We start from the raw sequence: 72,089 nt of genomic DNA on the forward strand, positions 1-72,089 counted from the left end.
AGAGTCTTCCTGTGCTTGTTTGTTGTGTTATGTCCATGGATTTTTAATTGTAAAAGGGATGACATGGGAGGAATGGGGCTACTCCATTTTGGGTCAAACCCTAGGTATGGAGTTTTCCTCAACATTTTATTATGAAAATTTTCAAATACAAAGTAAAGTTGAAAGAATTTTACAGTGAATGCCCACATATCATCACCTAGATTCTACCAATAACATATTACTAAATTTGCTTTATCACGGTTCCTAAAAGATAAAACTTGGAAACAACATAAATGTCCATTGACAGTATAATAAGTAAAGTTACCTGCAATAATGGGGATAAAGCTGACAAAATGTTTGGAGAACAAAGCACACAAAAAATACGATTATATGACTCTATTTTATAAAGTTAAAAACAAGTAAAACTATTACGTAAGGATGTATGAGTAGGTAGTAAAACCATAAAGAAAAGCAAAAAAAGGTCTATCTCAAAAGTCATGATAGTAGCTGACTAGTGATGAGGAAGAAGGTACTGAGTGTTAGTAGGGGGCTACCTCTCAAGTTGGGTAGATGTTTACCGGGGTGATCTCTTTATAATCATGTGTTACACTGGATTATATGTTCTAATTGGCTTTCTGTATGTATGGTTTACATTTTTTAAAGTATGAGAAATATGATTCTATTTTTGTTTCATACACACAAATGTGTGTATGCACATACAACAGCATATATGAATAGCATATAAACGTAATCAATGTTTCTGTTGGATTTATTTCTTTATTACGTGTTTCTTTATTCCATATACTGTGTGTAAATTTTTTTAACAATGAATGCATTATTTTCATAGACAGGATAAACAACAAAGCACTTTTCTCTTTAAAAAATTGTGCATATACAGTATTTCAAAATGATACCAAAAGTTTTAACATTTCAATAGGAAATGGCCGAAGTACCCATACAGGCAATTAATATATTTGAATGGTTCAATAAATATGATATTATATTTTATTTCAAATTAAATATAAAAATTTTGCTCTATTAAATAAAAAAGAGCATTTTTTTTAAGCGTTAAAAAGAAAAAAACCCAGAGTGGGCATGAGTGTCAGAAACTGCTTATGGAAATATAAATTGTTAAATCTTCCTGGAAGGCAACTAGGCAATGTACTTAGAAATCTACCAGTCCTTGATCCAGCAATTCAACTTCAGGGAATTTAAACTAAGAAAATAATTTTCAGGTTTCCCTGGTGGTGCAGTGGTTGAGAGTCCGCCTGCTGATGCAGGCGACACGGGTTCGAGCCCTGGTCTGGGAAGATCCCACATGCTGCGGAGCAACTGGGACCGTGAGCCACAACTACTGAGCCTGCGCGTCTGGAGCCTGTGCTCCACAACGGAGGCCGAGATAGTGAGAGGCCTGCGCACCGCAATGAAGAGTGGCCCCCGCTCGCTGCAACTAGAGAAAGCCCTCTCACAGAAACAAAGACCCAACACAGCTAAAAATAAATAAATAAATAAATAAAAGAAAATAATTTTCAAAGATATAGCTACAAGGATATTAATGGAGCAAAAAACTAGGAAAAATATAACTAACAGTAGGGGTAAAATATTAGGTAAATACATTTAAATAAATAAGTTTAAATATGTTTAACAAAAAAATTTATTTAAATGCAATAGAATGTACTGAAGTCACTGAAAACACTACTGACAGATAATATTTTTTGGCAAGTTCAAATATTCAAGGCATATTCTTAAGTGGGGAAAAAAACCCACACATAATTGTAACCAACATAGGTTACAGTTGCTGTCTGCAATATTCCATTTTGTTAAAAACAGATTGGTGTGACTATCAGAGAGATTAATATGGAGTTCAAAGGGCTGCTAAAAGATGTTCACCAAAATGTTAACCATTTATTTTTGTATGGTGGTATCAAGTGCATCTTTATTTTATTTATCAAACCTTCTAAATGGGACATGTGTTTCTTTACAAATAAAAAAAAAATTTGTTGGCTTCTCAGTGCCTGAAATGGCCCTCCTCTCCTGCACTGCCTCTGACTCTTCCCTCCAATCTCACTCTCTCAGTGAGGCCTGTGAGGAGCTACCCTACTCACTTTCCCAAATGAGCCCCAAATCCCCACCACACTGCTCTTTCACTTTTTCCCATAACACTTATCTCCTAAAATGTTATATAATTATATTCATGGCTTATTGTCTGCTCTCTACCTCCTTCCCCCACCCCCACCTCCCAAAACAGTTCTCCAGAGCAATGATCTCTCTTTTGCCCACTGAGGTATTTCAAATCCTTTACAATGGGGCTTGGCACATAGCAGGTGATCCATACATTTTTTTTCTAATATAAATTTTTCTTTCTTTATTTTTGGCTGTGTTGGGCCTTCGTTGCTGCTCACAGGCTTTCTCTAGTTGTGGTGTGAGCAGGGGCTACTCTTCATTGAGGTGCGTGGGCTTCTCATTGCGGTGGCTTCTCTTTCTTGCCGAGCATGGGCTCTAGGAGCACAGGCTTCAGTAGTTGTGGCACATGGGCTCAGTAGCTGTGGCTCGTCGGCTCTAGAGCACAGGCTCAGTAGTTCTGGCACACAGGCTTAGTTGCTCCAAGGCATATGGGATCTTCTGGGACCAGGACTCGAACCCGTGTCCCCTGCATTGGCAGGCGGGTTCTCAACTGTGGGGCCTTTAGGGACTTTCCACCCCCTCACTTGTTCCCGTAAACCAACCTCTTGCGCCACTCCTTCTCCCTATCGAAACCAATTCTTCTCCCTATCGAAACCAATTCTTCTCCCTATCGAAACCAATTCTTGGAGTTTTTCAGTTGACGGGGACTTTCCAGACAGCGGGTAATTTTCCAGTTGCCCGTAACAGGTATATGCCCTAACCGCCACAATAAACAAACAACTATAACGGCCAGAAGGTGGGACAAAAGTTCCTAAGCCAATGAATTCAAAAGTCACCACATTTACCCAATCATTGTGAGAATATACCCGCCCTATGAGTAAATAAACCTATAAAAAGTATGTGATTCCGCTTTTAGGGGTTCCCCATTGGCCTCCTGCGTGAGGTTCAGGGAACCCCGGTGCATCGGCTCCTAATAAACCTCTTGCGTGTTGCAACGGCTCTCGACTCTTGACGGTTCTTGGGCGAGTTGGAATCCCTCGTAGACCGTTTGGGTCTAACACAACCACTGCGTCACCAGGGAAGTCCTCCATACACTCTTGTTGAAAGACTTAAAAGGAAATAGGCTTGTTCTTGGCGGTTGTCTACTTGCCTTGCTATCATTTACACAGATGCAGAGCTACAAGTCACTGCCCTGTAGGAACCTCTGTTTCCTCCTGGAAGAACTGGGAACCAAGGAGCCAGCAGCCCAGGGAACTCAGCCACGAACCTAGAATGGAGTCTGCACAAGTGATAGGCTCAGCCGGGGCTCTCCTCGCAGACAAGACTCGAAGAACTACATTTCCCAGGATCTTTTGTTCTCGCTTGGACTACATTTCCCAGAGGGGCTCGCGACTGTCCTTGCCCCGCCCCTCCCGGACGTACGTGGAGCGACGGGCGTTTGCCGCTGGCGTGAGCTGATTACCCGTTAGCGGTTCGCCCAGGCGGCCCTGGGGGAAGTACCCAGCGGAGGGTGCTGTCCGGCCGTGGCAGTTCCGGAGCCTCCAGCCTGCGGCCCGCGGAACCCCCGAGGCCTGGGCGAGGTGAGCGGCGGTGGGTAGGCAGGATGTGGGAGGGAGGACCGGGCTTCGGGAGGATGCGTCGCCGGGGCATGGGGCACAGGCCCAAGAGACGCGAGCCGGGCCTTTGTGGGCGCCGGCGGGCCGAGAGCCAGGCACCCCTGGCTCTGTCCGCCTGCCGCCCCCAGCCGTCCCACTGACGTGCCCCTGAACGAGACAGGTCGGGCACTTCGTCCGCATTGGCTGGACCCAGCCACCCTCCTGCTTCTTTCCGACCAGTTCCCAGCGCGCTACCTGCCCAGCGCCTGCGGGCATTTGAATTTGTTTCGGGCCGGCAGTGAACGTGAGAAAATTATTTCCTCCCTTTATCATCACCCCTGCACTCCCGAATGACAGGCTTGTTTTGAGCGAGAAGTGAGTCGCCGGCTTCCCCCAGTGGCAGAGCCAGGACTGGACCCAGGTCTTTGGTTTTCTGTGCCCCTTCCTCAAGACAGCAGCCCCCTCCCCGCCATAGGAGAGCTGACGTTTTCCCTTTCCGAAGCAGCTTTCTCTAGAAATCTGGAAATTGTTTACTTGACAGGAGGGGGAGGAATTGGGTGGGAAGGCTTGAGTTGGAGAAAAGTTGTCACATGCACGCAGGGAGGTTAGAGCAGGTGCTCTGGAGCCCGTGGTGCTTGGAATCCTGGTGCCACCCTCCCTGGCTGTGTGGACTGGGGCAAGTTGCTCCCACTCTGCCCTCAGTTTCCTGATCTATAAAATGGGGTGCTGACAGTGCCAACTGTGCTGTGGGACTCGATGATGTATTGATAGGTAGTGCCTGGCACGCGGTGAGGCTCAGGGAGTTGCTGCTACTGCTGATGGAGTCCTAGGACCTTTTCCTCTGAGCCAGGGAAAGAGCTGGTCCTGGACCAGGATGACCCAGCCCTTCTCTCTGGTCCTGTCTACCCCTCGTTCCTTCTGACTTCCTTCTCTGAGGGCACTTGGCATCATTTTCAAGTGATATAAAGATTTCAGAGCTGCTGATTCTGAGGGGTGGAAAGCAGAAGGGGCTTCCTCCTGGCTTCCTTTTTCTTCTCTCAGATCTGGCTTCTGGAGACTTCTCCCATCCTAAGGGGAAACTGCCCAGAAAGAGGACATGGCTACTGAACAGAGGGAAGCAAGGTCTCAGGTGAGTTCATTGCCATCTCAGGTCTTAGAGACAGATGGGTTTTTTTGTTTTTTTACCCTTAAACTGACGTTTTTTCCCCAGTACAGTCTTCGCCAGAATTTGGAGCCAATGTCCTTCTCCCTTGGAAGAGTTGGTCCACCCTGGTGGATGGTAGATTGCGTAGGGAATGCTTGCCTCCAACCCCCCAATCCATGGCCTGTGTTTCTCTTTTTTTTTCTAATAGACACTCTTTTATTCATTAATCTCAATTCACTGTATGATTACTGAATTGATAGGTAAGATGCCACACGTCTTATACCACTTAGGGTCAGAACAAACAAACGTGCGCACTTGGCAGAGTTCCTTTCTGGCCTGCCTCCTTTGCTCAGTCATGTCCCCCTCCCTACCCTTGGCCAGAATGCTTTTCTTTTTCTTTTCGCCCCTGAGAAATCCTCATGATACCTTTGCCAGGCTTTTCCCAGTCCATAGTTTTTAGTTTTTTCTCCATCTTAACTTTCTGGATGATGTGCCTTGCTTCTGTCACTCTCTTGAAAACTGATATTGACCTGCCATTTTCATCTTTATGTTGTGAGAATGAGGGTGGGACCCCATCCAGGTGAGCCACTGTGTGAACAAAGGATAGCCATGTTGGTGGGGACATAGATGGAGAGGTCTCTTGACTCCCAAGAGCAGAGAGAAGACTCCTCAGGAAGCAGCAGTGAGAGTTTCATGGGATATTGGTAGTGGAGAGGCAGTGTATACAGTGATTACTCAGTGGGGCTTTTGAGCCAGATGGCCAGGTTTGTGCCCATCTCCTCTGTTGCTGTTAATGGGTCTTGGGCAAATAAGTCCACCTCTCTGTGCTTCAGTTTCTTACCTCTCTGTGCCTCAGTTTCTTCACCTGTAAAATGAATACAACAACCGGGCCTACCTCAAAGGGTAGATGAGAAGATCCTGGGAGTTAGTACATGGAAAGTGTTCATATCAGGGCCAGGCACATAGTAGATGTTCAATATGTGGTGGTTGTGGTAGCTAAATGATATTATTCTAGTTCACGATGTCTATTTATCTACTGTTGGTAGATAGAAATGACTGTACAGTGTCCTTCCTTTACTCATCCTCATCTAACAATAGTAGTTAACGTTGCTGGGGAATATCCTGAGGGCTTCACCTTTGTTCTCAGTCTCATAGCGAAGCAGAAGTTATTACCCCATTTTACACTTGAAACTGAGGCTCAATGAAGTCAGGTAACCTGAAATCAAACCCAGGTATGTCTGGCCTCTAAATTCATGTTAGTTATCATCCAGCCTTTCCTCTGGTATATCTTTCGGAACACGGGGCAGGCCTGGCCCCCAAATTACCAGAGTTCTCTGCAATGTGATGTTGTGTATCTTTTGGACCCATGAAATGTGGTAGTGGTTGATCTTCTGAGACTGTGGCTAGGACCTGCCTCTGCATATTTGGGCTACTTTTTTCTAAGCCTTTCCCATTCCATTCCAACAGAGCTAGGCTGCTCTCTTACCCAGAATCTTCTCCATCCCTGCTTGTGAGTCCTATGTGACATTTCTCCCTAACCTCACCTGCTGCCGATACATCAGTACTATGTGGACTTGTGTGTAAAACTCAGTGACAGGACATTTAAGACCGGAGAGAGAATATACCCACCAAGTGCTGGGTTAAAAGAAAACTTCAGTTATTGTCTTGTCTCTGCCATTGAAAAAGTATATGACCTGGTATCTTAACTGCCCTGGACATTGTGTTTCTTATCTCTAAAATGAGGATTGAACTAGGAAATGGTATATGGTCCTGTCCAGCGACACTTTTCTTGTTCCAATTGTTTCATGCGTTTTTCTTGTCTGCCAGTTAGATTGTAAATTCTTTTGAGGGGAAAGATCATTTCTTGTATTCCCCGCCGTGTGCCAATAAATTATCTTATACATGCACTGCATGTTAATGTTAAAAATTTCAGAGAATAAAAAAGTAAAATCACTCTTACCCCAACATCTTGAGATAATCATGGTCATACCTTTGGTATGTAGCCCTCAGAATAATTTTCTGTGCACCTTTATTTATTTGTTATTTATTTATGTACATGTGTACATATGTATGTATGTATTTTTTTATTTTATCATTTTAACTTTTTATTTTGATAAAATATACGTAAGATTAAATTTACCACTTTAACCATTTTTGAGTATATTGGCATTAAGTACGTTCACAGTGTTGTGCTACCATCACTACTCTTTATCTCCATTGTATGGATTATCATTTATTTCTTTTTTTTTTTTTTTGCGGTACGCGGGCCTCTCACTGTTGTGGCCTCTCCCGTTGCGGAGCACAGGCTCCGGACGCGCAGGCTCAGCGGCCATGGCTCACGGGTCCAGCCGCTCCGCGGCATGTGGGATCCTCCCGGACCGGGGCACGAACCCGCGTCCCCTGCATCGGCAGGCGGACTCCCAACCACTGCGCCACCAGGGAAGCCCTCATTTATTTCTTAATCCTATGAGGTAGGCGTTGAGAGGCAGTTCCTTGGATTGCAGTTCTACCTCTACCACTGACCAGCTGTGATATTGTGATTTATAATATTAAATATATATTTGGTCTTTGTCCGTGTTCCTGGCACATAACTTCCAAAACCCTTGTGATTTCCTAAGTGGTTAGTAATATATGATTTTTATCCCTGAAATTACTTCAGAGCAATGAAGGCAAAATGGGTGTGTTTTGTATCCACACCAGAGTTTATGTTAATGAGGTGACTTTTGTACCCCACCTAAGGATGCAGGCTAATTGCCAGGGGAACCAACCTTGATTAAAGTGTTGGAATTTTCAGTCCTGCCCCGCGATAACCCCTCTTATCCATCTGTCGCCACACTAGGAGATGAAAGTTGAATCAGTCGCCAATGGTCAGTGATTTAATCAATCATGCCTATGTAATGAACCTCCATAAAAACCCAGAAGTGTTCAGAGTTCTTCCAGGTTGGTGAACAGGTAGAGAGTCGGAGAGAATGGTGAATCCCGAGAGAGCATGGAAGCTGTGCACCCCTTCCCTGTGCCTCTCTTTCATCTGCCAGTTCCTATATCTTCTTTTATAATAAACCAGTAATCTAGTAAGTAAATGTTTTCCTGAGTTCTGTGAGCCACTCTGGCAAATTAATCAAACCTGAGGAGAGGGTTGTAGAAACCTCCAATTTATAGCCAGTCAGTCAGCAGCACAGGTAACAACCTGGACTTGTGATTGACATTGAAAGAGGGCCAGTCTTGTGGGAATCTGACACTATCTTCAGATGTCAGAATTGAGTTTAACTGTAGGACACCCAGCTGGTGTCCCACAATTGCTTGGTGTGTGGAAAACCCCCCACATCTGGTGTCAGAAGTGAAGTAGTGTTGTATTAAGAGTAGAGGAGACATGCAGGAGGAGTGAGTTTTTCCTTCATACCAGTTGTGTGACTTGGATAAATTTCTCTTTGTTTTCTTTTGTGTAAAATAGACACAATAATAGTACCTTCTTCATAGGGTTGTGGTGAAGATAAAATAAAGATATACACTAAAGTTTAATATAAAGCTCTAAGAATAGTACTTAGCCTGAAAAAAGCATTCAATGAATTATAGCTATTTTAATTTCCATTATTACTGCCCTCAAGCTTTAGGGAGCACAGAGTGCCTTAAGTTATTTACACTAGTCTCGGTCGGTGATTATTGAGGTTGTTTCCATTTCTTTGCTGTTACTAACACCATGATAAATGTCCTTGCATGGGCATTTTTGTTCACTGTTCATTATCAAACAAATATAGTAATTGGAGAGTTAAAGAGTATGCACATTTTAAAGCTTGTAATATATGTTTTCAAGTTGCCAACAGGAAGATTATTCTAATTAACACTCCCACTAATGGCCTTAATACCTCCACACATCTCTTGTAGCAGTTAACTCAGGGCCTGGTTCATACTTCATGCTACTCAATATATATTTGTCATTGGTCAATTGTTCATTAAACAAATGACCTGGAACCTTCAGAACCTAGAATAATATAGAAGCATTTCATGGTAGCCCGTCTACTCCCCACTGCCGCCTTTTTCACCCTGTGTGATGGATGGTCCTGGGTGAGCTGGGATGTTTGTCTCTACAGCTGTCAGTGACGTTCGAAGATGTGGCTGTGCTCTTTACGCGGGATGAGTGGAGAAAGCTGGCTCCTTCACAGAGAAACTTGTACCAAGATGTGATGCTGGAGAACTATAGTAACCTTGTCTCATTGGGTAAGGAAATTTCCCCTGTAGATACAGAATTCAGAAATTGGGATACCTCAGCATCTGATTTCCTGGATAAAAGCCCTGGGTCATTAAAAACTTTAGCTGAGTTTTGCCTTAGCAGTGTACAAACTGGATCTCCATAAATAAACCTGAAAACCTTTTTCTCCCTTGTAGGTATGGAATTGCCCCATGGATGGGACAATCTACAGAGCTGCACATTAGAAATGTGACTGCAGTGACTGCAGGCAACATTTTCCCACTATGATTGAACTATGATGTGTTTGCTCATCTCTTAACAGAGAGTATCCCTCAACCCAGCACTGGCTTTTTTCAATTCTCTTTTACAGGGGTCAGCAAACTTTTTTTGTAAAGGGCCAGGGAGTAAATATTTTCAGCTTTGTGGGCCACCTATAGTCTCTGTAACATATTCCTTTTCTTTTTTTTCAACCATTCTTTGCTCAAGGGCCATGCATAAACAGACAGTGGCCTAGATTTGGCCTATGACCCATAGTTTGCTGATTGCTGCCATCTTTCAAAGGGAGTCAGATAGTGTTTTCTCATTTTAAACAAGCTACTTGGTACATAATCCTTTCCACAGATCCCTGTTACAAATATTAATTTAATCTGTACATTTAACAGTGTATACATATTCCCTCTTGTATAGAAAGCTATTAGCACCCTGTTAATCAAGTCTGCATGTTTATCATACTTCACTAACATACAACTAAATTTTGCATTGCCCCTTGCTTTTACCCTAACACACCCCTCACATTGTGGGGGCACAACTTGAGCATCCTACAGAAGTTCTCTGTATCATCCTTTGAGTTTTCCGCTCAGATCTCAGATACCTCTTTGTGTCAAGGCAAAATCAAGTCTTTTTTTTCTTTTTCTTCTTTTTGGTCTATGAGCAGGACTCCCATTTTCCAAACCCGAGGTGATCTCCCTGTTGCAGCAAGGAGAAGATCCCTGGAAGGTAGAGAAAGAAAGCCCTGGAGGCTCCTCTCTAGGTAAGTGGGTGGGGAATCTCTGCAGGCAGCAGTCTGGTAAATGAGTGCATGTGCAGCTCGGAGATGTTGGTCAGGGAAATTTCTGCAGGTTTTCAGTCCTCAAGAAGTTGTGGAGAAGGGACGCTAAGGCCCTGAGTCACAAGCTTCCTCTTCTTCTCTGATAATTACTGCACAGGTGAATCTCTCAGGATTTTTTTTCTTGTTATTTCCTGTTGTTTCAGAGGAGGGCTACATTGTCATGCATTCATTCAGCAAACTTAGTGCATTTAAGGAACTGCAGATAATTCATTCAGACTGAAGCTCAGGGTATATGGGAAAAGAGAGAGATAAGGAAGGAAATGAGATTAGAAAGCCAGGTGGGGGCCACACTATGAAGTGCTTTGGTACAGTTCTTAGGGATGGGAACTGTCCATGGATGACTGGAAATAATTCAAGAGTTTCAAGCAGAAGAGTTGTATGGTTGTTGATATTTTAGAAAAAATAGTCTGAGTCTGAGATACTTTAAACATCCTTCAGTAGAGACTAAAGAAGCTGAGGTGGGTCCCTACACTGGCACAACAGCACCACAGTCAGAAAGCAGCAGCACTGGTGTGGGCGGAGCTCCAGGGCACGTGAAGGACTAAAGCTAGTTACAGTGCATGATTATGACATGTTGCCATTTATGTGTAAAGAAAATTATGTGGGTGTTTGTCTATATGCATAATATGCGTGTAAGTGCCGAGAGAAAGGTCAGGGGACACCTGAGCTGGTAGCTAGTTACATTTGGTTTGGGATTGAGAATGGGCATTGATGAAAGGGGACTTTAGTTACATGCAATGTTATTAAAATTTTCACGGGGAATATAGTCTTGAAGTCCTTATTACGCAATTTCAATTAAATAAGAATGGTCACTTTGGAAACACTGTTGGTCTTAGATTTGAAGTGAGGAAAAACTAGAGGTGGGAACCTTCTGGAGATTATTGCATAATGTAGGCAAGACATTACCTGGAGGAAGGCATGTGCAGTGAGTTCAGGAAAGAGGAGAGGTCCCTTCATTAAGAGTATAGGACAGGTTCGGGGTGGGATGGATTTCATTTGAAATGTTAGTGAAATATGGGTAGAGGTCACCAGTGGACAGCTGTAGAAGGTATACAGGGTTGGAACTCAACAGGGAGGTCAGGGAGCCATCAGTGCAAAGGTGGCATTTGAAGCCTTGAGCTGAGAAAATGAGGGAACAGAGGAGAGGACAGAGTCCCAGGAAACCTCAGTGTTTATGAGGTGGGTTAAGAAGGAAGAATCTGTGGCTGAGCCTGAGAGGAAGTCACCAGAGGAGAAAACTGGCAGATTCGGCTGTCATGGAAGTTGAGGACTGAGAGCTGTTGAATTGGGGAGGCCAAGGCTCTGGGGGAGCCAGGTTCTAACCCTCGCCCACTGCTTTCCTGTCCCGTGATAAACAGCAGTGCAACCTTGGACAGAAGGACGCAGGTCTTGCCCTGGCGGAGCTCAGTGGAGGGGGAGGCTAAGCGCACACAGGACTGTGGAATGACAGACTCTGGTGAGGACCTCGGGGGAAGAGCTGCAGGTGCTGTGAGAACGTGGAACAGGAGGTGTGCTGTGGGCAAGGCTTCCCAAGGAAGGGCCGGATCCCACGTTGTGAGAAGCGTTCAGGCACAGGAAGAGCATGTCCGAGAGTCCAGACAAAGGAAGTCGGCGTGTGGAGACGGGAGCGGGGAGAGGGGCCCGGGACCTGAGAGCCAGGCACAGCCTCTGAGGAGTTGAAGTACCCTGGCCATGGGCCCAGGTTTATGTTCTGCAAGGATCAGCCTGCAACCAATGTGGAGCCACCTGGCATAGATGTGTTAGGACTTGTCTGAGGTTGCTGTCGGGTCCAGACAAGTCAGTGATGACCCCTCACAATGGGGGCCCAGCAGAAGGGCTGTGGGACAGGCTGTCTCGATCCCTAAAGCGCCCACACCTTTAGTAGAGCTCATTCTTCCCTGTATAAGGTGAGATCTTTTGAGGTGGGAACCACACTTATCTCTCCTTATATCTTTTAACTGTCCCTTGGGAGAAATATTCTGATTTTGTGGGAACTGCTAGAGACCACCACAAAGTAAACAGAGAACACAGGCAGCAGGGAACCAGTGGAGAGTTTAGGAGGGGCGTCAGGTGTGGACTGAGTATGGCGTGGAAGATCAAAGGAAGAGACGGAAGAATTGTTCCCTTTCCATTTTCCATTTCAATCAGAGCCTTGGGAGCCTCTGATCCATGACGAATCCCCCTTCCTGAGTGAAGTGTTAGTTGGATTAAACTGAATAGAAAGTATGACTGGAGTCGAAAGCTGTCCAGAGAGACCCTGAAGGCACCTAGTGGTGACATCAAGTCCTTCTCAGGTTTGGGAAGCTGTCCCTGAAGGAAAACTCTGAGTGGGTATCTGGAGGAAGTAAGGACATCAGAGCCAACCAGTGTGTGCGTTTCTCTTGATGGGATGCACCTCCTCTCTTTGGTCAAAGGTGACAGTCAGATGGAGCGTCCTGGGAGTGCTGGCCTGTGGTTGTGTCTCTCCTGCACCCCTGGCGAATCTCCTATCTACCTGGACTAAAGTGCCCTTGGAACAGTTTCCCTTCCAAGGGGAGCTCACTTCCCTGTGAGCTCAGGTGAAGGACCTGGATGTTCTTGGAAGTACCTTGATCATTAACTCTAGACCAGAACCAAAAACCGACCCTTTGAACAGTCACTTCCCTCAGTCTCATCTGAGTCTCTTACTGAAGACATGAGTCCAAAGTCTAATCACTATTCTGGCATATTATGTATATAAGATATATATATATATATATATATATATATATATAAAATAAGAATAATGTGATTAAGTCAACTTGAACGTCTCATGAGTTTGGTTTACACCTAACATGAAAATATTCTTTTATTCAAAAATTTAAAAATCCAGGGATGATCTAGGTTAACAGTTACCTCCAATGTAAAGGTGTTTTTCTTTCTTTGTCTTTTTCTCTTCCTTTGTTATATTTATACAAGAATTCAGGGCAGACTGAACCTGGAAGGGTGGTCAGCTGAGGGGTTGCTTGTGGGCTGCCTTTCACTCACCGAGATTTGCTGGGGCTGCATCTGCACAGAGAGTAGGGGTCTTTTTCTAATTTGCGGAAAGGTGCTGTAGGGGTTATAGCAGCAGCCTAATGAAATAACATGCAGTAATTTTAAAGAGTGAATTTCTTACAAGGTGAAAGTTGAGCCCAAATGCTCTGTAGCCCTGTTTACTATGTTTGATTTAGTCTTGTTCTCATCCCCTGCGCTCCTCTCCTGCCACCAACATCTACTGTCCTTGTAGCTGCCAGAATGGTCTATTTAAAAGATAGATCAGGTCATCTCACTCCCATGCTCAAAACCTCTAGTGGCTTCTATCACATAGAACACAATCCAAAGCCCCCAGCGTGGCCCTCAGAGGCCTTTGTGGTCTGGCCCCAGCTACCTCTTCGCCTTCACCTCCTTCCTCTCTGCCCTTCATAGGAGAACTCTAATCACCCTGGCCTCCTTGTAGTTCATCAGGAAGGCCAAGCAGGCTCCCACCTCAGGGCCTCTGCACTTACTTTTTCCTCTCCTGGACCATTCTTCTTCCTGACAGCCTAGAGCCCACTTGACTCACTTCCTCACACTATGCAGGTTTCTGCTCAGATGGCACTTTGTCAATTAGACACAGCTCATCCTTTGTCCTTTGTCCTCCACAGGACACGGGTCCTTTTTCCTCCACATTCTTTATCCCCTCACCATGCTTCATTTTCTCTCAGAGTACCTATTACTGCAAAATAGTACATATTTATTATCAGCTCTTCTCTGGATTGTAAATTCCCTCATGCTGGGTTGTCTGTTTCATTTGTTCCCATGTCCCCAGTACCTAAAATAGTGCCTGGTCAGAGTCAGCTTCCAGTTAGTGAATGTACGAATGACTTGGTTAGGTAGTCGTGATGGGGACAGAAAAAAGGGAACCAGTTGCAGAGATATTTGGCAGATAAAAGCAACAGGACTTGGAGATGGTTTAGATATGGAAGATAGAGGAGATGGAGTTGTCAAGGATGCGTGCTTGGTTTGTGGCTTGTTCTGGGATGGACAGTGATATCATTCACTGAGATAGTGGTGCTAGGAGATCAGATTTGGGGGATGGTATAATTATGGTTTTGGATGAATTAAATTAAGTTGTCTTTGGTTAACCCAGTTATTCAAGTGGAGATGTCAAATAGCCTGTTTGATTTGGAGCTCCACCCCTTATAATATACCCTGGGCATTAAATGTAAATTTGGGAGACCCTGTCACTAAAGATAATTGAAACAGTGGTTGAGTTTGAGTTAGCCTGTGGAGTGGATTCAGAGTACAGCAAGAGTAAGAAAGAGCCTAGGACTCAATCTTGAGGAACTCTGGCATTTCATGGCCAGGCAGAGAGAAATGAACCCATAAGGAAGACAAGGGTAAGGTGTACTGTAGAAGGAAACTCAGGAGTCTAGTGTCATTGAAGTCAAGTCTCATAAAGGATGGTATCAGTAGAGGTAGGTAAAAGTAGATGAACTTGAGACATATTTAGATGGCAGAATAAAGAAGTCTTGGTAATTGATTAGCGGAGGGAGAGGTGTGAAGGATGCCTTTTAAAGTTTCGATTCAGAACTGGTGCCAATTACAGAGACAAAAAGGTTATACAGGTTGGGGGAGGAAATAATCATAAATTCAGTTGAGCTGTCTTTGAAACATGTAAGTTGCTGTTTTGAGCAGGGTGTTGTATAATTAGGTATGGAGAGTGAGAGAAGTCTTGCCTAGAGTATGTTTATAGATGAAGCTGGCCTGTGGAAAGGGTACAGAGTGAAAAGAATCAGGGGCCTAGGACTCAACCCTATGGAACTCCAAGGATTAAAGATCAGGTAGAGGAAAATGAGCGCACAAAGAAGATTGAAAAGCTGCAAAGGAGATTGAAGCTGGTGGAACAAGAGAAGAATTTGGAGGCAGGTTCAGGGTCACTGTAGCTTAGGTAGTGAGCATCTGAAAGAAAAAGAGGGCTCACTATCAGATGCTGCTGAGAGGTAAGTTAGGTGGGGACTGAAGAGAGCATCTTGCCTTTGTCACATGAAGGTCATGGTTGCCTTAGAGAGAGTAGTGGTAAGGACAGAAGCCAGAATGGAGCCCATGAGGGGTGAGTGAGCAGGAGGAGATGAATATGTGTGGGATACGACAAGGTAAGATGTGACAAGGAGGCAGTAGCTGGAGAGCTCTTCTATGCAAATATAAACAAATATTTCTTTGTTTTCCTCTGTCCACTCAAATTATATTATACAGCACACATTATTCTGCCCCTTTCACTTGATATATATTGAAACTCTTTCCATATCAGTACATAAAGAGCTTCTTCATTCTAAGGAGTAGTTCTACAGCCTTCAGCTGGCTCTCTTCTTGGCTGGCAGAAGAGGTGATTTTGGTTGTATGTGGCTTTGGATAATGTTAGCCCAGTGGGTCCAGTTTGGGCTAGAATTTTATAAATGCTATGATTCCTAATTAGCAATATGGATATTGGTTTAAAGCTGTACCTTTATCGTGTACCCATATGGTGTCCTGGTGTATTACAGTTAGAGTTAATCCAACTGTCCATCAAAGGAATCTGGTTGAATAAGCTGAGGGACATTCTCACAGTGGAATTCTCACTGTAAAAAGGAATGAGGAAGAACTCTGTAAATTCCACTGTGGGGTGATAATATTACTAAGTAGGGGAAAGTGCAGAACAGAACAGTGAGAGTAGGACTTTTATCAAAGAAAGGAGGAAATACCAAAAAATAAAAAGTGTATATTTGCTTATATTAAAAATAAAATAGAGAAGCCAAAAAAAAAAAAAGGGTAAAAGCAGATCTATAAAAATGGTTACCTATAAGGTGAAGGAAGAAAAAGAAAAAGGATTGAGAGAACAAGGATAGAATGCAGAATTTTTTAAGGTACATTGTTTTTATAATGTTGATTTTTTTTTTTTTTTAAATTTTATTTATTTATTTATTTATGGCTGTGTTGGATCTTTGTTTCTGTGCGAGGGCTTTCTTTAGTTGTGGCAAGCGGGGGCCACTCTTCATCGCGGTGCGCAGGCCTCTCACTATCGCGGCCTCTTGTTGCGGAGCATAGGCTCCAGACGCGCAGGCTCAGTAATTGTGGCTCACAGGCCCAGTTGCTCTGCGGCATGTGGGATCTTCCCAGACCAGGGCTCGAACCCATGTCCCCTGCATTGGCAGGCAGACTCTCAACCACTGCGCCACCAGGGAAGCCCTATAATGTTGATTTTGGAACCATAAAAATGTTTTATAAATTATAAAACAAGATTAAACAAAAATGAAAAAGTGTTCCATAAATATTGAAAGCAAAATGAAACAAATGACCCTAATTTTGTTTCAGGTTGCTGGCTTAATCACATAGAGAAAAATTATCTCAAATGCTTTTAAATCACAGCAGCTTGAATAAAGATCCTTAGTGATTTATATAAATATTATGATTTATAATAAGAAATATATATTTGGTACAGAACTCCTAAAACCCTGGGAATTCCTAGGTGATGAGAGCCACAAAGGTGTCTTTGTTATGTTAATGAGGTTTCTTTTGGACCCTACCTTAGGATGGGGCCTGGTTGCCAGGACCAATCATGTGATTAGAGGGTTGAAACTTAGTACCGCCCCTTGACCTCCAGGGAGGGGAGGGGGACTGGAGGTTGAAGTAGTTGCCAGTGGCCAATGATTTAATCAATCATGCCTGTATAATGAAGCCTCCATAAAAACCCAAAAGGACAGATTCAGAAAGCTTCTGGGTTGGTGAATATGTGGAGATCTGGGGAGAGTGGTGTACTTAGAGAGGGCTTAGAAATTCCATGCCCTTTCCCCATACATTGCCCTGTGCATCTCTTCCATCTAGCTGTTCCCAAGTTATATCCTCTTATAATTAACTGGTGATCTAGTAAGCAAAATGTTTCTCTGAGTTCCATGAGCCACTGTAGCAAATTAACCAAACCTAAGAAGGGGGTCGTGGGAACCTCGATTTATAGCCAGTTGGTGAGAAGTACAGATGATAACCTGGGCTTGTGACTGATGTCTAAGGGAGGCAGGGGGCAGTCTTGTAGCACTGAACCCTTAACCTGTGGGATATGATGCTATCTCCAGGTAGATAATGTCAGAGTTGAGCTGAATTGTAGGACACCCAGTTGGTATCCAAGAATTGCTTATTATTGATGTGGAAACCACCCCTACCACCACCACATTGGAATTGGGTGAAGAACATGTAATTAGTACCTTACAGGCAAAAATAACTTCAAAAATAATGTTGATTTTGGTGGGTATAATAAAAATATGTGGTTATGTTTACAAATAGAGTTCTTATCTTTGAGAAATGTGTTCTGAAATATTATTGATGAAATGATATAATATGGAATTAGCGTACTTTAGCATATGCTAATGAAAGAGACGTAAGGGAGTTGTATTAATTTTCTCAGCCTGCTCCAACAAAGTGCCACAAACTGTGTGGCTTTAAACAACAGAAATTTATTGTCTCACAGTTTTGCGGGACCATGCTCCCTCTGAAACTCCAGGTAGAATCCTTCCTTGCCTCTCCCTACCTTCTGGATGTGGCCAGTGGTCCTTGTTCCTTGGCTTGCAGCTGCATCACTCCAGTCTCTGCTTCTCTTGTCACTTGGTGTTCCCCTGGGGTATCTTGATATGGTCTTTCTGTGCTTGCCTGTGTCCAAATTTCCCTTTTATAAAGACACCAGTCATATTAGGACCTACCTTAATCACCTCATCTCAACTTGATTGATTCTGCAAAGTTACTATTACCAAATAAGGTCATATTCTGTTATTGGAAATTAGGACTTCAACATATCTTTTTTGGGTGATGCAATTCAACCGGTAATAAGGTAATAGATGAAACAGCATTAGTGATTGTTGATGCTGGCTTGGCAATTCATTGTACAAGTCATTCTACTTTTGTACATGCTGAACATTTTCCATAATAAAAAGCTTTAAAAATCAGAATTACCAACAACAGAATTTCTAAAACAGCATTTCTCTTTTTCACCAACACAGGCATTCTGGAATACATTTACAGATGTGTAGTTCTGCCCCCATGGTGGTGTTGTGTGTAATTCTCAGCATATAGCTCCCTCAATTCTCTGACTCTAGAAAACCTTATGAGACTGCAAATGTATGTGACATTTTTATAGGAATAATTTTGAATCTGACCACCTGTAGGATAAGGTGGGAAGGATATAGGTCTGGAAAGTTGGCTTGGGTTCAAAGATTTTGATGCTGCCTTTAGCCCTCATACTATCCCTCCATCTAATCTATGGCTAATCCTTTAAAATCCCATTTTAGACATTCCTTCCCGCAAATTCTGGTCACCACTTGTACGCCTTCCCAGCTTGCACTTGCTACTATCTGAGGGTAGTTTGGATGTTGTTGTAAGCTCACATTTTCATCCATTTCTGTCTTGTGTTTTTGTTGTATAAATTATCACACTTCTCCTTTTTTGTCTCTAATGCCAAACTGGGAGCTCCTTAAAGAAGTTAACTGTTTCTTTTCATTACCAGATCTGGAATGTTTTGTGGATCACATGCCTAGGATAGAGGCTGACATATTGTAGGTGCTTTTTAAGTATTTGATGAATGAATTAAATAAGGAGCAGTCAATGCTTTTTGAAATAATAAGAGGAGTTCTATACAGTAAGAAGGTTAAATTCAGTGGGAAGTAATACTAGAAAGGTGAGAAATGGGTCAAAGGATCAAATTGAAGGTCAATAGCAATAGTCACTATTGAGTAAGGAGATCCTGAACTTGGATGTATTAATGATGGTTGTTAGAGACATCTTAGTGAAGAGATTCAAGGGAATTTGATGACTGACTAGACTTGGAATGCAGGGGAGAGAAGATTCTGAGATGAAACTAAGAATTCATGGCAAAGGAGCTGAAGAAGTTATATAATTCAGAACTCGGAAACACAAAAAAGAGTTTGAAAGGAATGCACTGGATTCGGATTTGGACAAGCTGAATTTGAAGAAAAATACTCAAATGGAGAGTCTAGCAGGCAGCTGGAAATACCTCTGTAAAGTGTTTTGAGGGTCAGGATAGTCATTCAGATAGGAGGTGTGGGAGTGGATGAAATCATCTAGGGAGAGAAGGTTGAAGAGAGACTCACAGAGTTTCATAAGCACCAAGGGAGGAGAATCTAGACCTAATGACAGGAACTAGTCAGGGTGGTGGTCATTGCCAAGATCACCTGGTCTCTAAACTTCTGACCTAAGTCGTAACCTTGTTTTTATGAGTTAGCTCAGGCCCAGGCTTGATTCTGGGAGAGAGCAAAAGTTGAACTGCACTTCAGGAGACATATCTTAGACCTACAGAAAACTTTAAGCAGACCATAAAGAACAGTTAGGATGTCCATAATCCAGGACTCATGTCCCCTTCATTGGGAAACATGACTGTTTTAAGTTATTAGTCCCGTTCTGGACTAAGGCATTGGCACTTGAAGTAGAGTGGAGGTGAGTTTCACAGTATTGGTATGGACCCTTGTAGCTATAATTACTTCCATTAAAAAATGAAAACTCCCCATGTCCTGTTTCTTTATTCTCCTTTAAGCAGAACTTTTCAAAAGCATTTCTATACTTGATGTCTCCATGTTCTCACCTCCCATTGTTTCTTCTGTGCACTCCAGTGGGGCTTTCTTCCTTACTATTCCATGAAAAGCAGTTATTAAATCCCAGACAGTCTTCATCTTGGCACAATCAGGGTTAAGTTTTTAATTCTTAAATTGTTTAACAAAGTTGATCATTGCCTCCTCACTGGAGTACTTTCTTCCTTTGGCTTCTGGACCACCATACTCTTCTGCTTTTCTTCCTTTTCTTGCCCTCTAGTATTACAGTGCCTAAGTGACTTTTTCAGTTCTTAAGTTTTTTTTTTTTTTTTTTTTGGCTGTGTTGGGTCTTTGTTGCTTCACGCAGGCTTTCTCTAGTTGCGGCAAGTGGGGGTTCTGTGTTGCGGTGCACAGGCTTCTCATTGTGGTGGCTTCCCTTGTTGCGGAGCACGGGCTCCAGGTGTGCAGGCTCAGCAGTTGTGGGTCACGGGCTCCAGAGCGCAGGCTCAGTAGTTGTGGCACACGGGCTTAGTTGCTCCTTAGAGCAACTAAGTTGATCTTCCTGGACCAGGACTCAAACCCATGTCCCCTGCATTGGCAGGCGGATTCTTAACCACTGCACCACCAGGGAAGCCCAGTTCTTCAGCTTTAAATAAAACTTACCTACTGATGACTCCTAAACACCTGAATGTAGCTTTAACCTTTTCCAAAATAATCTAAAAATATCTCCAAAATAATACATAAAACTGAATGTTTCAGTATCTTCTTCAGTGTCTCTTAAGGCATTTCAGCCATAACGAACATATCTGAAACAGAATAACCCCTGAGACTTGCCCTTTTCCTAGTCTTCTCCTTCTCAGTAGCTTGTGCCAGCATTCATCATTTTCAGGCTGGAAACCTAGGAGTGATCCCTAACTCTTTTATTCCCTCTCAGCACCCCACATACAGTCCTCCAGCAATTTCAGTTCTGTTAGTATGTGATAAGGATGCAGTCACCATATACCTCTACCCCATTTCTCACCTACTTGACTACAGGAGCTTCCTAATCTTCCCTGCTCCCTGCTTCCACTTGTGCCCCAACAGTCTGTTCTCTACACAGTAGCCAACTTGAGTGAGCATGTAATTGCCTTGTGACTTCCCATGATACTTAGAATAAAATTCCAGAGTCCTTACATGACCTGTGAGGCCTTATATGACTTGCCTCTACCTATTCCTCCAATGTTATTTACTATTTTCTCTTTTGCTCGCTGCACTCTAGCCACACAGCCTCTTTGCTGTTCCTCAGAAGTCACCACACTTTCGTGTTTGCTGTTTTCTTTGCCCAGGAAGCTCTTGCTTCACACATCCATATGGTTGTTTGTTTACTTATTGTCAGTCCATCCCTCCCTCATACACACACACACACACACAATACACATACACAAAACCAAGGTATAAGCTCCTCAAAGACCGGAACTCTGTCTTACATATCACATTCTCTGCATTCCCTAGAACATTACCTAGTCCATAGTAGGCAGTTAATATTTGTGAATGGAAAGGATGTCTCCAGCATATGCAAAGATAACGAAATAAGATAAAAACATGTAGTGCTCCAGAAACTGCATGCAGTTCAGCATACCTGGCAAGAAACCAGGGTAGGGAGATGAGTACCGAGGTGAATGAAGGTCAGATCATGAAACACCTTGTTGACCATGTTAAGTACTCAGGACCTTACTTATATACAAATCATTGAAGATAAGTTGGAGGATCTTACAGAAGTTTGCAACATGGTAAGATGTGGATTTTAGAAAGATTACTGTGGCTACAGTGTAGAGACTGAATTGACAGCAAGATATGAGGTGGGGAGACTAGTTAGGAGACTACGGTGGAACAGTAAAGCATGAGAAACAGAGTACCATTTAGGTACCTGAGCCCAGTGCTCAGGGCTCTAGTAAAGTTGTTGGTTGTAAAACTGCAGTCTTTACATACAGACCTAAGGCAGGGTCTCTAACTTTGCCTTATAAACTACAATCCAAAATTTTGGAATCTTGCTGTCTTCTTCCCAGCTCGTGTAGTAACCTAGAACCAGTGACTGATGTTCACAGGGAACATTTTTACCACTGCCTCCCACACTTCTGCCCAAATAATGTTATTGAAATTTGGATCACTTAAGCAAGACTTAGATGGACAAGGAAATTGAAAGGTGTTGAACAGAAAATAAAAAACTCCTCTTTCTGTTACAACAAATAGTAAAGATTAGACGGCAGATAGGTTTTGTGATTGGCTAAGTGAAAAAGAGCTATTACACGAATGCACATTATGGGCTCTTCCAGAAGATGTGGTTCCTAATTTAATGAGTGATTTATTGATACTTATCTATATATGTATTTTTAAATGAGTGTTATTCTCACTTGCTCTGTTTGGCAAATATCAGTGCCTTAAAAAAAATAGTAAAGATGGGTGCATATAAAATTAGAGAGGGTCGGGCTCCCCTGATGGCGCAGTGGTTGAGAGTCCACCTGCCGATGCAGGGTACATGAGTTCGTGCCCCGGTCCAGGAAGATCCCACATGCCGCGGGGCGGCTGGGCCCGTGAGCCATGGCTGCTGAGCCTGCGCGTCCGGAGCCTGTGCTCCGCAATGGGAGAGGCCACAACAGTGAGAGGCCCACGTACCGCAAAAAAAAAAAAAAAAATTAGAGAGGGTGTGTAGAGTGGGGGAAAAAAACCCCAAACCGTAGGGAAAGCAATTTTTAAAGTGGAAATAGAAAAAGTTACCCATGAAGGAAACTGAGAAGTAACACTTGTAGAAGAAAAGAGAAAAGCAGAATATATTATGTTCACCAAGCAGAGAGAATCTGTATACAGGTGAGAAAGTGAATGTCAGATAGGAATCTCAAAATACAGTGAGTTGCAAAGGAGCCCTTTAAATGGTTACTCTAGCCCAGGAGAAAATGCCAAACTATATGTATACCTATTCCCTGACAGAATTTAATATTCAATGAATTGTGTCCTTACCCCATTTTAAAATTTATTGAATTTAATTCTGTTTTTTACCACCTTATCATGTTAGCCCTTTTTACCTTTTTATGTTTATTCCTGTTTTATTGATCTTTGACTCTTTTCTATGCCACTTGCATAGCATCTCCTGCTTGATGCATGAGCAAGGCTGCTTTCTTATCTTGCAACTTTTGGCTTCATGCCTACCTGTTGGCACCTCTGTAGATTAATTCAGTAATTACTTCCTGTTTGAACTGGCTCTGAAACCCTCCCATTGCTTGTATAATGTACTGTCCTGGAAGGCAACTTCTCATACAAGTGCTTGAATCCTGTGTGTGTGTGTGTGTGTGTGTGTGTGTGTGTGTATGAAATTAATATAAAAATAATTGAGATTATTTGACATTGTTCAAATTAGGTATATGTAAGTTATTAAGGAAGGTTAACAAAACAAACATTTTGTGTATAATTCAGATGCCATTAGGAGGATCTGTAGGTTAATAGGGCATGCTAATCTGCTTGCAGAGAACATTAGAGTAGAAAAGGAAAGTGAAAAATATTTAGATATAGATAAACATAATTACATGTATAGAATATATATATATATATTTTTTTTAACACTGGTGAGTGCCTATAATAAGAGAAATGCACTCTGGAAACTCACAGTCAAGAAAGGACCCAGTTAACTTTTGAACTGAATCTGAAGGATACAAAGGAATTTGGCATGAGGGAAAAGGGATGAAGACTTTCCAGATTAGGAATGATTACAGAAAGAAGAAAAATGTCATGAAGAAAATTTAGGATTCTATCATGGGCTTTGGACTCTGATCCCAGGCTGCCTTTTCCAATTCATGGCTCCCCTTTGAATCCCTCTTCTCCATTTTCCATTAGCCAATTCTTCTGATCACTCTTACACTCACCCTCTTTAAATGGGTTTGTTTAATCTTTTCTCCACTCTGTTGTTCTCAAATCCTATTGATTGTTTCTCTGTACCACTTAAATCTCCTGAATTTTTCTTCTTACTATTTTTGGCCATATACCAAGACCTTATTTATTTATTTATTTTTATTTTTTTAATATCTTTATTGGGGTATAATTGCTTTACAATGGTGTGTTAGTTTCTGGTTTATAACAAGGTGAATCAGTTATACATATATATATGTTCCCATATCTCTTCCCTCTTGCGTCTCCCTCCCTCCCTCCCACCCTCCCTATCCCACCCCTCCACGCAGTCACAAAGGACCAAGCTGATCTCCCTGTGCTATACGGCTGCTTCCCACTAGCTACCTACCGTATATTTGGTAGTGTATATATGTCCATGCCTCTCTCTCGCTTTGTCGCAGCTTACCCTTCCCCCTCCCCTTATCCTCAAGTCCATTCTCTAGTAGGTCTGTGTCATTATTCCTATCTTACCCCTAGGTTCTTCATGACATTTTTTTTTCTTAAATGCCATATATATGTGTTAGCATACGGTATTTGTCTTTCTCTTTCTGACTTCACTGTGTATGACAGAATCTAGGTCTATCCACCTCATTACAAATAGCTCAATTTCGTTTCTTTTTATGGCTGAGTAATATTCCATTGTATATATGTGCCACATCTTCTTTATCCGTTCATCCGATGATGGACACTTAGGTTGCTTCCATCTCTGGGCTATGGTAAATAGAGCTTCAATGAACATTTTGGTACATGACTCTTTTTGAATTATGGGTTTCTCAGGGTATATGCCCAGTAGTGGGATTGCTGGGTCATATGGTAGTTCTATTTGTAGTGTTTAAGGAACATCCATACTGTTCTCCATAGTGGCTGAACCAATTCACATTCCCACCAGCAGTGCAAGAGTGTTCCCTTTTCTCCACATACTCTCCAGCATTTATTGTTTCTAGATTTTTTGATGATGGCCATTCTGACTGGTGTGAGATGATATCTCATTGTAGTTTTGATTTGCATTTCCCTAATGATTAATGATGTTGAGCATTCTTTCATGTGTTTGTTGGCAGTCTGTATATCTTCTTTGGAGAAATGTCTGTTTAGGTTTTCTGCCCATTTTTGGATTGGGTTGTTTGTTTTTTTATTGAGCTGCATGAGCTGCTTGCAAATTTTGGAAATTAATCCTTTGTCAATTGCTTCATTTGCAAATATTTTCTCCCATTCTGAGGGTTTTCTTTTGGTCTTGTTTATGGTTTCCTTTGCTGTGCAAAAGCTTTGAAGTTTCATTAGGTCCCATTTGTTTATTTTTGTTTTTATTTCCATTTCTTTAGGAGGTGGGTCAAAAAGGATCTTGCTGTGATTTATGTCATAGAGTGTTCTGCCTATGTTTTCCTCTAAGAGTTTGATAGTTTCTGGCCTTACATTTAGGTCTTTAATCCATTTTGAGCTTATTTTTGTGTATGCTGTTAGGGAGTGATCTAATACTTCTACATGTACCTGTCCAGTTTTCCCAGCACCACTTATTGAAGAGGCTGTCCTTTCTCCACTGTACATTTCTGCCTCCTTTATCAAAGATAAGGTGACCATATGTGTGTGGGTTTATCTCTGGGCTTTCTATCCTGTTCCATTGATCTATCTTTCTGTTTTTGTGCCAGTACCATATTGTCTTGATTACTGTAGCTTTGTAGTATAGTCTGAAGTCAGGGAGCCTGATTCCTCCAGCTGCGTTTTTCGTTCTCAAGATTGCTTTGGCTATTCGGGGTCTTTTGTGTTTCCATACAAATTGCGAAATTTTTTGTTCTAGTTCTGTGAAAAATGCCAGTGGTAGTTTGATCGGGATTGCATTGAATCTGTAGATTGCTTTGGGTAGTAGAGTCATTTTCACAATGTTGATTCTTCCAATCCAAGAACATGGTATATCTCTCCATCTATTTGTATCATCTTTAATTTCTTTCATCAGTGTCTTATAATTTTCTGCATACAGGTCTTTCGTCTCCTTAGGTAGGTTTATTCCTAGATATATTATTCTTTTTGTTGCAATGGTAAATGGAAGTATTTTCTTGATTTCACTTTCAGATTTTTCATCATTAGTGTATAGGAATGCCAGAGATTTCTGTGCATTAATTTTGTATGCTGCAACTTACCAAATTCATTGATTAGCTCTAGTAGTTGTCTGGTAGCATCTTTAGGATTCTCTATGTATAGTATCATTTCATCTGCAAACAGTGACAGCTTTACTTCTTCTTTTCCGATTTGGATTCCTTTTATTTCCTTTTCTTCTCTGATTGCTGTGGCTAAAACTTCCAAAACTATGTTGAATAAGAGTGGTGAGAGTGGGCAACCTAGTCTTGTTCCTGATCTTAGTGGAAATGCTTTCAGTTTTTCACCATTGAGGACAATGTTGGCTGTGGGTTTGTCATATATGGCCTTTATTATGTTGAGGAAAGTTCCCTCTATGCCTAGTTTCTGCAGGGTTTTTATCATAAATGGGTGTTGAATTTTGTCAAAAACTTTCTCTGCATCTATTGAGCTGATCATATGGTTTTTCTCCTTCAATTTGTTAATATGGTATATCACATTGATTGATTTGCATGTATTGCAGAATCCTTGCATTCCTGGAATAAACACCACTTGATCATGGTGTATGATCCTTTTAATGTTCTCTTGGATTCTGTTTGCTAGTATTTTGTTGAGGATTTTTGTATCTATGTTCATCAGTGATATTGGCCTGTAGTTTTCTTTCTTTGTGACATCCTTGTCTGGTTTTGATATCAACGTGACGGTGGCCTCGTAGAATGAATTTGGGAGTGTTCCTCCCTCTGCTATATTTTGGAAGAGTTTGAGAAGGATAGGTATTAGCTCTTCTCTAAATGTTTGATAGAATTCGCCTGTGAAGCCATCTGGTCCTGGGCTATGGTTTGTTGGAAGATTTTTAATCACAGTTTCAATTTCAGTGCTTGTGATTGGTCTGTTCATATTTTCTATTTTTTCCTGATTCAGTCTTGGCAGGTTGTGCATTTCTAAGAAATTGTCCATTTCTTCCAGGTTGTCCATTTTATTGGCATAGGGTTGCTTGTAGTAATCTCTCATGATCTTTTGTATTTCTGCAGTGTCAGTTGTTCTCCTTTTTCATTTCTAATTCTATTGATTTGAGTCTTCTCCCTTTTTTTCTTGATGAGTCTGGCTAATGGTTTATCAATTTTGTTTATCTTCTCAAAGAACCAGGTTTTAGTTTGTTTGTTTTTTTTTTTTTTTTGGTGGTATGCGGGCCTCTCACTGTTGTGGCCTCTCCCGTTGCGGAGCACAGGCTCCGGACGCGCAGGCTCAGCGGCCATGGCTCACGGGCCCAGCCGCTCCGCGGCATGTGGGATCTTCCCGGACCGGGGCACGAACCTGTGTCCCCTGCATCGGCAGGCGGACTCTCAATCACTGCGCCACCAGGGAAGCCCCCAGGTTTTAGTTTTATTGATCTTTGCTATCATTTCTTTTTCATTTATTTCTGATCTGATTTTTATGATTTCTTTCCTTCTGCTAACTTCGGGGGTTTTTTGTTCTTATTTCTCTAATTGCTTTCGGTGCAAGGTAAGGTTGTTTATTCGAGGTGTTTCCTGTTTCTTAAGGTAGGATTGTATTGCTATAAACTTCCCTCTTAGAACTGCTTTTGCTGCATCCCATAGGTTTTGGGTCATCATGTCTCCATTGTCGTTTCTAGGTATTTTTTTATTTCCTCTTTGATTTCTTCAGTGATCACTTCATTATTAAGTAGTATATTGTTTAGCCTCCATGTGTTTGTTTTTTTTTTACAGATCTTTTCTTGTAATTGATATCTAGTCTCATAACGTTGTGGTCGGAAAAGATACTTGATCAGTTTCAATTTTCTTAAATTTACCAAGGCTTGATTTGTGACCCAAGATATGATCTATCCTGGAGAATGTTCCATGAGCACTTGAGAAAAATGTGTAATCTGTTGTTTTTGGATGGAGTGTCCTATAAATATCAATTAAGTCCATCTTGTTTAATGTATCATTTAAAGCTTGTGTTTCCTTATTTATTTTCATTTTGGATGATCTGTCCATTGGTGAAAGTAGGGTGTTAAAGTCCCCTACTATGAATGTGTTACTGTCAATTTCCCCTTTTATGGCTGTTAGTATTTGCCTTATGTATTGAGGTGCTCCTGTGTTGGGTGGATAGATATTTACAATTGTTATATCTTCTTCTTGGATCAATCCCTTGATCAGTATGTAGTGTCCTTCTTTGTCTCGTCTAATAGTCTTTAAAGTCTATTTTGTCTGATATGAGAATTGCTACTCCAGCTTTCTTTTGGTTTCCATTTGCATGGAATATCTTTTTCCATCCCCTTACTTTCAGTCTGTATTTGTCTCTAGGTCTGAAGTGGGTCTCTTTTAGACAGCATATATATGGGTCTTGTTTTTGTATCCATTCAGCCAATCTGTGTCTTTTCGTGGGAGCATTTAGTCCATTTACATTTAAGGTAATTATCGATATGTATGTTCCTATCCCCATTTTCTTAATTGTTTTGGGTTTGTTATTGTAGGTTTTTTCCTTCTCTTGTGTTTCTTGCCTAGAGAAGCTCCTTTAGCATTTGTTGTAAAGATGGTTTGGTGGTGCTGAACTCTCTCAGCTTGTCTGTAAAGGTTTTAAAGTTTTAATTTTTTTTTAAGGTTTTAATTTCTCCATCAAATGTGAATGAGATCCTTGTTGGGTAGAGTAATCTTGGTTGCAGGTTTTTCTCCTTCATCACTTTAAATGTGTCCTGCCAGTCCCTTCTGGCTTGCGGAGTTTCTGCCGAAAGATCAGCTGGTAACCTTATAGGGATTCCCTTGTGTGTTATTTGTTGTTTTTCCCTTGCTGCTTTTAATATGCTTTCTTTGTATTTAATTTTTGACAGTTTGATTAATATGTGTCTTGGCGTATTTCTCCTTGGATTTATCCTGTATGGGACTCTCTGTGCTTCCTGGACTTATTTCCTTTCCCATATTAGGGAAGTTTTCAACTAGTAGAAGTAGGAAGGAAGCAAGAAAGAAAGAAAGGAAGGAAGGAAGGAAGAAGAAAAGAAGGAAAGAAGGAAAGAAAGGGAGGGAGGAAGGAAGGACGGAATGCGGGAAGAAAGGAAAAAAGAAAGAAAGAAGGTAAAGTAAAATGAAGTAAAATACAATAAAGTTATTAAATTTAAAAATAATTATTAAGAAAAAAATTTTAAAAACAAAAAATATGGACGGATAGAACCTTAGGACAAATGGTGGAAGCAAAGCTATACAGACAAAATCTCATACAGAAGCATACACATACACACTCACAAAAAGAGGAAAAGGGGAAAAAATCATAAATCTTGCTCTCAAAGTCCACCTCCTCAATTTGGGATGTTTTGTTGTCTGAAGGAGGGCAGGAAGGAAAGAAAGAAGATAAAATAAAATAAAAGTTATTCAAATAAAAAATAATCATTAAAAAAAAAAGAAAAAAACGGATAGAACCCTGGGACAAATGGTAGAAGTAAAGGTATACAGTCAAAATCTCACACAGAAGCATACACATACACCCTCACAAAAAGAGGAAAAGGGGAAAAAATCATAAATCTTGCTCTCAAAGTCCACCTCCTCAATTTGGGATGATTCGTTGTCTATTCATGTATTCCACAGATACAGGGTGCATCAAGTTGATTGTGGAGCTGTAATCCACTGCTTCTGAGGCTGCTGGGAGAGATTTCCCTTTCTCTTCTTTGTTCTCACAGCTCCCAGGGGCTCAGCTTTGGATTTGGCCCCACCTCTGTGTGTAGGTCGCCAGAGGGCGTCTGTTTTTCGCTCAGACAGGATGGGGTTAAAGGAGCCGCTGATTCGGTGGCTCTGGCTCACTCAGGCCAGGGGGAGCGAGGGGCACGGAGTGCGGGGTGAGCCTGTGGCGGCAGAGGCCGGCATGATGTTGCACCAACCTGAGGCTCGCCATGCGTTCTCCCGGGGAAGTTGTCCCTGGATCCCGGGAACCTTGCAGTGGCGGGCTGCACAGGCTCCCCAGAAGGGAGGTGTGGATAGTGACCTGTGCTTGCCCACAGGCTTCTTGGTGGCGGCAGCAGCAGCCTTAGCGTCTCCTGCCCATCTCTGGGGTCTGCGCTTTTAGCCGCATCTTGCGCCCGTCTCTGGAGCTCCTTTAAGCAGTGCTCTTAATCCCCTCTCCTCGTGCACCAGGAAACAAAGAGGGAAGAAAAAGTCTCTTGCCTCTTCTGCAGCTCCAGACCTTTTCCCGGACTCCCTCCCGGGTAGCCATGGTGCACTAACCCCTTCAGGCTGTGTTCACTCCGCCAACCCCAGTCCTCTCCCTGCGATCCGCCCAAGACCTGAGCCTCAGCTCACAGCCCTGCCCCGGCGGGTGAGCAGACAAGCCTCTCGGGCTGGTGAGTCCTCTGTGCGGGAATATCCCTGCTTTGCCCTTCTCACCCCTGTTGCTGCACTCTCCTCCGTGGCGCCGAAGCTCCCCCCCTCCGCCACCTGCAGTCTCCAGCCGCGAAGGGGCTTCCTAGCGTGTGGAAACCTTTCCTCCTTCACAGCTCTCTCCCACTGGTGCAGGTCCCATTCCTATCCTTTTGTCTCTGTTTTTTTTTTTTTTCTTTTGCCCTACCCAGGTACGTGGGGGAGTTTCTTGCCTTTTGGGAGGTCTGAGGTCTGCCAGCATTCAGTAGGTGTTCTGTAGGAGTTGCTCCACGTGTAGATGTATTTCTGGTGTATCTGTGGGGAGGAAGGTTATCTCTGCGTCTTAGTCCTCTGCCATCTTCCCCTGGTCCCCCAAGACCTTATTTAAATACCATCAGTATTCAGTCTATACATTTAGTCTCAGTAACCAAATGCTGTATCACATGAAACATCTCCAGTTTTTTCTGTCCCTTCCAGGATGGAAGAACAGTTATAAAACCACAAAGTCAACTCAAACACAAGGTTCTTCATTTCAGGAGATGATAATGAAAAGATCCAAAAGGAATGGACCCTGGGGCTTCAAATCAGAAAAACCCTGCAAATATGAAGACAGATTAGAGAAAAAGCAGAAGAAAAACCAAAGTGTTCAGATAGTTTCAGTCACTCACAAGAAAATCTTCACTGTAGAAAGAAAACATAAAAATACTGAATTTGGCCAAAACTTCAGCCTAAAGTCAGTCCTTGTTAGGCAACAGATGGTTCCCAGAGAAAAAACCCTACCAAAATGTGAAATACAAGGAAACACCTTCAAACAGAATTCCAATTTACTTAATCAACAAAAAATCAACACAGCCGGGAAACGTTATAAATGTAGTATGTGTGAGAAAACCTTCATTAATACTTCATCCCTTCGTAAACATGAGAAAAACCATAGTGGAGAGAAATTATTTAAATGTAAAGACTGTTCGAAAGCCTTTAACCAAAGTTCAGCTCTTATTCAACATCAAATAACTCATACTGGAGAGAAACCCTATATATGTAAAGAATGTGGGAAAGCTTTCACTCTCAGTACATCTCTTTATAAACACCTAAGAACACACACTGTGGAGAAATCCTATAGATGTAAGGAATGTGGTAAATCCTTCAGCAGAAGGTCAGGCCTTTTTATACATCAAAAAATCCATGCTGGAGAAAACCCCTATAAATATAATCCAGGTAGGAAGGCATCTAGTTGCAACACATCCCTTCCTGGATGTCAGAGAATGAATTCCAGAAAGAAGTCCTATTTATGTAATGAATGTGGCAATACCTTTAAGTCTAGTTCATCCCTTCGTTATCATCAGAGAATTCACACAGGAGAGAAACCTTTTAAATGTAGTGAATGTGGGAGAGCCTTCAGTCAGAGTGCGTCTCTTATTCAACATGAAAGAATTCACACTGGAGAAAAGCCTTATAGATGTAATGAATGTGGAAAAGGTTTCACTTCTATTTCACGACTTAACAGACACCGAATAATTCATACTGGTGAGAAGTTTTATAATTGTAATGAATGTGGTAAAGCCTTAAGTTCCCACTCAACACTTATTATTCATGAAAGAATTCATACTGGAGAGAAACCATGTAAATGTAAAGTGTGTGGGAAAGCCTTCAGACAAAGTTCAGCTCTCATTCAACATCAGAGAATGCATACTGGAGAAAGACCCTATAAATGTAATGAGTGTGGGAAAACTTTCAGGTGTAACTCATCCCTTAGTAATCATCAGAGAATTCACACAGGAGAGAAACCATATCGATGTGAAGAATGTGGGATATCTTTTGGCCAAAGTTCAGCTCTTATTCAACATCGAAGGATTCATACAGGAGAGAAACCCTTCAAATGTAATACATGTGGGAAAACTTTTAGACAGAGCTCATCACGTATTGCCCATCAGAGAATTCATACTGGAGAGAAACCCTATGAATGTAATACATGTGGGAAACTTTTCAATCACAGGTCATCTCTTACTAATCATTATAAAATTCATATTGAAGAGAACCCCTAGAAAGTAGGTTTGCATGTGTGAAATTCTGAAACCAAAGCTCATCAGAATACATGAAAGTGATGTAATAAATGTAATAGATATGAAAAGCCATTCTATGATTTAGTCATCAAATAATAAATTCCAAGGACAAACCTATGTAATAGATAATGAGGAAACTGGAAATTGTTTAGTCCTATCAGACACTTTATAATAACCTAAAATGAAGAATTCCTGACTGGAGACATTGACTTTGGGCATTTGTAAAATAATTGTTTTCTCTACAGCATCATATGCTGCATATTATATGTAATTGTTATAAACATCTGGGTGATGAAGGGAAGTGTGCACTGGATTTCCTGTTAAACTGTAAACTGTTAATACTTCTTAAAAAATAACTGACATTGTAATAGTATATAAAAGGTGTGGTCAAAGAAATTATACATTTTTAGAGAAAAGGACCAAATAAAAGATTAAAATGAATTGTAAACTACCTCTCACTTTCTGGGGTTTGTCCTTTTCCTGACTTGATGTCAAACTTTGTGCATGGATTTCATTTAAAAATAGAAATAAAAGTGTTCTCTTCCTTTGTTCTTCTAGTAATTGCTGTGAATTGAAAATTTTCTACCCAATTTTTAATTCTGTTCTCAGAATTATTTTTTTTGCTCTGAAGTCATTTATTATGAAATTATACATGCTATATACTGTGAGCTGTCATCTTAAGTATATTAAATGGAAAAATAAGTGATTTTCAAGTTTAAGGCTATTAAATGTATATTTAATATATATTATACATATATATTTAATAACATATATTCTAAATTCACAACAGAAGGGACTGTCAAAAGTAGTTTAATGAATCTAGCATATGTGCCAAAATATTGAAAGATACATCAATCACTTCATGAAATAAAGCGTATGTTTTTCCTACTTGGTGTTCTGTAGTGTCCAACAGTTTTAAGAAAACAAAAGGAGTAATTTATAAACAACTCAGTAGTTTGGTTGGTTGTTTGAGTCCCAGCTTTGGGGCAAGTACTATACTGCACACTGGGAATTTTAAGAAAAAAGTCACAGGCCTTCAAGAAACCATGAATGGAGGAAAAGGGATGGAGTTAAGAGACTATCAGATGAGTAAAGCAAATTGTTATGTCACTGTATGTAAGTGTGGTTGTTTTAACAGGCAAATAGATAGGTTGTGACAATATGTTGCAGTGCAAGAATGTTGTAGAGATTTAGACATGATGAAGGAGAGATTGAATGTAACCAAGGAAACCTGGTGACATCAGAGAAAGCTTTCCAGAGGCAATGATGCCTGAGCCAGGTTTTGAAAGAATAATAAGAACTCTCCAGAGGATGAGATAAGCATTCCAAATAGGAGAGGTAGAAGTGAGTAATACCATGACACCTTTATGGAAACTCAAGTATAGAACTAATGAGCAGGAGAATGGCAGGTGTTAAAGTCTGAGTAGAAGGCAGAGGCCAGATAACAAAGGGCCTATTTGCCATGAAAAGTTTGGATTTTATCCTGAAATTGATGAAGTCAGTTAAAAATGTTAAGCAAGGAACATTGTTCTGGCAACGATGTGTAGAGGGTGTATTTAGTATATATTAAAGCTGTATAGACTGATGCCTAGAAATCTGTGCTATGGTAATTCAAGTGATAGGTGAATGAGAGTCCAAACTCAAGCAGGGACAGCATATATGGAGAACAGGAGACAAGATAATGTATTAGAAATAAGACATGGTGTTCACAAGCAAACAGATGAGGTTGGTGAATGAGAAGGCTAAGCTGACTCGAAGGTAGGGTTGCCAGGTATCCTCTGTATACTGGATATGTCTTGTATTGAATGATTTTGAACTGCATCCTGTATTGATGTTGTCAGGTCACCCTTATTGTAATCAGTTGTGCTTTTACCCAATAATGAAAATCGAGCAGTTGAAGCTATTTTTCTGCTTCAATAATTGGCACTTAAATTACTTAAGTAGCAATGCTAGCTGAAAATTATAACTCCACAAAACTGAAACAGTCCCTTATAGTCTCTCTCATATTTTTGGCTGAGGAAAGACCAAAGTTGGGGGGCGGAGTGGGGGTAGGAGAAGGTAAATGAGAATTGAAAGTCTTCCATATTAAAGAAAGGAAAAGATTTCTTTTTGTCAAAGTCTCAAGTTGTAAGCAAGTAATCACCATTAATTAGAGATTACTTTGGATCAGTACACATGCTCTGAAAATCAACAGTGGCCATGCTTCTGACAGCAAGTTAAAGAGACTTCAGCTTCTGAAAGCCAATTTGTTACGATCCCATGCCTGTAGACAAGTCAGCAGATACCTCACTCCAGTGACCATACTTCTGAAAGTATGCCAGTCAATAACAGCCTTATTTCAGTGATCACACTAACATAATTGAAAGTCTGTCAATCCAATAAACACTCCTGCTTTTGAAAATCCACCAATCCTTGAACCAAGCTTCCCAAAACCTTGTATGAGATCAGCTGTGGCTTTCTTTGGGGAGGTTCTTCCTTGCAAATACAGCTCTCGCTTGCAGCCATACATGAAGTTCACCTTTTCCGCATCACATATCAAAGTTCAATTTATTGTTAGTTTGTAACAACTTCTACAGTTCAACCCCAATTTACTGTTATAACTTTAGCCTCGTGAGTGACAAACATAATAATGATGCCATGAGACTATCAAATTCAATATTTTCAATTCCTGTGGTGTTTGCTATCATCTAGTATTTGAATCCCAAATGCAAATGTAAATTCATGATTAATTTTTAGAACATTGGTTATCTATTAAATGAGGAAAAAAATCCTTTTGAAACCTTTTCCACAGCATGAAACTGTTCATTCAATATAAAAAAGTGATAGTCATTTATAAACCAGTATCTTTTAACAGCTAAACCTAAGAGATATATGATTATCTCAGCTATAAACAGATAAAATAAATTTTCTAATTAAAACAAATTCGATGAAGATAATCACAGCAGAAGTTCTAATGACGGTCCACATTGTGTGTCATCATTATCAACCTTTTCAGCACAAATGACTGATCAAACATACCAGGAGTATTTTCTGATTCTAAAATTGCAAACAAATTTTAAGTGCCAGGATAAAATGCTGCAATAATAAAAAATGTAATAGCTCTATTTACTATTACAGAGATTATTAAAGATCTAAAATGCCTTGTCTTTTTACAACACAGCCCAAGATGCAAGTAATCACAATACTGAAAAAAAAATTCCCTTTGCTTGTATGTTCTTCTCGTGAAAAAGGCTTGCTTAGAAGGCTGCTGCTCACTTATTGAATTAATAAGTGTACTGCTTTTCATAGAGATAATACAAATGCAAATTATGGTGGATGTGCAAAAGTGCAAACAGTTTATTCAAAGTTGAATCAAAGTGTAATGGAGTCTATGCAGGGTGTTGGCTATCTTGCCCATATTCTGCATTTCTGCATAATTCTGCATAGACAACACGTGATATTCTTTCTGTTGACACTGGAGTACTTATTGTGAAACTCTTGCATTACTTCAGCATTTAAACATTTGAGCAGTTAAAGAATTTTTGTGATTTTGTTTGCATTTCATAATCTTCAACTTTCTAGCATTCAAAAACTTGTTTGGACTTCCTGTTTCAGCTATGACATGTAAACAGCTTGCAAGTGATCGCTTGTATCCTTACAACAAGAAAAATTGGGGCAGGCTGAAAATTAGTGACTTTTCTTTTATCTTCCTGAGAACTGAGGTTGGTGGGCAAATTGCAACACTGAAATCTGGAGAGACAGGCATATCCAGAAAGATATAGCTGAGATCTGCTCACCTGGAACAGAAATTACTGGAGCCATAAACTGGTAGAAATATTTAAATGCTCATTTTGATAAATTGCTGAAGGTTGTGTGGACTGTCTTGAGAGTGAGAAACTCCTGGGGGGCCACAGTCTTAAGAGTCCCCCACATTTCCATTGTCATTAGATCCAGAAACCCGGTTGGATTTGCGTGGTGGCGACCTGAGAAATTCCCTCAGGGCTCTAGTGGAGAAAGGGTAACCATTGTGAAATACACTCAGAGTCTTCTCCACCAAAAATGCCTACTCTCCTGGGGAAGAGTTTCTCAGAGTCTTGTGCTAGCTGAGGTAAGGACATTCCTCCCACTTTAGCCCGCTCTAACCTTCGTGTCTCACTAAGGAGGAGAAAACAGTCGAAGAGATGGGGTTGGGGGGGATTCAAGGAAAAAGATTGGGAATGCTGCAACTAGAGGAGGGAATATAGGGCAAGGAGCTTGGGAAAAAGCTATACCACTGGATAAACATTTGCTCTAGACATAGGCCTACCAAGACTGAGATTTAATTGGAAGATTATAGAATCCTCCTCCCCAACCCCTACTCCCACCCCCACCCCCACAGCTTGCCAACACTGGATTACAGCAGAAAGAGAGATACAGACTCTCCTTGAGGAGGAGTGTTTAGGGAGTGTTTAGTGTTTTGTCAATAGTGGAGACAAAAACAAGGATACTAGAGGAATTTGAAGTCTCTGGCACCTATGGTTGCCTAACTCCTAGCCAAGTTAACTAAATCTAGCAGGATAAAGCACCATGAACATGTGGGATTTATCCCAGAAATTGAAGATGTGTACAGCATAAGAAAAGCAATCAATATAATACATTGCATTAGTAGAATGAGGACAAGACACACACACACACACACACACACACACACATACACACACACACACAGCCATCTTGATGCAGTAAAAGCATTTCACAAAATGCAAAATCCAATCATGTAAAATTACTGAACAAGCCAGGAATAGAAGGGAATTTCCTTAACATGATAAAGTACAGTAATGAAAAATCCACAGCTAACATCATATTGAATAGTGAAACACTGACAGCTTTCCCCCTAAGATTAGGAGCAAGACAAGGGTGCCTGATTTTGCCACTTCTATTCAACACTGTACTGGAAGTTGTAGTCAGAGCAGTTAGGCAAGGAAAAGAAATAAAAGGCATCCCAATTAGAAAGGAAGAATTTTCTCAATTTGCAAATGACATGACTTTATATATAGAAAAGCTGAACAACTACCAAAATTCAATTAGAACTCATAAATGAGTTTAGCAGTGTTTCAGGATATAAGATCAACATGTAAAAATCAGTTTTATTTCTATATGCTAGTAATAGAAAATTTAAAAGGAAATTAAAGCAATTTCATGTATAATAGCATCAAAAATGACAACATACTTAAGGAGAAATTTAACCAAGTAGGTCCAAGACTTGCACACTGAAAACTACAAAACACTGTTGAAATATATTAAAGAAGACCTAGACCTAGACCTAAATAAATGGAAAGATATTTGATATTCATGGATTGGAAGACATAGTATAGTTAAAATACTACCAAAATGATTTACAAATTCAATGCAAATCACTATCAAAATTCCAATAGCGTTTTTGCAGAAGTGGAAAAGCAGATCCTAAAATTCATATGCAATTGCAAGGGATCCCACATAGTGGAAATAATTTAGAAGAAGAACACTTTTGGAAGAAGAACACTTCCCAGATTCAAAACTTACTACAAAGCTACAGTAATCAAAACAATGTATTGTTTTTGTTATGTATTTGTTATGTATTGGCATATAGAAAAACATATAGCTCAGTGGAGTCAAATTGAGAGCCTACATATCTATGGCCAATTGATTTTTGACAAGACTAAAAAGACCATTCAATGGGGGAAAATATAGTCTCTTCAATGACTTGTGCTGAGACTACTGGATATCCACATGCAAAAGAATGAATCTGACCCATACCTCACAACACATATAAAAATTAACTCCAAATGAATCAAAACCTAAATGTAAGTGCTAAAACTATTTTAAAAACTATAAAATTCTTAGAAGGAAGCATAGGTGAAACTCTGCATGACGTTGAATAAGGCAACATTTTCATAGATATGACACAAAACACAAGCAAACAAAAATTCAATAAATTGAACATCAAAATTAAAACTTTTGTGTATCAAAAGACACTATCAAGAGAATTAAAAGACAACTCACAGAATGGAAAAAGATATTTGCAAATATTTTCTAAAAGCCTCATGTCTGAAATATTTTTAAACTCATAATCCAAGTAAAAAACACAATCCAATTAAAAAGGGGCAAAGTAATTGAATAGACATTTTCCTAAGGAAGATATACAAATAGCTAATAACCAAATGAAAAGATGTCTGTCATCATTAGTCATAATGCAAGAAATGCAAGTCAAAACCACAACGAGATATCATATCACACCCATTAGGATGGCTATTTTTTTTAATAACAAATGTTGGTAAGGATGTGGAGAAATTGAACCCTTTGGCATTAATGGTGGGAATGTTAAATGGTGCAGCTGCTGTGGGAAACAGTTTGGTGGTGTTAAATACAGAATTACCATAAACCAAGAAATTCAACTCCTAGGTATATACCCAAGAGAACTGAAAACATTTGTTCACACAAAAACCTGTTCACAACTGTTCATAGAAGCACTATTCACAATAGCCAAAAGATGGAAATAACCCAAGTATCCATCACTCAATGAATGGATAAACAAAATATAGTATATCCATACAATGAAATATTATTCAGCAAGAAAAAGGAATAAAATGCTGATACATGCCACAACATGGATGAATCTTGTAAACATTATGCTAAGTGAAGGAAGCAAGACACAAAGACCACGTATGATTCCATTTATGTGAAATATCCAGAATAGGCAAATCCAAGAGACAGTAGATTCGTGGTTTCCAGTGCTGGGGAACAGATGAATGGGGAGTGACTGCTTAATTGGTACAGGGTTTTCTTTGGGGGATGATGAAAATGTTCTGGGGCTACATAGTGGTGAGGGTTGTGCAAAAGTGGTTGTACTAAGTGTCACCAAATTGTGTTGACTGAAAACAAATAGACTGCCAGATATTTCTCCAGAAAAAATAGGTTTATTCAGCAGAGAATTACAATTCAGGGTCTGCAACCATGGCAAGTCACATGCAAGTCCCCCAAATAGAGAAGTAGAACTCAGACATCATCTGCTTCAATTCTGGGAAATCTTTACTTTCAGGTCACCAGATGATGTGCAGGTCCAGCCAGGGTGGGAATTTTAGAGTCTTCAGTAAGACTGGGTGGTTATTTGGTCCAAACCAGAGCATTCTCTTGTTATCAAAAAAATTATTGAATTTCCAATCTTGTTTTTCCTTTTCTGAGGCCAATTGTTGAAATTCTCTGGTCCAGTTTTCCTCAGTTATCATTTGGGGAAATGTCCCTTTGGACCATGACAGAGGTTTGGCTGGTTTTGGTCCCTTTAATAGCAGCATTCCTTGTGGAAATGTCAGTAAGATAAATTTCCCTTAGCTTCTAGAGAGAGAAGTTTAGAATGTCCTGAAATCTTAATGGCTAAAGTGGCAGGTAAAAGTGTTGCATCCAGTAACACCTAAACATAGGGGCCATTTTAAATTTTATTTCAGCTGGAAGTAAAGAAACCATGTTGCTTCTACAACATTCCAAAAGCATGAGCTACACCAAAAGCATAACTACTATCAGTATAAGTATTGGCAGTTTTTCCCTTGGCTAAAGTACAGGCCTGTGTAAGAGCTCAAGCCTGTGTAAGCCTATTAGGCTGAATTACCCATAAGTAAAGACGCTGCCTCAACAATCTCAAAGGAAGTTGCAGTAGAATACCCAGCACGATACTTACCACTGTCACCTTTTAAATAAGAACCATCGGGCTTCCCTGGTGGCGCAGTGGTTGGGAGTCCGCCTGCCGATGCAGGGGACACGGGTTCGTATCCCGATCCGGGAAGATCCCACATGCCGCGGAGCGGCTGGGCCCGTGAGCCATGGCCACTGAGCCTGCGCGTCCGGAGCCTGTGCTCCGCAACGGGAGAGGCCACAACAGTGAGAGGCCCGCATAACCAAAAAAAAAAAAAAAAAAAAAAAAAAATAAGAACCATCAGTGAACCATGAGAAACCACTGTTACCCAAAGGAATTTCCTGCAAATCATCAAGTGGAGTCAAGAGGAGGTTCTTCAGGGCTTCCCTGGTGGTGCAGTGGTTGAGTCCGCCTGCCAATGCAGGCAACATGGGTTCGAGCCCTGGTCCAGGAAGATCCCACATGCCACAGAGCAGCTAAGCCTGTGTGCCACAACTACTGAGCCTGTGCTTTAGAGCCAGTGAGCCACAACTACTGAGCCCATGTGCCACAACTACTGAAGCCTGCGCTCCTAAAGCCCATGCTTCACAAGAGAAGCCACCACAATGATAAGCCCGTGCACCGCATCAAAGAGTAGCCCCCGCTCACTGCAACTAGAGAAAGTCCTTTCACAACAACGAAGACCCAATGCAGCCAAAAATAAAATAAATTTCTAAAAAAAGAGAAAGAGGAGATCCTTCAGCGTTAAGCAGTTGTGAGGGACTTCATTGGTGATGATGGAGGGGAAGAGTAGTAGTGATAAGGTTATTACAACATAAAAGAGTTATATGAGGAGCAGTTAACAAAAGGACTTCATAGGAGGTGAGGTGGCTAACTTGAGAAATGTTGAGTGTGATGAGAATTCAGGAGGGCTTCTACTGCATGAGGTACAAGGATGATTAAAGGGAATCCCACAATGATTTTCTTGGTGGCCTCAACCAAAAGGACAGTGGCTCTAATGGCTCTAAGGTGTGCCACAGGGTCCACCTGCTGGCTGTAATACCCTATGGGTCAATGGTAGTCCCTGTGTTTTGGGGTGAGTATCCCAAGGACATTCCCTTCCTTTTCATATACAAAAAAGAAAAAGAGGATCTGATAACTGGGATTCCCAAGGGCAGGTGGGTTTATCGAGCTCTCATTTAAGGCCTGAAAGTTTATGCTGTTTGGCTCTTCCCATAAAACTGGGTCAGAGTTGTTGTTGAGTAAAACATACAGAGGTTTGGCTATAAGAGAGAAATTTGACTAATAAGAACCTGCTGTATAAAATAAATAAATGAAATTAAATTTAAAAAATAGAGAAATTTGGAATACACTTTCAGCAATAACTGACTAGCCTGAGAAAACCTTGCAGTCAATGCTTAGATTGGGGTTTGGGGAAACTCAGGACACTATGAAGCCTATCTGGAACTAGGTATAGCTCTTGTTCTGATATCAGATGCCCTAAATATCAAATATCAAACCTGGGTTTGGGCAAATGGCAATTTTTCCTTGGCAACCTTGTGTCCCTTTAAGGCTAAAAGCTTTAGGAAGTGGGTGCTGTCTTCCTGTGAAGAGGTCTGAGGAAAGCAAAGAAGCAAATTGTCCACATGTTGCAACAAAATAGAACTTCTGGGAACTTTACATTATCCAGATCAGCCTTGAGAATTTTTGAGAAATAAGAACTCAGTAAAACCCTGAGGCATTACTGTCGCGGTGAATTGTTTTTCTTCCAAGTGAAGGCAAAAACGATAGACAATAGTCCATCTTCATCAACTGGAATATTAAAGAATGTACTGCATAAATCAAATTACAGTAAAAAATTTACATCCAGTGGGAATGGATGTTAGTAAAGTATGAGGATTAGGAACAACAGGGTGTGGAGGGATGACAATGTTGTTTATTGCTCTGAGGTCCTGAACAAACCTCCACCCTCAGCCCTTGGGTTTCTTCATTAGTAAAATAAGGGTATTGCAGGAACTATTACAAGAAATAATGAGTCTTTGAGACTTGTAATGTCCTATTATGGGCATTATGCCATTAAAGGCTTCTTTACTTATAGGATATTGATTAATTCTGGGAGAGGTTTTGAAGGATCTATTTGAATTGATGCACTGTGAATTTTGCCAATATCAGTTGGAGATTTTGCCTATAAGGGGGGTGGTTGTTGATTCAATAGGGACAAATGATCAGTGTTTCCAGAATCAGCTCAGAGACAGAGCTGATAAAAGATGTCAAAGTCATTTAATTCATCTGGTTGGCTGCTTTGATAACTACTGTTTAATTCCAAAATTATTTTCCCCTTTCAAGGGAAAGAAATTTTAGCATGATGCTTCTGTAAGAAGTCTCAGCCTAATATAAATGGATAGCGGCAGAGGAACTAAGGAGAAAAGAGTATGTGTTTCTCAAAGGGCCTAAACAAAAGGACATCAGTTCACAGGCAGGAACCTCTTGAGGTTCATTAGAGATCCCCACTATTGGAACTGTATTAGTACTCCGAGGCAGGGGCTGCTTTATAGTAGTGGGGTTGAGCACCGAGACTGTGGCTGCAGTGTCAGTTAGGATGAGAAGAGATCCATCCCAAGTCTGAAGGAATGTTTCTCCAAGCTGATTAAGAGGGAGAATTGGGAAGAGTCCCTGTAGTTCCTTGGAGCCCCACTACTGGGAATTGGGAGGAAGTTGGAAAGCCTGGTTAGAGGGCTGATGGTGACTGAAGGGCTTGAATCTGTAACAATCTCTTTTCCAATGCTCTGGCTCTTTGCTCTAATAGCAGAAACTAGGAGGTTTTTGTTTCATTTAGGGAACTTTATTTGCTGAAGTTTAAGATTAAGAATTTTGGCAGTTTTCCTTTTAGGTGACTCATCTAGAGTGTGAGAGAGCTGGTTTGTAAGATTAACTAAATCTGGAGTGGACATCATTTCCCATTCCATCCTGTTCTTTTTTACTAGAAAGGAAAGACCCTGGTTCAGACCATTAATAAACAGAGTTAAATCTACCTGGGTGGGATCAACATCTGAAGGAAGACCAGAATTTTCTTTAAAATAATCTGAAGTTGATTGTAATAGCTATGAACAGATTCATCAGCTTTTTGTGTGTAAGCCTGAATTTTATCCCAATCAATAGGCTTTGGAAAAGCCCTAGAAATTGCCCGATGAAGTCACCTAGCAATTGCCTTGGCTTGACCATATAAGTTAGCAGGTTGCTTTCCTTGTTGTAATTCTAGAGACCTTTCAGGACTTTCCCTGTCAGCAATTTTCATCCAATGCTGGGCGTGGCCTTCACCAACAAGCATATGACCTAGCTGATGTAAGTCAGAGAACAAGATTGGTAAGATTGTTGTATTAAATTCCTCAGCAAATCTGTGAGGATCTTTGGGAAACTCTTTAACTATGGCTCGCAGTTCAGTTTTAACCCAAGGAATATTTAAAATTAAGGGTTTAACCTCTGGATCCTCAGAAAGCTAAATTCTAAAGGGACAGGTTCTGATAGGTTCAGAGGAAAATGGGGTGAGGAGATTTTCAGGGGGAAAGGGAAGTTCAGTGAGAGAATTAGTGTGGAGGAACTGAGGGTACAGAGGAGGAATAGGCAGTATAAAGGGGAAGGAAAAAGATGGCCCTGAAGGCAGGGCCTGAGCACAGGGTCCCAGAGGAAGGGAACAAGATGGTGCTAAAGGCAGAGCCTGAGACAAAGAGGCTGCAGAAGAAGAATGTGAGGCTTCAGAAGCTATTTTATCCTTCTTTAATCATTTGTTTGCCTCAATTAATCTTAAAATCTTATTTTGCAGAGAGGCAATTTTAGGCTCCTGACAACATTTGGAAACCTCAAAATACCAATAAAAATAAGTGTTTTGTTCCGTTTTAGAAGTTTTATAGGTAAGGTTGTCCAATTGGGTTTTAAGAAAGGTAAGTTTGGGGATTTCAAAGGTTTCCCGTAACTGCCTTTGGTTAGGTTAGTCTAATTTCAGAGTGCAGTGAGTAGCAGCTGGAAGCAAGACCATGATTGAAACCTGATTGCGGCGGTGAGAGTGCCAAATCTTAACCACTAGACCATGAGGGCCAGCGGATAAATTCTGAGCCCCATTTCTTGTCTGCCTTGAAAAAATTTTGACAAGGAGGCAGAAGGTAGAGAGGAAAGTAGGCGTATATTAGAAAAGCAGAGTACATGCCGACAGAGGCAAGGCTGATTTCAGAGAAAAGTCATGCCTCTGGGAAGTTTAAATCATTTTTAAGGGGGCAGTCTTCCAGGCCTTTGTTTTTCTCTGGCCAGTCATCCTGCTTTGTCCTTTGACTCAGGGCCCGCCCCTATGTGCACACACATACTTTAGCCAAGATGGATTTTAGCACAAGGACCTTTGGGATGTTAGTAAAACTTAGTATAGTCTGGTGTCCCCTCCCTTTTTGACCCCCAAGGATCCTATCTGCGCATGTGCGGTCAAGATCTCCCTAATCCCAAGGATGAGAAATATGTGACCTCTTGACCTTTTGCCCAGGCAGTGCTTAGCCTATTCCTGTTGTTATTTCTATCTTGAAGTATAAACAGGAGGCTGCTGTAAATGTCTAATCTGGAGCCCATCTATACCCTGCCTCAAGAAATATGTACAGGAGGCTAGTTGTAAATGTCTGGCCTGGGGCTCATCTATCTCCTGCCTCAGGTCCACATAGAAATGCACATGAGGAAGGACCACAGATTTTAAACATAAAATCAGCCAGGGTCCCTGTGGTTGAGGGGTTGGGGGGAATGCTCCTTCAAAATGTTTAGATAACTGGGATCCTATTTCCCAGAGGTCTTTCTCTAGAATAGAAGGATAAATTACAAAAAACCCTAACAGCTCAAATAGCCTGCAGGCCTAACACCAGCCAGTTCCAAGGGCACGGCCTAGTTCTGAAAGACTCAGGCCAAATGCTTAACAGCATAGATCCAACAGAAGAGCCCCTGTACCAATGGGAATCAGGCTGAAGGCACAGGCATTCCAGTTGGAGCAGCCTGATTTCAAGAGCCGGGTCAATGTGCCAAATAAACAAGGCTTTAATCAGAAAGGACAAAGCCTTAATATAGATCCTGAATAAAACCTGGAGATCCTCAAAGCAAAGAGGGCAGAAGCTCAGATCCAGGAGAAAGACTTACTCTCAAACCCCAGAGTCCCAGCAAGCATCAATGAGGTTAGTGTTGGTATCACACTTGTTTGCTTGCCCACCTTCCAGTTGTTGGGGGTCTTCTCTGGGTCCCTGTGTGGGCCAAAAATACTGACCTTAAATAGACTGCAAGTTATTTCTCCAGCAAAAATGGGTTTACTCATGATCATCAAAGAACTGCAATTTGGCGTCTGCAACCATGGCAAGCCACATGCAAGTCTTTCACATAAGGAGAGAGGGGAAAAGGAAGTTGGGAGGGTTTTAGTAAACAGAGTTCCTTGGAGGAATTGAGAATTAAGAGTATAGTGGCTTCTCATTGACTGAATTGTGACAATCGTTCGTTGGCTGAGCTCTTGCCAGACAAGAGGAGGAAGTCTTCCTTTGGGGTTCCACTATGGTTGTAGAGTGTGAGAGCTCCCCCTTCTGGCCTCCTGGCTCTATTTTAGTTGAGGTTTCTGTTTATTAATTTTTTTTAAGTTTTTTTTTTTTTTGGCTACATCCGGTCTTAGTTGCGACATGTGGGATCTTTGCTTGGGGCACGCGGGATCTTTCGTTGCAGTGTGCGGGCTCTTCGTTGTGGTGCGCGGGTTTCTCTCTAGTTTTGGTGTGCGGGTTTTCTCTCTCTAGTTGTGCATGGGCTCCAGGGAATGTGGTCTCCATAGTTTGCGGCATGCTGGCTCTTGTTGAGGTGCATGAGCTCAGAAGTTGTGGCGTGCGGGCTTAGTTGCCCCGCAGCATCTGGGATCCCAGTTCCTCAACCAGGGATCAAACCCGCATCCCCTGCATTGCAAGGCAATTTCTTTACCACTGGACCATTAGGGAATTCCCCTGTTTATTAATTTTTACAGGCATCATCATCCTTTGATTGAACATTACTGGGCCTCCTGTCCCTCCTGGCAAAGTTGCAGCAGGTGCTTCTTCCTTCACAGTTTCTTTGACCATCATAACATAGGTACATGTTATTATCTCTGTGTCTCTTTCATTGCTTTCTGCACATGTCCTAGGAGGTATTTGTCAAAAAGAAAGCACTTCTCTGTCGATCCCACTTTCACAAGTCTTCCTCTTAAACAACTTTTACTGTCATTCACACACACACACACACACACACACATGCACGCACACAAACATGTCACTTTATTTTCGCTTTTCTAACAATAAAGAATATAAGGCAAAAAATATATGAGAATTGCATCACTTGTCCAATATTGCTTTCCAGGGGAGATTATGAGCTTTGTGAGAACTTCACTTGAATGTGTGGCCAACTATAGGGTTCCATTCCCTAGTCCTGTAGGTGAAAAATCCTTCGAGGAGGTCGAGACCTTTGGGCTTGTTTGGGAAATCCCAGGTGATTGGTGGGGCTCTGCCAGGTCCCTTGGGTGTGTGCCAAGGACACGTTGATAGGCCACTTAGGAAGGTGTAGTCACTGGCATACCAGGATGTGGTTGTAGCACTCCAACCTGGGCTCAGTGGCCCTTCCCCATGGGGCTAACTCTTGGTGCTGAAGGGAGCCATTGTGCCCTGAGGAAGATGCCCAAGAGCTCCAGATCCCCCAAGGATGCCAAGACCTTCAGTGGCTCTCCTCCAGAGAGCAGACAGAAGAAGCAGACCCAGGCTCACCAAGGGCTCTGGGGGCTGCCACTGGGGTTTTCATCTATGGGCAGGGAGCTTCCTGGGATGGAATGACCCTAACCCTCATCCCCTCTCTCCCTGTTCCCCATCTGCCACAGGATGCTAGCAACAACTTCACACTGTTTGAGGGCATGGAAGTCTCCAGGAGCCTCAGTGGAATACCATGATGCCCTGTTGGCATGATGACCCAGAAGTCAAGGGCACCTCTTACCCCACATTCCCCCAGAAACCAGTCAGGGGAGTCAAGATGCCCTAGATTTTAGGATGTGTCTCAGGAGCACCTGACCTACGCTCATAATTTCCTCTATCCTGTACAAAGGAAATAGTATATTTATAACTGATATATAAGGCTCTTGTCTAATTTGGTCATCAGTGTCTTCTCTGGATATTCTTCTATTGATTAATTTATTCTTGTTATTGTTGGAACTGAAGTAATTTACTTTTGAGACAAATGCTGTCGATTTTAATTATTTTTTTAAAAATTCATGTATAATAGCTCAGAGGAAGAAGGTTGTCATCATGAACCTTTATATGGTGAACCCCCAAAACAACCATTGAACTTGGGGAAAGAATTTATTTGTCCATTTTTTTAAACAGAATTCAGGGAAAAATAAGACATAACTATAATATTTTTTAAATCCTCATTGCCCTTTGCCTCTAGGTTTCTTTCTATACATTGAACAGATCATCTTCATACCACTTCAGGACCTATGCATATAATATCACCTGTCCTTGGAATGTTCTCCAACAAGAAACTTTTTTTTTGTCAATTTGTTTGTCTTTAAAATTTTTATTGGAGTATAGTTGATGTAAAATGTGTTAGTTTCTGCTGTACAGCAAAGTGAATCAGTTATACATATATCTGCTCTTTTTTAGATTCTTTTCCCATATAGGTCATAACAGAGTACTGAGTAGAGTTCTCTGTGCTATATAGTAGGTCCTTATTAGTTATCTATTTTATATATAGTAGTATGTATATGTCAATCCCAATTTCCCAATTTGTCCCGTCCCCCATTGCCCCCTGGTAACCATAAGTTTGTTTTCTACGTCTGTGACTCTATTTCTGTTTTGTAAATAAGTTCCTTTGTACCATTTTTTAGATTCAACATATAAGCACTATCATATGATATTTGTCTTTCTCTCTCTGACTTACTTCACTCAGTATGACAATCTCTAAGTCCATCCATGTTGCTGCAAAAGACATTATTTCATTCTTTTTTATGGCTGAGTAATATTCCATTGTATATGTATACTCTATCTTCTTATGCACTCCTCTGTCAATGGACATTTAGATTGCTTCCATGTTCTGGCTATTGTAAGTAGTGCTACAATGAATATTGGGGTGCATGTAACATTTCAAATTATGGTTTTCTCCAGATATATACCCAGGGGTGGGATTGCTGGATCATATGGTAGTTCTATATTTAGTTTTTTAAGGAACCTCCATACTGTTCTCCATAATGGTTGTACCACTTTACATTCCCACCAACAGTGTAGGAGGGTTCCCTTTTCTCCACACCCTCTCCAGCATTTGTTGTTTGTAGATTTTTTGATGGCCATTCTGACTGGTGTGAGATGACACCTCATTGTAGCTTTTTTTTTTTAATTGGGGTATAGTTGTTTTACAATGTTGTGTTAGTTTCACCGTACACAGTAGAAGTGTAGAGTTCCCTGTGCTTTACTGCAGGTTCTCATTAGTTCCTCATTGTAGTTTTGACTTGCATTTCTCTTATAATTAGTGATGTTGAACATCTTTTCATGTGGTTTTTGGCCATCTGTATGTCTTTTTTGGAGAAATGTCTATTTACATCTTCTGCACTTTTTTTTTTTTTTTTTGTGGTACACGGGCCTCTCACTGTTGTGGCCTCTCCCGTTGCGGAGCACAGGCTCCGGATGCGCAGGCTCAGCAGCCATGGCTCACAGGCCCAGCCGCTCCGCGGCATGTGGGATCTTCCCGGACCGGGGCACGAGCCCATGTCCCCTCCATCAGCAGGCGGACTCTCAACCACTGCACCACCAGGGAAGCCCCTGCCCATTTTTTGATTGGGTTGTTTGTTTTCTTGACATAGACCTGCATGAGCTGTTTGTATATTTTGGAGATTAATCCCTTGTCAGTCACTTATTAGCAAATATTTTCTCCCATTCTGTGGGTTATCTTTTCATTTTGTTTATGGTTTCCTTTGCTGTGCTAAAGCTTTTAAGTTTAATTAGGTCCCATTTGTTTATTTTTGTTTTTATTTTCACTACTCTAGGAGGTGGATCAAGAAAGATATTGCTGCAATTTATGTCAGAGAGTGTTCTGCTTATGTTTTCCTCTAAGAGTTTTATAGCCTTACATTTAGGTCTCTGATCCATTTTGAGTTTATTTCTGTGTATGGTGTGAGAAAATGTTCTAATTCCATTCTTTTACATGTAGCTGTCCAGTTTTCCCAGCACCACTTATTGAAGAGGCAGTCTTTTCTCTGTTGTATATTCTTGGCTCCTTTATCAAAGATAAGGTGACCATATGTGTGTGAGTTTATCTCTGGGCTTTCTATCCTGTTCCATTGATCTATATTTCTGTTTTTGTGCCAGTACCATACTCTCTTGATTACTGTAGCTTTGTAGTATAGTCTGAAGTCAGGGAGCCTGATTCCTCCAGCTCTGTTTTTCTTTCTCAAGATTGCTTTGGCTATTCAAGGTCTTTTGTGTTTCCATTAAAAATTGTAAAACTTTTTGTTCTAATTCTGTAAAAAATGCCGTTAATAATTTGATAGGTATTGCATTGAATCTGTAGATTGCGTTGGGTAGTATAGTCATTTTTACAATGTTGATTCTTGCAATCCAAAAACATGATATATCTCTCCATCTGTTTGTGTCATCTTTGATTCCTTTCATCCTATAGTTTTCTGAGTGCAGGTATTTTGCCTCCTGAGGTAGGTTTATTCCTAGGTATTTTATTCTTTTTGATGCAATGGTAAATAGGATTGTTTCTTTAATTTCTCTTTCTGATCTTTCATTGTTAGTGGATAAGAATGCAAGAGATTTCTGTATGTTAATTTTGTATCCTACAACTTTACCGAATTCATTGATGAGCTCTAGTAGTTTTCTGCTGCCTTCTTTAGGATTTTCTATGTTTAGTATCATGTCATCTGCAAACAGTGACAGTTTTACTTCTTCCTTTCCCTTTTGTATTCCTTTTATTTCTTTTTCTTTTCTGATTGCTGTGGCTAGGACTTCCAAAACTATGTTGAATAAAGGTGGTGTGAGTGGACATCCTTGTCTTGTTCCTGACCTTAGATGAAATGCTTCCAGTTTTTCACCATTGAGTATTATGTTATATAATACATAATTTTTAAGTGTGGCCTTTATTATGTTGAATTATGTTCCCTCTATACCCACTTTGAGGGGAATTTTTATAATATACAGATTTTGAATTTTGTCAAAAGCTATACCTGCATCTATTGAGATGATCACGAGTTCTTTATTCTTCAGTTTGTTAATGTGGTACATCACATTGATTTGTGGATGTTGAAAAATCCTTGTATCCCTGGGATAAATCCCACTTGATTATGGCGTATAATCCATCTGATGTATTGTTGGATTCAGTTTGCTAATATTTTTTGAGTATTTTTGCATCTATGTTTATCAGTGATACTGGCCTCTAATTTTCTGTTTTGTGTGTGATACCTTTTTTTGTTTTGGTATCAGGGTGATGCTGGCCTCATAGAACAGGTTTGGAAGAATTCCTTTCTCTGTAGTTTTTTGGAATAGTTTGAGAAAGATTGGTGTTAACTCTTCTCTAAATATTTCATAGAATTCACCTGTGAAGCCGTCTGGTCCTAGAATTTTGTTCGTTGGGAGTTTTTTTTTTTTAATAAAATTATTTATTTATTTTTGGTGTGTTGGGTCTTCGTTGGTTCATGCGGGCTTTCTCTAGTTGTGATGAGCAGGAGCTACTCTTCATTGCAGTGCATGGGCTTCTCATTGCAGTGGCTTCTCTTGTTGCAGAGCATGGGCTCTAGGCACATGGGCTTCAGTAGTTGTGGTACGTGGGCTCAGTAGTTGTGGGTCCCGGGCTCTAGAGCATAGGCTCAGTAGTTGTGGAACACGGGTTTAGTTGCCCTGCGGCATGTGGGATCTTCCTGGACCAGGGCTCAAACCTGTGTCCCCTGCAATGGCAGGTGGATTCTTAACCACTGCACCACCAGGGAAGTCCCTGTTGGGAGTTTTTAAATTTTTTCTTTATTTATTCAATTTGATTACTGGTAATTTGTCTGTTCACATTTTCTATTTCTTTCTGTTTCAGATTGTACATTTTGGTAATTTGTCCATTTCTTCTAGGTTTTCCATTTTATTGGCATATAGTTTTTCATAGCAGTTAATTATGATCCTTCATATTTCTGTGGTTTCAGTTTTAACTTCTTTTCTATTTCTGATTTTATTAATTTGAGTCCTCTCTCTTTTTTTCTTGATGAGTCTGGCTAAAGGTTTATCAATTTTGCTTATTTTTTGAAGAACCAGCTCTCATTTCATTGATCTTCTGTTTTGTTTTGTTCTGGTTTTTTAGTCTCTATTTCATTTATTTCTGCTCTGATCTTTATAATTTCTTTGTCTCTGATTACAGTCTTTGTTCTAAACTCTATTTTTATTATATAAGTATTGCTACAACAGCTTTCTTTTCATTTCCATTTGCAAGGAATACTCTTTTCCATCCTCTCACTTTTAGTCTATGTGTGACTTTAGATCTGAAGTCAATGTCTTGTAGGAAGCATATTTATGGGTCTTGTTTTTTACCCATTCAAGCTGCTCTGTGTCTTTTGATTGGAGCAAAAATTTCATTTACATTTAAAGTAATTATTGATAGGTATATACTTATTGCCATTTTAATTGTTTGGGGGTTGTTTTGTAGTTCTTTTTCATTTATTTCTTCTTTTCCTCACTTCCCTTGTGATTTGATGACTATCTTTGGTGTTATGTTTGGATTCCTTTCTCTTCTGTGTGTGTGTATCTATTATAGATTCTTGGTTTGTGGTTACCATGAGGTTTATATGTAACAACCTATATATATATATATATGTATATATATGATTATTTTAAGCTTAAAATCTCTTAAATTTGAACACACTTAACAATGCTGAATTTTTACTCCCCTCATCCATATGTACTGTTTTCTACATCATATTTTACATCATTTTTTTGTGTGTATCCCTTAACTACTTATTATGGGTATAGATGATTTTACTACTTCTGTCTTTTAACCTTTCTACTAGCTTTATAAGTGGTTGATCTACACCTTTACTGTATATTGCCTTTACCAATGAGGTTTTTCCTTTTATAATTTTAATATTTCTAGTTGTGGTCTTTACTTTTCCACTTAGAGAAATCCCTTTAACAATTCTTATCAATCAGTTTAGTGGTGCTGAATTCTTTTAGCTTTTGCTTATCTGTAATATGCTTTATCTTTCCTTCAAATCTAAATGATAGCCTTGCCAAATAGAGTATTCTTGGTTACAGGTTTTTTCCTTTTATCACCTTAAATATATCATGCCACTCCTTTCTGCCCTGCAAAGTTTCTGCTGAAAAGTCAGCTTGTGGTCTTACAGGAGTTCCCTTGTAGATAACTAGTTGATTTTCTTGATTCTCTCTTCATCTTTAATTTTTGCCATGTTAATTACAGTGTATCTTGGTGTGGCTCTCTTTGGGTTCATCTTGTTTGCAACTCTGTGCTTCTTGGACCTGGATGTCTGTTGTCTTTCCAAGGTTAGGGAAGTTTTCAGCTATTTTGTCTTCAAATATGTTATCAGTTCCTTTCTCTCTCTCTTCTCCTTCTAAGACCCCTATCATGTGAATGTTAGTACATGTGACATTGTTTCAGAGGTCTCTTAAACTATCCTCATTTCTTTTAATTCTTTTTTTCTGTTCAGCTTGGGTGATTTCCACTATTCTGACTTCCAGTTCACTGCTCCATTCTTCTGTATCATCTAATCTATTGTTGCTTCCTTCTAGCATATTTTTTTATTGATTATTGTATTATTCTGCTCCATTTGGTTCTTCTTTATATTTTCTAACTCTTTGTTAAATTCTCACTGTGTGAGAATTTTCACCATTCTTCTCCTAAGTTCACTGAGCATCTTTATGATTATTTCCTTGAACTCTTTATTGGGTAGATGGCTTATCTCCACCTCACTTAGTTCTTCTTCTGGAGTTTAGTCTTGTTCCTTTGTTTACAACACATTTCTCTGTCTCCTCATTTTGCCTAATTCTCTGTGTTTATTTCTGTGTATTAGGCAGTTCAGTTATGTTTCCCAATCTTGAAGAAGTGACCTTATTTAGGAGATGTCCTATGGGGTCCAGCAGCACCCTCCCTTCTGGACATCAGAGCTATATGCTCTAGGGGTGCCCCCTATGTGGGCTGCATGGGCCCTTCTATTGTAATGGGGCTGACTACTGTGGGCATGCTTGTAGGCAGGGCTAGCCCCTGGGCTTACTTGGCTATTAGGCCCTGCTTTGTGTGGAGGCTGCTGGCTTGCTGATGGGTGGCATCAGTTCAGTGTGGCTGGCTGCATGGCCTGGGGGACCTGGAGCTGTGGTGACCCACTGGTTGATGGGGCTGGGTCCCAGCAGCTGGCTGTGAGCCTTGGGGGACAAGGCCCAGGACTGGTGCTGGCCCACTGGTGAGCAGGGCTGTGTCCCTCATGGCTGAATTCTGAGCCTGGGGAGTCCTGGGAACCCAGTTGGTGGACAGGTAAGCTCCCTGCACTAATAGGCCTGAGGGAGGACTCCAAATGGGGCTTGCCTGCACCAGTGTCCTCATGGTAGAACGAGCTTCCATAAATGGCTCTCACCTGTGTCTGTGTCCCCCGAGGGAGTCCCAGTTGCCTCTTGCCTCTCCAGGAGGCTCTCAAAGATCAACAAGTGGATTTAACACAATCTCCTTTCAAATTACTGCCCCCACACTGGGTCTTGAATCATGTGAGATTTTTCATGTGCTGTATAAGAACAGAGTCTCTGTTTCCTACAGCCCTCCAACTCTTCCTTACACAAGCCCCACTGGCCTTCCATGTCAGGCATTCTGGGGGCTCATCATCCTGGTGTAGGACCCCTAGGCTAAAGAGCCTAATGTGGGGCTTGGACCCCTCACTCCTTTGAGAGACCCTCTGCAATTATGATTATCTTCCAGTTTGTTGGTTGTGGATCTTGACCATACCTTGTCTCCACCCCTCCTGCCCATCTCATTGTGGTTCCTTCTTTATATATTTCGTTATGGAGTATCTTTTTGGCTAATCTTTAGGTAATTCTCATCAACAGATTCTCTGTAAATAGTTCTAATTTTGCCTTTCTGGCAGAACATCTATCTGGCAGAACATCTTCTGTCCATCTGTCCAAACATCCAGTCATCTGAGGTTTGTCCTTCTGTCTGATCATCCATGTATCAGAACAGCCATCTGTTAGTATGTCTGTCCACCCTTTGGAACATTCATATGCCTCAACATAGGTCTTTGTGTCTGAATACAAGCATACTGTGGAGATATTGTAGGTTCAGTTCCAGGCCACCACAATAAAGTAGACAACGCAGGAGAGTCACATGAAGTTTTTGGTTTTCCTGTGCATATAAAATTACATTCACATTGTACTGTAGTATATTAAATGTGTAATAGAATTATGTCTAAAAAATAATGTATATACTTTAATTTAAATGTAGTTTCTTGCTAAAAATTGCTAACCATCATCTGCGCCTTCAGCAAGTTAGTTGTAATCTTTGTGCTGGTGGAGGGTCTTGCCTCACTGTTGATGGCTGCTGACTGATCAGCATGGTGGTTGCTGAAGGTGACTGGGGTGGCTGTGGCAATTTCTTAAAATAAGACAACAATGAAGTTTGTGGCATCGATTGACTTCCTTTCACAATTTCTCTGTAACATACCATGCTCTTTGGTAGCATTTTACCAAGAGTAGAACTTCTTTCAAAATTGTAGTCAATCCTCTAAACCCTGCTACTGCTTTATCAACTAAGTTTATGAAATATTCTTAATCCTTTGTTTTCATTTCAACAATCTTCATAGCATCTTTACTAGGAGTAGATTCTATCTCAAGAAACCACTTTTCTCGCTCACCCATATGAAACAACTCCTCCATTAAAGTTTTATCATGAGATTGCAGCGATTCAATCACATCTTCAGGCTCCACTTCTAGTGCTTGTTTTCTTGCTATTTCCACCACATCTGCAGTTACTTCTTCCACTGAAGTCTTGAACCTCTCAAAAAGTCGTCCACGAGGGTTAGAATCAGCTTCTTCCAAATTCCTGTTAATGTTTATATTTTGACCTCTTCCCATGAATCACGAATGTTCTTAAATTTACTTTGCCAGGATCCATTGGAGGAATCACTACCGATGGCATCTATAGCCTTACAAAATGTGTTTCTTTCTTTCCTTTTTTTTTTTTTTTTTGCTGCACTGCGTGGCTTGTGGGATTTTAGTTCCCCAACAAGGGACTGAACCCAGACCCTTGGCAATGAGAGCATGGAGTCCTAACCACTGACCACCAGGGAATTCCCAAAATGTATTTCTTAAATAAGAAGACTTGAAAGTCAAAATTACTCTTTGACCCAGAACAGATGCAGGCATGAAAACATTAATCTTGTTGTACATCTCCATCAGAGCTCTCGGATAATCAGGTGCATTGCCAGTTAGCAGTAATATTTTGAAAGGAATCTTTTTTTCTGAGTGGAAGATCTAAACAGTGGGCTTAGAATATTCAGTAAACCATTTTGAAAACAGATGCGCTGTCATCCAGGCTTTGTTGTTTCATTTATAGAACACAAGCAGAGTAGATTTAGCATAATTCCTAAGGTCTCTAGGATTTTCAGAATGGTAAATGAGCACTGGCTTCAACTTCGAATCACCAGCTGCATTAAACACTAACAAGAGAGTCAGCCTGTCCTTTGAAGATTTAAAGCCAGGCATTGACTTCTCCTTTCTAGCTATGAAAGTCCTAGATGACGTCGTCTTCCAATATGAGGCTATATTAAAAATCTGTTGTTTGATATAGCCATCTTCATTAATTATCTTAGCTAGATGTCCTAGATTACTTGCTGTATCTTCTACATCAGCCCCTGCACTTTGATGTTGTAGAGACAGCTTCTTTCCTTAAACTCATGAACCAACCTCTGCTAACTTCAAACTTTTCTTCTGTAGCTTCCTCACTACTCAAAGCCCTCATAGAATTGAAGAGAGTTAGGACCTTGCTCTGGACTAGGCTTTGGCGTAAGGCAATGTTGTGGCTGGTTTGATCTTCTATCCAGACCACTAACACTTTTTTCATATCAGCAATAAGGTTGTTTCACTTTCTTATCATTCATGTGTTCAAAGGAGTAGCACTTTTACTTTCCTTCAAGAACTTTTCCTTTGCATTCACTATTTGGCTAATTGTTTGGCATAAGAGGCCTAGATTTTGGCCTATCTGGGCTTTTGATATGCCTTCCTCCCTAAGTTTAATCATTTCTAGCTTTTGATTTAAAGTGAGACACATGTGATTCTTCCTTTCACTTGAATATTTAGAGGTCATTGTAGGCCTCTAGATTGACCTAATTTAAATATTGTGTGTCTTAAGGTAGAGAAAGGCCCAAGGAGAGGGAAAGAGATGGGGGAGCAGCCTGTCAGTGAAGCAGTCAGAACACATACATTTATTAATTAAGTTCACCATCTTGTACGGGTGCCATTCTTGGCACCCCAAAACAATTACAATAGTAATATCAAAGATCACTGATCACAGATCACCATAACAAATTAAATGATAATGAAAAAGTTTGAAATATTGCAAGAATTACCAAAATGTGATACAGAGACATTGAGTGAGCAAATGGTATTGGAAAAAATGGCACAGATAGACTCACTTCATCCAGGGTTGCCACCAAACATCTGTCAGCACACCTGTCTGCTGAAATGTCTGTCAGAAGAATTGTTTGTCTGAACTTCCCTCTCTGTGAATATCTGTTCATCTGCCTGTCAGTTAGTGGGGACATCCATCCATCTGAACACTGGTCTGTCTGAACACCCATCTGTCCACATGCCCATCTGTCAGAAAGTCTGTCTGCCAGAAAGTTTCTCTGTCAGAATGTCTGTCCATGTGTTTGAATGTCCATCTGTAAGAATGTCTTTCTCAATATTAATCTGTCTAAATGTGAATCTATCAGAATATCCATTTTTCAGAAAGTCCATCTCAGAATATCTGTGTGTCAGAACACCCATCTGTCAGAATGCCCATCTGTCTGAATGTGTATCAATCTGTTCCAATGTCCATCTGTTGGAATGTCTATCTTTCTTAACTTATGTCCATCTGTCTGAACACCCACTGTCCGAACATCAGTCTGTCTGTGCAAACATCCATCTGTCTGCATGCTTATCTGCAAAAATGGCTCTCTGTCTGAACATCTGTCCAACCAACCATCTGTCTGAACATCTGTTCATTTTTCTGAATGTCAGTCTGTTCAAACATCTGTCTGAACCCCTGTCCATGTGTCTGATAATCGTGTGTCTGAATGTCCATGTGTCCAAACACTTGTCTGTCAGAACATCTGTCAATCTGTTGAAATCAGTCTAAACATCTGTCTGTCTGTTACACCAAGCAGGACTCTTTGGGACCCTCTCAGGTATACAAGCCTACCACCCTGTGCTCCCTCTCTCTTAAGTAAAAGGCTTTGCTTCAGGCTCCCCTGAGTCTCAAAAGCTGGCTCAAGAGTTAATGATTAGGAAAATGTGAACACGTAGAAACAAAGAATAGCTGTCAGGCAGGGAAACTGGTAAAAATTTAAACAATAGATCAGCCATATAGCAGAGTCACCAGACCTTCCATTTCTCTCTGAAGGACATAGATAATAATGTCTGATGCACATTCCTAAGTTGTTTTTACAGGAACCAGATTCCCACCAGATGGAAACTGCTGACCACAAGTACATAGACTCTGAACTCATTGGGACCAGAAGTTGATGATTCAGATTCTTGAAACTTCACCCTGTTACCTCAACACCAACCAGTCAGAAGAGTGTCCATGAGCTGATCATACACCCTGAAACCCACACCCCTAGTGCTGCCTTTAAAAACACTTCCCTGTATGCCATCAGGGAGTTCTGGTCTTTTGAGCAAGAACTGTCCGTTGTCTTTGCTTGGTGCCTTGCAATAAGCATTTTACTTTCCTTCACTACAACTAGTGTCAGTAGGCTTTGCTACATGTAGGGCATGTAGATCCAAGTTTGCCAGTAACATCTGAACACCTGTGTATCTGAACACCCATCTGTTTGGCACACCCACCTGCCAGAAAGTCTGTCAAGGGAGGCATGCCTCATTGGAAGGCCATCTTTGGAGAAGAGCCTCCACACACCATTATTAACCATTCTGGAGGCAGAATTGTGTGGTCTGCCATTTATTTGGGGCTGTGGACAACTTTCCTATTCTCATACATCAGGCCACTCCAGGTTTTCAGTTTTTGCCTTAGTTTGTAGTATGTGGCCTCATGGCCAAAAGATGGTACTCAAGTACCCTTTAGATTTAAGGTTTGTTTTATGTTTTATGAATCATTAGAATTCTGATTTAAGGTTCTGTTTTACTGGATTCCTTATGCCACTTAAAGAGGCTGGCCACTGACAAACAGTTCTGGTTGACAAATCAGCTGAAATATGTCATTATCACAATTCAAAGCCATGCCTAATGCTGGTCTCTGTGGGCTAAAGCACAGAGATTAGTGCATGGGGAAGCCAACTTTGCTCAGAACCAAGGGTCCATGTAAAATGCTCATGTGCTGTTCTCCTCACATTTTTGCAGGCAGGCACATAAGAGATTAGGAAAAACAGAAAAATATAGAAGGCAACATAGGCAAAACATTCTCTGACATAAATCATAGCAATGTTTTCTTAGATCAGTCTCCCAAGACAATAAAAATAAAAGCAAAAATAAACAAATGGGACCTGATCAAACTTAAAAGCTTTTGCACAGCAAAGGAAACCATAAACAAAACAAAAATACAACCTATGGACTGGGAGAAAATATTTGCCAATGATGTGACCAACAAGGGCTTAATTTTCAAAATATACAAACAGCTCATACAACTCAATAACAAAAAAACAAACAACCCAATTAAAAAATGGGCCTAAATAGACATTTCTCCAAAGAAGACATCCAGATGGTCAACAGGCACACAAAAAGATGCTCAATGTTGCTAATTATTAGAGAAATGCAAATCAAAACTTCAGTGAGGTATAACCTCACATCAGTCAGAATGGCCATTATTAAAAAAATCTACAAATAATAAATACTGGAGAGGACTTCCCTGGTGGTGCAGTGGTTAAGAATCTGCCTGCCAATGCAGGGGACACAGGTTCAAGTCCTGGTCTGAGAAGATCCCACATGCCACGGAGCAACTAAGCCCACGTGCCACAAGTACTGAGCCTGCCCTCTAGAGCCTGCGAGCCACAACTACTGAGCCCACGTGCCACAACTACCGAATCCCGCACACCTAGAACCCATGCTCTGCAACAAGAGAGGCCACTGCAATGAGAAGCCTGTGCACCAAAACAAAGAGTAGCCCCCACTCGCCACACCTAGAGAAAGCCCGCATGTAGCAACAACCAATGCAGTAAATAAATAAAACAATAAAATAAAATTTAAAAAATAATTCTTTAAATAAATAAATAAATACTAGAGAAGGTGTAGAGAAAAGGGAACCCTCCTACACTGTTGGTGGGAATGTAAATTGGTACAGCCACTATGGAAAACAGTATGGATGTTCCTTTAAAAACTAAAAATAGAGTTACCATATGATCCAGCAATCCCACTCCTGGGCAAATATCTGGAGAAAACTGTAATTCAAAAAGATACATGTACCCCAATGTTCATAGCAGCACTATTTACAATAGCCAAGACACAGAAGCAACCTAAATGTCCACCAACAGATGAATGGATAAAGAAGATGTGGTATATATATACATATATATATATATATGTGTGTGTGTGTGTGTGTGTGTATATATATATATATATATATATATATATATATATAAAATGTGGACTATTACTCAGCCATTAAAAAGAATGAAATATTGCCATTTGCAACAACATGGATGGACCTAGAGATTATCATACTAAGTGAAGTAAGTCAGACAGAGAAAGACAAATATCATATGATATCACTTATATGTGGAATCCCAAATATGATACAAAATGAACTTATTTACAAAACAGAAACAGAATCACAGACATAGAAAGCAAACTTGTGGTTACCAAAGGGGAAAGGGGAGGTGGGGGATAAATTAGGAGCCTGGGTTTAGCAGATACAAACTACTGTACATAAAATAGGTAAACAACAAGGTCCTACTGTATTGCACAGGGAACTATATTCAATATCTTGTAATAAACCATAATGGAAAAGAATATATATATACACACACACACACACACACACACACACACACACATATATAACTGAATCACTTTGCTGTACACCAGAAACTAACACAACATTATAAAGCAACTATTCTTCAGTTTTTTCAATTAAATTTTTAAAAAAGAAAAGAAAAAGAGTAGATTGGAAATGTAAGGCATTTTTGACTCTAAATTAGAGGATGTTCAAGGATTTATTGTATTTCTTAATGGTGCATATTTGAAGAAAGATTGTTTTGTTTTTCTCATAAACATTACTCCTATAATGACATAAAATTAGTGTATCTGTAAAGGTTACCATCAAAACACTAAATGCTGCTATGGCAGTACAGAGGCCCTTACAGTCAGCTCTTACTTTAATAGTATTAATGTTGATGATTTATGTACTTTCAGCTAATTCTTCTCTGTGTAAATCTCATATTTTTGTATCAGTTGTTCCCCCAGATTCATCACTGTTAGCAAACATGTTGATGTATTGTCATGAAAACAGCCGTGCCAACGATAATAATACATACGTAAGTGTAGGGTCCTGCAAATAAGGGCAGAGGATTTAAGAGACTGGAAGGTGATGAGACTTATGGCACATGTCAACAGACACAAAGAAGATGAACTTCATTTAGGAGATGAAAACCAAAGGAGACATTTACAGACAGCAGGAATTACATGTTCTGATGTCCCTAAAAGAGCTCTCATGAGTAACAGAGATTGGAGGAAGCCAAGCAAGGGAGTGGGAATTCCACCAGGCACAAGAAGCTTGCTTCATCTCTCATAGGGTTTTGATCTCCTAATCCCCTAGCATCTCTCCTTCACACACAGACATTCATAACTGTTCTCAAGAATGACTATGTGTGTTCACCCACTCAACAGATATAATGAAATGGCACACTACTAAAACACCAGTTAATAAACAAAAGTTTGAACATATCCTGTCTTTAAGAAGAAAGGTACCATTGAGGGTGCCTGGGAGGAGATATATTGTCAAGCAACTGTGAGGACACATATACATACATATGCATACATTTGTATGCATACATACAAATCTGTTGCATGTGCATGTGTGCATTATTCCAGAGAAATAAGTTTTTGTTAGAAATTTCATTACCAGAGTTCAGGAATACCCTCTAGAACCTTGCTATTTAAAGTGTGGTCCTTGGGCTTCCCTGGTGGTGCAGTGGTTGGGAGTCCGCCTGCCGATGCAGGAGACGCGGATTCGTGCCCCGGTCCAGGAGGATCCCACATGCTGCGGAGCGGCTGGGCCCGTGGGCCATGGCCGCTGGGCCTGCGTGTCCAGAGCCTGTGCTCTGCGGTGGGGGAGGCCACGGCGGTGAGGGGCCTGCATACCACAAAAAAATAAAGTGTGGTCCTTGAACAAGCACCATCATCACCTGGGAGCCTTTTAGAAACTCTCAGGCCCTAACTCAGACCTACTGAATCAGAATCTGCATTAACAAGATCCCTTATGATGTACAGATTAAATGTTGAAAATGCTGATCTACAACACTTTTTTCAAAGAGCCTAATAATCACTCATGAAATCAGTTTAAGCTGTTGGAATCAGCCCTTGAAAGAAAAATCAAAGGGGGATGGAAGAAGAGATGGCAGGAGACAGAAAGAGAAATGGAGAGAAGGCGAATCAAAACAAATAGGAGATATGAGAGCATATTGCAGTTAATATGGATAAGTATTATTTCATGAGCATGTGGTTTCCAAGGTAACCATAGCAGAGGAGGAGATATGGAGGCTGCACACTGGCTCTATACAGCCTAAACCAGAAAGCGATGCATGCCCACAGTCCATTGGCCAGATTTAGTCACATGGTTCCAACCTCACTGCAAGGAATGCTGGGAAAAAGAGAGGAGCATATGAATATTCAGTGAACACTGTCTCCTCCACAACCCATGCACTGTTTTACCCCACAAACTTGAATGTGACTTCTATGAGAGATTTGTCTGTTAGGCCTCCCTGCTGGATCCCCAGCCATGAGCTCTGTACCTGGCACAGAGTATGCTCTTGTTAAATGTTTAGAGAATGAATAAATGTGCCTTTACCATTAAGTTAACTAGATACTGAGATTACAAAAATAAATCTGATGCCGTTCCTCTTTTCAATGAGCTCCCAGGATTCTTCTCTCACATTTTGGAAAACAACAGGTTTCAGAAAGTTCACCTTGCCATCTCTATATCTCCTAAGAACTTCCTTTGGCCCTAACTACATCAATCATCACTTCTCTCCCTTGGTCACTACTCTTCCTCTACACTTAACAGGATTCTCCTGCTGCTCTCCAAGCGACTTCACACCGTCCCAAACCTAAAATAACCTTCTCTCAAAACTGCTTCCCCTACATGGCTCCACACCTCCCATTCACATGCCACAGTCTTCTATCCTCACCAATTTATACTCTATTTAAAATGCTTGGGGGGGACCTTGAAGATGGCGGAAGAGTAAGACGCGGAGATCGCCTTCCTCCCCACGGATACACCAGAAATACATCTACACGTGGAACAACTCCTACAGAACACCTACTGAAGGCTGGCAGAAGACCTCAGACGTCCCAAAAGGCAAGAAACTCCCCACGTACCTGGGTAGGGCAAAAGAAAAAAAGAAAAAACAGAGACAAAAGAATAAGGACGGCACCTACACCAGTGGGAGGGAGCTGTGAAGGAGGAAAAGTTTCCACACACTAGGAAGCCCCTCCGCGGGCAGAGACTGCGGGAGGCGGAGCGGGGAGCTTCGGGACCGCGGAGTAGTGCACAGCGACGGGTGCGGAGGGCAAAACGGGGAGATTCCTGCACAGACGATCGGTGCCGACCGGCACTCACCAACCCGAGAAGCTTGTCTGCTCACCCGCCGGGGCGGGCGGGGCTGCGAGCTGAGGCTCGGGTTTCGGTTTTGGACGGAGTGCAGGGAGAGGACTGGGATTGGCGGCTTGAACATAGCCTGAAGGGGTTAGTGCACCAAGGCTAGCTGGGAGGGAGTCCGGGGAAAAGCCTGCACCTGCCGAAGAGGCAAGAGACTTTTTCTTCCCTCTTTGTTTCCTGGTGCACGAGGAGAGGGGTTTAAGAGCGATGCTTGAAGGAACTCCAGAGACGGGTACGAGCCGTGGCTAAAAGCACGAACCCCAGAGACGGGCGCGAGCCGCGGCTAAAAGCGCGAACCCCAGAGACGGGCGCGAGCCGCGGCTAAAAGCGCGAACCCCAGAGACAGGCGCGAGCCGCGGCTAAAACCGCGGACCCCAGAGACGGGCGGGAGACGCTAAGGCTGCTGCTGCCGCCACCAAGGGGCCTGTGTGTGAGCACAGGTCACTCTCCACACCCCTCTTCCGCGGAGCCTGTGCAGCCCGCCACTGCCAGGTTCCCGGGATCCAGGGACAACTTCCCCGGGAGTACGCACGGCGGGCCTCAGGCTGGTGCAACGTCACGCCACCTCTGCCGCTGCAGGCCCGCCCCGCACACAGTGCCCCTCCTTCCCCCATCCCCCAACCCCCGGCCTGAGTGAGCCGGTGCCCCCGAATCAGCGGCTCCTTTAACCCCGTCCTGTCTGAGCAAAAAACAGACGCCCTCCAGCGACCTACACGCAGAGGCAGGGCCAAATCCAAAGCTGAGCTCCTGTGAGCTATGAGAACAAAGAAGAGAAAGGGAAATCTCTCCCAGCAGCCACAGAAGCAGCGGATTAAAGCTCCACAATCAACTTGATATACCCTGCATCTGTGGAATACCTGAATAGACAAGGAATGATCCCAAATTGAAGAGGTGGAATTTAGGAGTGAGATCTATGATTTTTTCCCCTTTTCCTCTATTTGTGAATGTGTGCGTGTATGCTTCTGTGTGAGATCTTGTCTGTATACTCTTGCTTCCACCATTTGTCCTAGGGCTCTATCCGTCCATGATTTTTTTTAGAAATTCTTTTTCTTAATAATTAAGTTTAATTGTAATAACTTTATTATACTTTACCTTCGTTCTTTCTTTCTTTCTTTCCTACCTTCCTTCCCTCCTTTAGACAACGAATCACCCCAAATTGAGGAGGTGGTCTCTGAGAGCAAGATTTATGATTTTTCCCCCTTTACCTCTTTTTGTGAATGTGTATGTGTATGCTTCTGTGTAAGATTTTCTCTGTATAGCTTTGCTTCCAACATTTGTCCTAAGGTTCTATCCGTCCCTTTTTTTTTTTCTAAATATTTTTTAATTCAATAACTATATTATACTTTATTTTTACTGTATCTTCTTTCTGTCTTTTTTCCTTCCTTCCCTCCTTCCTTCCTTCCTCCCTCCCTCCCTCCTTTCTTTCCTTCTTTGCTTCTTTCTTCCTTCCTTCCTTTCCTCCTTTCCTTCTTTCTTTCCTCATACTTCTACTAATTCTCTCTACTTTTTCTCCCTTTTATTCTGAGCCATGTGGATGAAAGGCTCTTGGTGCTCCAGCCCAGGAGTCAGGGCTCTGCCTCTGAGGTAGGAGAGCCAACTTCAGGACACTGGTCAACAAGAGACCTCCCAGCTCCACATAATATTAAACGGTGGAAATCTCCCAGAGACCTCCATCTTAACACCAGCACCCAGCTTCACTCAACGACCAGCAAGCCACAGTGCTGGACAACCTATGCCAAACAACTAGCAAAACAGGAACACAACCCCACCCATTAGCAGAGAGACTGCCTAAAATCATAATAAGGCCACAGACACCCCAAAACACACCACCAGACGTGAACCTGCCCACTAGAGAGACAAGATCCAGCCTCATCCACCAGAACACAGGCACTAGTCCCCTCCACCAGGAAGCCTACACAACCCACTGAAACAACCTTAGCCACTGGAGACAGACATCAAAAACACCGGGAACTACGAACGTGCAGCCTGCAAAAAGGAAACCCCAAACACAGTAAGATAAGCAAAATGAGAAGACAGAAAAACACACAGCAGATGAAGGAGCAAGATAAAAAACCCACCAGACCTAACAAATGAAGAGGAAATAGGCAATCTACCTGAAAAAGAATTCAGAATAATGATAGTAAGGATGATCCGAAATCTTGGAAGTAGAATGGACAAAATGCAAGAAACAGTTAACAAGGACCTAGAAGAAATAAAGATGAAACAAGCAACGATGAACAATGCAATAAATGAAATTAAAAGTACTCTAGATAGGATCAATAGCAGAATAACTGAGGCAGAAGAACGGATAAGTGACCTGGAAGATAAAGTAGTGGAAATAACTACTGCAGAGCAGAATAAAGAAAAAAGAATGAAAAGAACTGAGGACAGTCTCAGAGACCTCTGGGACAACATTAAACGCACCAACATTCGAATTATAGGGGTTCCAGAAGAAGAAGAAAAAAAGAAAGGGACTGAGAAAATATTTGAAGAGATTATAGTTGAAAATTTCCCTAATATGGGAAAGGAAATACTTAATCAAGTCCAGGAAGCACAGAGAGTCCCATAAAAGGAGAAATACACCAAGACACATATTAATCAAACTGTCAAAAATTAAATACAAAGAAAACATATTAAAAGCAGCAAGGGAAAAACAACAAATAACACACAAGGGAATCCCCATAAGGTTAACAGCTGATCTCTCAGCAGAAACCCTACAAGCCAGAAGGGAGTGGCAGGACATACTGAAAGTGATGGAGAAAAACCTGCAACCAAGACTACTCTACCCAGCAAGGATCTCATTCAGATTTGATGGAGAAATTAAAACCTTTACAGACAAGCAAAAGCTGAGAGAGTTCAGCACCACCAAACCAGCTTTACAACAAATGCTAAAGGAACTTCTCTAGACAAGAAACACAAGAGAAGGAAACGACCTATAATAACGAACCCAAAACAATAGAGAAAATGGGAATAGGAACATACATATCGATAATTACCTTAAATGTAAATGGACTAAATGCTCCCACCAAAAGACACAGATTGGCTGAATGGATACAAAAACAAGACCCTTATATATGCTGTCTACAAGAGACCCACTTCAGACCTAGAGACACATACAGACTGAAAGTAAGGGGATGGAAAAAGATATTCCATGCAAATGGAAACCAAAAGAAAGCTGGAGTAGCAATTCTCATATCAGACAAAATAGACTTTAAAATAAGGACTATTAAAAGGGACAAAGAAGGACACTACATAATGATCAAGGGATCGATCCAAGAAGAAGATATAACAATTGTAAATATTTATGCACCCAACATAGGAGCACCTCAATACATAAGGCAAATACTAACAGCCATAAAAGGGGAGATCGACAGTAACACATTCATAGTAGGGGACTTTAACACCCCACTTTCACCCATGGACAGATCATCCAAAATGAAAATAAATAAGGAAACACAAGCTTTAAATGATACATTAAACAAGATGGACTTAATTGATATTTATAGGACACTCCATCCAAAAACAACAGATTAAACATTTTTCTCAAGTGCTCATGGAACATTCTCCAGGATAGATCATATCTTGGGTCACAAATCAAGCCTTGGTAAATTTAAGAAAACTGAAATTGTATCAAGTATCTTTTCTGACCACAACGCCATGAGACTAGATATCAATTACAGGAAAAGATCTGTAAAAACTACAAACACATGGAGGCTAAACAATACACTACTTAATAATGAAGTGATCACTGAAGAAATCAAAGAGGAAATAAAAAAATACCTAGAAACAAATGACAATGGAGACACAATGACCCAAAACCTATGGGATGCAGCAAAAGCAGTTCTAAGGGGGAAGTTTATAGCAATACAAGCCCACCTTAAGAAGCAGGAAACATCTCGAATAAACAACCTAACCTTGCACCTCAAGCAATTAGAGAAAGAAGAACAAAACAACCCCAAAGCTAGCAGAAGGAAAGAAATCATAAAAATCAGATCAGAAATAAATGAAAAAGAAATGAAGGAAATGATAGCAAAGATCAATAAAACTAAAAGCTGGTTCTTTGAGAAGATAAACAAAATAGATAAACCACTAGCCAGACTCATCAAGAAAAAAAGGGAGAAGACTCAAATCAATAGAATTAGAAATGAAAAAGGAGAAGTAACAACTGACACTGCAGAAATAAAAAAAATCATGAGAGATTACTACAAGCAACTCTACGCTAATAAAATGGACAATCTGGAAGAAATGGACAAATTCTTAGAAATGCACAACCTGCCAAGACTGAATCAGGAAGAAATAGAAAATATGAACAGACCAATCACAAGCACTGAAATTGAAACTGTGATTAAAAATCTTCCAACAAACAAAAGCCCAGGACCAGATGGCTTCACAGGTGAATTCTATCAAACGTTTAGAGAAGAGCTAACACCTATCCTTCTCGAACTCTTCCAAAATATAGCAGAGGGAGGAACACTTCCAAATTCCTTCTACGAGGCCACCATCACCTTGATACCAAAACCAGACAAGGATGTCACAAAGAAAGAAAACTACAGGCCAATATCACTGATGAACATAGATGCAAAAATCCTCAACAAAATACTAGCAAACAGAATCCAACAGCACATTAAAAGGATCATACACCATGATCAAGTGGGGTTTATTCCAGGAATGCAAGGATTCTTCAATATACGCAAATCTATCAATGTGATAAACCATATTAACAAATTGAAGGAGAAAAACCATATGATCATCTCAATAGATGCAGAGAAAGCTTTCAACAAAATTCAACACCCATTTATGATAAAAACCCTCCAGAAAGTAGGCATAGAGGGAACTTTCCTCAACATAATAAAGGCCATATATGACAAGCCCACAGCAAACATCATCCTCAATGGTGAAAAACTGAAAGCATTTCCACTAAGATCAGGAACAAGACTAGGTTGCCCACTCTCACCACTCTTATTCAACATAGTTTTGGAAGTTTTAGCCACAGCAATCAGAGAAGAAAAGGAAATAAAAGGAATCCAAATCGGAAAAGAAGAAGTAAAGCTGTCACTGTTTGCAGATGACATGATACTATACATAGAGAATCCTAAAGATGCTACCAGACAACTACTAGAGCTAATCAATGAATTTGGTAAGTTGCAGCATACAAAATTAATGCACAGAAATCTCTGGCATTCCTATACACTAATGATGAAAAATCTGAAAGTGAAATCAAGAAAACATTCCCATTTACCATTGCAACAAAAAGAATAAAATATCTAGGAATAAACCTACCTAAGGAGACGAAAGACCTGTATGCAGAAAATTATAAGACACTGATGAAAGAAATTAAAGATGATACAAATAGATGGAGAGATATACCATGTTCTTGGATGGGAAGAATCAACATTGTGAAAATGACTCTACTACCCAAAGCAATCCACAGATTCAATGCAATCCCTATCAAACTACCACTGGCATTTTTCACAGAACTAGAACAAAAAATTTCACAATTTGTATGGAAACACAAAAGACCCCGAATAGCCAAAGCAATCTTGAGAACGAAAAAAGGAGCTGGAGGAATCAGGCTCCCTGACTTCAGACTATACTACAAAGCAACAGTAATCAAGACAGTATGGTACTGGCACAAAAACAGAAAGATAGATCAGTGGAACAGGATAGAAAGCCCAGAGATAAACCCACGCACATATGGACACCTTATCTTTGATAAAGGAGGCAGGAATGTACAGTGGAGAAAGGACAGCCTCTTCAATAAATGGTGCTGGGAAAACTGGACAGGTACATGTAAAACTATGAGATTAGATCACTCCCTAACAGCATACACAAAAATAAGCTCAAAATGGATTAAAGACCTAAATGTAAGGCCAGAAACTATCAAACTCTTAGAGGAAAACATAGGAAGAACACTCTATGACATAAATCATAGCAAGATCCTTTCTGACCCACCTCCTAAAGAAATGGAAATAAAAACAAAAATAAACAAATGGGACCTAATGAAACTTCAAAGCTTTTGCACAGCAAAGGAAACCATAATCAAGACCAAAAGACAACCCTCAGAATAGGAGAAAACATTTGCAAATGAAGCAACTGACAAAGGATTAATCTCCAAAATTTACAAGCAGCTCATGCAGCTCAATAACAAAAAAACAAACAACCCCATCCAAAAATGGGCAGAAGACCCAAACAGACATTTCTCCAAAGAAGATATACAGAATGCCAACAAACACATGAAAGAATGCTCAACATCATTAATCATTAGAGAAATGCAAATCAAAACTACAATGAGATATCATCTCACACCAGTCAGAATGGCCATCATCAAAAAATCTAGAAACAATAAATGCTGGAGAGGGTGTGGAGAAAAGGGGACACTCTTGCACTGCTGGTGGGAATGTGAATTGGTTCAGCCACTATGGAGAACAGTATGGAGGTTCCTTAAAAAACTACAAATAGAATTACCATATGACCCAGCAATCCCACTACTGGGCATATACCCTGAGAAAACCAAAATTCAAAAAGAGTCATGTACCAAAATGTTCATTGCAGCTTTATTTACAGTAGCCCGGAGATGGAAACAACCTAAGCGCCCATCATCGGACGAATGGATAAAGAAGATGTGGCACATATACACAATGGAATATTACTCAGCCTTAAAAAGAAATGAAATTGAGTTACTTGTAATGAGATGGATAGACCTAGAGTCTGTCATACAGAGTGAAGTAAGTCAGAAAGAAAAAGACAAATACCGTATGCTAATACATATATATGGAATTTAAGGGGAAAAAATGTCATGAAGAACCTAGGGATAAGACAGGAATAGAGGCGCAGACCTACTGGAGAACGGACTTGAGGATATGGGGAGGGGGAAGGGTGAGTTTTGACAGGGCGAGAGAGAGTCATGGACATATACACACTAACAAACGTAGTAAGGTAGATAGCTAGGGGGAAGCAGCCGCAAGGCACAGGGATATTAGCTCGGGGCTTTGGGACAGCCTGGAGGGGTGGAATGGGGAGAGTGGGAGGGAGGGAGACGCAAGAGGGAAGACACATGGGAGCATATGTATATGTATAGCTGATTCACTTTGTTATAAAGCAGAAACTAACACACCATTGTAAAGCAATTATACCCCAATAAAGATGTTAAAAAAAAAAAAAAGTTTGCAAACAACAACAATGACCAAAATGTATAGATATGAAAGTTTTATCAGAAATGCAAAGGTAGCTTAAGTTAGAGAATATCTCAATTTAATTTTTATATTACTATAAAAAGCATATGACCATGTCAAAAGAAGCATAAAGAGCAAAGTAAATGCCTACCAAGAATGTGTGTGTATGTAAATTAAGCAAATTAGAAATAGAAGGCAACCACCTTAATCTAGTGAAAAGTTGCTACCAAAAACCTGTTATAGATATCTATCTTAATGGCAAAATGTTAGAAATATTTCTTGTAAAATCAGACAGAACAATGTTGCCTACTATTACTGCTTCTATTTATAACTGTCTTAGACATCACAGTAACAGAAGAAAAATAAGTGGTGTAATGGTTGGAACAGCTGAAACAAGTCCATTATTATTTGCAGATGATATGATCTTATATATAGAAAATCTAAAAGAATCCAAAGACAGAAAATTAGACATAACAAGAGAGTTTAACAAAGTGACCAGATATAAGATTGATATTAAAAATCAATCGCTTTTCTCTACTCTAACAAATGTTAGAGCTGCATGCTCAGTATAGTAGCCACTAGCTAATATGGCTATTAGACACTAATTGTGACTAATCCAAATTAAGATGAGCTGTAAGTGTAAAATATATATCAGATTGCAAAGACAGTATTTTAAAAAATGTAATGTACTTTATTAATATTTATATAACCAAGTCAACATAAAAATCAGTTGCATTTCTATACACTAGCAATAAACTAGCTAAAAATAATCAAAGAAAATACTCCCATTTACAATAGCATCAAAAACAATAAAATTTTGGGAATTCCCTGGTGGTCCAGTGGTTAGGACTCTGTGCTTTCACTGCCGAGGGTGCGAGTTCAATCCCTGGTTGGGGAGCTAAGATCCCACAAGCCACGAGGCACAGCCAAAATAAATAAATAAATAAGTAAAATACTTAGAAATAAATTTAACCAAGGAGGTAAAAGATCTCTACACTGAAAACTATAAGACACTGATGAAAGAAATTGAAGAGAACACAAATAAATGTAAGAATATCCCATGTTCATGGATCAGAAGAATTAATATTGTTAAAATGTCCATACTACCTAAAGCCATATAGATTTGATGCAATTTCTATCAAAATTTCAATAACATTTTCCACAGAAATAGATAAAAACAATCCTAAAATTCATAAGGAACCACAAAAGACCCCAAATAGCGAAAGCAATCCTGAGAAAGAAGAACAAAGCTGGAGACATCACACTTCCTGATTTCAAACTATACTAATAAAGCTATAGTAATTATGACAGTATGGTACTGGCATAAAAACAGACACAGAGACTCATGGGAACAGAATCAAGAGCCCAGAAATAACCCCACATGTATATGATCAACTAATATTTGACAAGAGAGCCAACAACACTCATGGGGAGAGGATAGTCTTGTCAATAAATGGTGTTGTGAAAACTGGATATTCACATGCAAAAGAATAAAATCGAACCCCCCTCTTACACAAAAGTTAACACAGAATGGATTAAAGACTTCAGTTTAAGATCTGAAATCATAGGACTTCTAGACGAAATTATAGGAAAAATCTTCCTGACCTGGCTTGGCAATGAGTTTTTGGATTTGACACCAAAGTACCAAGCAACAGAAGCAAAAATAAACCAATAAGACTATATCAAGCTAAAAATCTTCTGCACCAGACACACAAAAGTTAACAAAATAAAAAGGCAACCTCCTGAATGGTAGAAAATGTTTGAAGCCATATATCTGATGAGGGGTTAATGTCCAAAATGCATAAGAACTCATACAATGCAATAGCAAAAAAACAAAAACAAATAATCCACCTTAAAAATTGGAAAAGGGCCTGAATAGACTTTTTTTTTCCCAAAGAAGATATACATGGTCAACAGGTACGTGAAAAGGTACTCAACGTCACTAATCATGGAAGTGTAAATCAAAACTACAATGAGATATCACCTTACACTTGTTAGAATGGTTGTTATCAAAAAAAGAGAGAGCGAGAGAGATAAGTGTTGGCAAGGATGTAGAGAAAAGGGAATCCTTGTGCCCTGTTGGTGGGAATGTAAGTTGGTGCAGCCACTATGGAAAACACTATGGATGTTCCTCAAAAAATTAAAACAGAATTACCATATAATCCAGCAATCCAACTTCTGTGT

At 40.7% G+C, this 72,089-nt stretch overlaps 1 protein-coding gene and 1 long non-coding RNA gene across 5 annotated transcripts; one reads left to right on the forward strand and one right to left on the reverse strand.

The window, feature by feature from the left end:
• Nucleotides 1-3,497: 3,497 nt before the first annotated feature.
• On the forward strand, nt 3,498-32,940 carry ZNF354A (zinc finger protein 354A). Of its 4 annotated transcripts, XM_032627843.1 has the most exons (6): nt 3,537-3,683; nt 4,740-4,827; nt 8,931-9,057; nt 9,963-10,058; nt 10,166-10,167; nt 30,465-32,940. In XM_032627843.1, the coding sequence occupies exons 2-6, from the start codon at nt 4,795-4,797 to the stop codon at nt 32,046-32,048; spliced, it is 1,842 nt and encodes a 613-aa protein (XP_032483734.1). In that variant the 5' UTR covers nt 3,537-3,683; nt 4,740-4,794; the 3' UTR covers nt 32,049-32,940. The 4 variants fall into 4 exon arrangements, with proteins under 4 accessions (XP_032483738.1, XP_032483736.1, XP_032483734.1 ...); XM_032627847.1 differs by lacking the exon at nt 10,166-10,167 and having other exon boundaries at nt 3,498-3,683; nt 30,484-32,582; XM_032627844.1 differs by lacking the exon at nt 10,166-10,167 and having other exon boundaries at nt 9,960-10,058; nt 30,484-32,940.
• Nucleotides 32,941-55,142: 22,202 nt separating this feature from the next.
• On the reverse strand, nt 55,143-65,954 carry LOC116751660. The gene is made up of 3 exons (XR_004349312.1): nt 65,944-65,954; nt 55,790-55,792; nt 55,143-55,290 (listed from the first exon to the last, which is right to left on the reverse strand). It is a non-coding gene; the product is annotated as an uncharacterized LOC116751660 (long non-coding RNA).
• Nucleotides 65,955-72,089: the final 6,135 nt, after the last annotated feature.

The sequence above is a fragment of the Phocoena sinus genome, chromosome 3 (genome assembly GCF_008692025.1).
Source record: "Phocoena sinus isolate mPhoSin1 chromosome 3, mPhoSin1.pri, whole genome shotgun sequence".
Taxonomy (NCBI): Eukaryota; Metazoa; Chordata; class Mammalia; order Artiodactyla; family Phocoenidae; genus Phocoena; species Phocoena sinus.

What these genes read in the sequence shown, in the direction of transcription:
- ZNF354A (XM_032627843.1), top strand. Translation starts at nt 4,795, where the DNA reads ATGGCTACTGAACAGAGGGAAGCAAGGTCTCAG. An exon ending in AGAGGGAAGCAAGGTCTCAG is followed by an intron (nt 4,828 to 8,930) that starts GTGAGTTCATTG and finishes TTGTCTCTACAG; the next exon opens with CTGTCAGTGACGTTCGAAGA. An exon ending in TAGTAACCTTGTCTCATTGG is followed by an intron (nt 9,058 to 9,962) that starts GTAAGGAAATTT and finishes GTCTATGAGCAG; the next exon opens with GACTCCCATTTTCCAAACCC.